The sequence below is a fragment of the Zea mays genome, chromosome 10 (genome assembly GCF_902167145.1).
Source record: "Zea mays cultivar B73 chromosome 10, Zm-B73-REFERENCE-NAM-5.0, whole genome shotgun sequence".
NCBI lineage: Eukaryota > Viridiplantae > Streptophyta > Magnoliopsida > Poales > Poaceae > Zea > Zea mays.
This window is the reverse complement of record NC_050105.1, coordinates 132,769,562-132,841,315: the sequence shown is the minus strand read 5'-3', so window position 1 is coordinate 132,841,315 and position 71,754 is coordinate 132,769,562. Positions and strand designations below refer to the sequence as shown.

Genomic DNA, 71,754 nt, shown 5'->3' with positions numbered 1-71,754 from the left:
AATCTGGAGCGAGGATTGTATCGTGCAGTACCTGGAAATCCTGCACTTGCTTCTGCTGCTCGGCCTGCCACTGCCCGACGACGCTGAACACCTCGCCCACCACCGACTCGACCCGCTCCGTGAGCGCCTCTGCGAAGGCCTTCCCGAGGAAGAAGGCGTCGAGGACGGCTTTGCTCTCGTTGTCATCTGCGCGACGACACCAGCAAGAGCACAGAGTAAAGCCCAAGCCCGAACCGGACTGCCCTTCTGCTCCCCGCCCCACCACGTCAGAGAGAGAGAGGTTACCTGGTTTGGGCTCCGGGCGCGTGCCCCCGCCGCCCCCGCTACTCCTCCGGGCTGCGAATCTGGGGAACCTTCTGAGGGAGGAGGGGGGCGTGCGAGCGCGACGGGGGCCGGAGGCGGGGTATGGGACGCAGCAGATGGGCGAGATGGACACGGCAGGTGGCGCCATGGTTCTCGCCTTCTCTTCTTCTTCGGGTGTGTGCTTCCGTGGAGGTGAGTGGGGGTCTCACAGCAGGTGAAAAGTTGGTGCTCCACGCCCCCGGCGGCCACCGGCGGATGCGAGGCCGAGGATTCGCGGCGGTTCACCGGTTGTGGATCTCTGGCTGAGAGTGAGGTCACGCACACGTCATGGGGGAGCTGAACGGTTTGGTTGGTCACGAGTCACACGACTCACGGCCACCGCGCAACGATCAACGGCTGAGCCCGGCCGCATCCACGCTTCCAACAGCACAGGCTGGCCCTCGATGGCTCGAGCGATTATCTACTTGTCTGTGCGACTGCGAGTATGACACCCTTGCATTTTAAAAGATTCTATACTTCACGGAAATATAGTGGTTGAGTACGCTGATATGATTTCCTCGTCAAAACTTTTATCTTCGATACAATGGTAGTTACAAAGAGAAAATGAAGCTTGAGAAAAACAAAATGCTTTGATGTGCAGTGGAACCTCTCAAAATTAAAGGATTGGATTTTTTTCTTTAGATTATTTTACCGCTTTAGGCATCTGACAATTTTCAACTTTTCAAGAGATAACAGATCTGATAAACCAACCACAGATATAAAGGTTGTTGTAATTGTTGGGTGTGTCCTCTACAGCTGGTCATCAGAGACCGGACTGAACTTAACCTAGTTAACCATCTTTTTAATCGGACCTTTGATTGGAAGGGTCCACGCTAACTTCGGTTGGAGCCCCCATCATATGACGCTATATAAAGGATTAAAGGGTCACAGGAAAAGCTAACATAAGTATCTCACTCTAAACTAATCCACACAGAGACCACATCGTCTAGGCGTGGAAGTGACTGAAAGAGCGACAATCAACGATGGCTCGGATCTCGGTGCATGTTGTTCCTTTACGGGGACAATGGAGGTGACGTCGGCGACATGACAACTCTCTCCCACCACCTCATCGGACGCGTCAACACAACAACAACAACGAATGTATGTTTCTCTATTTCTCTCGGTAGAACAGATCTACTCGTTATCAAAGATTTCTTAGTTACGAATTGATATTCTAGCGTCTTAGGAATGGATCATAGACACCAAGAATCTAACTGCAACAATTTATCTTTAGATTCTCTAGCGCAGGCAATCCTAATGCAACCGCTTCGAATACTTTCTCATATTGAGACACTAGAACTCCACTGTTACAAGAAACTTTATCGGTGAAAAAGATCTTGGATCCAATCCTTTGCAGTTTTAGATCGAAGCAGGAAGGGCACCTACATAAGTTTTCAGGATGTCAAAGTATTGCCTTTTTCAGAATTTGTCTGTTCTAAGATATTCAGGTACAGGCCCGTGCCAGAGGGAGTGTCAGCGGTACGGTGGAACAGGGCCCCTCAATCCGAAGGGCCCCCAATTAAGCTACATCCATATAATTTGTACGTGAGTTTTACTCACAACATTAGCCCCGCCACTAATTCCTACTTGTTGGCTGACTACCGCAAGCTGTTGGTGAGTGGACAATGGTGATCACGTGTTGCGTGTTTGGTCACTGCGTCTACGTGCATGAGATGAGCCATCATGCAACCACTTGACTCAAGAAAGAAGGGTAATTTTTAAATCCTTTTCCAACTTGGTTCATTATTATGTTTTATTTATATAATAAAATATAAATCAATTAGAATTCTCTAATAATTATTTGGCAACCTTATAAATTAAATGATTTTATTCTATTTATTTATTATGCATGCACACCATTTAGTTTAGTATTCTAATATCCAACTATCGACCATGTCTTTTACGAATCAATTTAGAAAATATGATTTCGGTTCCAAAAAGCATAAGATGTTGAGTTGAAGCTTCTTCAAAACTCCATTCCAAACTAAAAGATGGGGCATGTGGAAATATTTAAGTTTCTAAAGTGGCATGATTCCAGGGGCGGGTCTAGTTGGGATCGTGGGTATACATTTGAATATCCATGATTTTGCAAATCCATATTATTTCATCAATAATGCATGGCACAAAAAAGCGTTGGAGCCCTAATTCTTTTAATATTTTGAATTTCTGAATATCCAATCTCAAATTTCTATACCCATCATTATTCTTTTTTTAATCTAAGTATAGGGCCCCCAATTTTCTCGGCACGGCCCTGTTCAGGTATATGTAGGGGTGGTAATAGATCGTGATCTAAATGGTTCTTTACAAAAACGTAAAAGTCTTAAATAAATTATAGTTTAAAAATAAATAGAAGTAGAACCGGATCCTAACCCGATTTGATCCTTAAATTTTATAGTGTAAAATTTATGACCCATTATCAGCCCTACGTACATGTGACCACTGAATTAATTACATATACCAAATACAATTCCCATTTGACGTAACGGATTCTGAAACGTCCATGCTCGCTATATATTTCAGACAGCCTGGACGCATTTTTAAGGTGTGTGGGACGAATACACGAATGCAATTGCAACTTTGTTGCGTGTTTATGGGTCTTACTTCTGGACAAACCAATGTACACCATTCTGAAGGTAGCTCCGATCCATGCACACGTACTTGTTCCTTTGTCGGCTCCTTTTCATTTTCGGCACGCATATGCATTCACGTCATCGAATTTGGCCTATTCTTTAACACGAAGAACATATTTGGCACCTGATAATGTTTGTTTATGCCAACTCAAGACTTTTAACATAGATTGATTTCATTTATGTTTATTAATTTCAGCTGAGGCCAGTAAAGATGTATCACTCCATGCTGGACAACCTAAACACGTTGAGCTTTTTTTTATCCTGTAAACCAGTTTGGGTTCAAATGGATCAGCCAGAAGAGATTGAACTTATTTGCATAGACTGGTAATGAAATCGGCGTGATGGACAAACAAAGATCCTCAGGCGGTGAACTGGTGAGGTCCGGATAATGCAGCTCAGACCAGTAACCATCGCTTAAGTTTTTCAGGGTTGCTCCGTGGTACTCCACTGCTGTATGTAAAAACTAAAAAAGAAATCTTTGGATCTGACTGAGATAGTTCTCGGCCATCATTGCACCAAGCCTGCCTTAACAGTATATACACTCTGATATTTTGACGATACACATACATTGCATGGTATCGTTCCTGTTATCATGTGCATTTTGATATTCAGCTTACAAAAATGTATCTTGTGATGAAGAGAATTTTACATCCAAACAATTTAACAATCTGTACTCAAAATTGCGCACAAAAGACTTCCACTAGTGTCGCTTATTGCTTCCACTAGTATCTTCCTAAATCCAGAACACGCAGAAGAGACTTCACATCACCCAGTCTTTTTTCGCGTTTAGTCACTAGCGTCGCTTATTGCTTCCACTGCCAACCACCGCGCCGATAAATTTGCAGCCCCTGCGCCGCACGGCTGATCTTCTGGAGACCGGCCTCGATAGGCACCATGACACGCTCCTCGGCGAGCAGCTCCGGCGTCAAGAGCCGTTTCCACCCTTCGTGCCACGCGACGGCCTCCCCCGCCGTGGGTTTCGCAGCCCACAGCCACCGGCACAGCGCGTCCTGCCACTTGCCGAAGAACTCCTCCTCCAGGAGCTGCGCCATGTCTTGCGCCGGCACCACGGAGGCCCACCTCATCACCCCGGCGAACCCGCCGTCGTCCTGCTTCGGCGGTGTGACGTGCAGTGCCCGCAGGCCCTGCCTCAGGTAAGGCACAACGTGCCGGCCGACGAACTCCTCCCAGGCCTCCGCCCTGAACGCTTCCTTCCACGGCAATACCATGCCGTAGTCAGCGCAGGCGCGCGCCGCGTGCCATCCCACCAGCGCCTTCCCGAGCTTGCGCTGCACTGTCACGTACAGCGGCTCAAGCCGTCGTCGCCCGAGGAGCGGGATCCACCGCTGCACCCAGACGTGGCACGGCACAGGCTCCCAACGCGGCTCCCACGACTCCACGGCGGCCGACAGCTTCGGCACGACCACCTGCTCCAGGAGGCGCTGGACGGCGGAGAGCGGCAACGCGTCGCCCCACGTCTCCAAGAACCGGGCCATCGGCTCCGGGTTCCTGGCCTCCCACGTCTCGGCCGCCGATGCCAGCGCGGGTCCCACCACCACGTCGTCGACCAGCGCTCCGTACGGCGAGGCGGCCGAGCCGTCGTCCGAGAGTATGTCTCTGAGAGTGGTCACCGTCTCCAGCCCGCGCGACGGGTCCTCCAGCGGTTCCCACCGCTGGAACGCCGCGCGCAGCAGCGGCGCTGCGATTGCGCGCGCCGCGTGCCCGAGGCGGTACGCCGTGTACTCCCGGGGGCACCTCTCCTTCAAGGCCGCGAACTCGCGGACCAGCTCTCCCGTCGTGAGCGTCCCCGACGCGCTCTGCATCTGCACCCGCTTCATGGCCCTGGTGATCGCGGCCTATACCTCATCCCGGGGTCCCAGGTCTCCTAGGCCACTCGACGTCGATGGCCACCGGGCCGCCCGCGCGAGTGACTCCTTCACACGCACGACAGCCTCGGCGGCGCTCTCCTCCAGACGTCCGGCTAGGATCTTGTCGTCGTCGAGTTCCCGATCGCGCTTCCGTTTCCTCGCTCCTCCAGCTTCGTCCCACGTGGGCCAGTTTTCGTCGCTGGGTGGCGGCGGCTGGTCCGCTCCACGGATGGATCTCTCGACGGTGCCGAGGCCGGCGTTCTTGGGACGGACGGCCACCTCGATGGGAGCGATGATCCCCTGTCCGTGCCTCCCGAGGCCGGCGCCTTCCTTGTAATTCATCCGCTTCATCATCTGCGCCACCACCGCGTTGGACGCCAGGCTCCCCGGCTCCGGCGGCGTGGCCTGCCGAGGCGGATCCTCAGACGAGGATTCGAGATCACGAGAACCCCCATGCTCATCGGGCGACGAGACGGCCGCTGAGACAAAATGTACAGGCTTGGGGAGATCACCTGCTCTGTGCCGGCGTCTCTTCGGCGGACGCGAGCCGGAGGGACGAAGACTATCATCGCCACGGTGGGCAGACGCGGAGTTCGGGCCCGATGGCCACTGTGGCCAAGCCCTGCGGTTATCGCCGGTATAGCCGCGCTCGTCATCCTCCAGGCGGTTGATCGCGTAGCACCACTCGTCGTCGGCCATGACGCACACACCGTAGCCTTCGGGGATATATATCTGAGATCTGACGCGAGATGTGGAGCGGGTTCTGGGTAGCCCGGCCGGCGGTGGTGGCAGCGGCGGCGGCGGTGGCGGCGGCGGCGCGCGGAGGCTACTCGTGGCACATTTTTTCCCCGGCACCGAACGTCGTCGCCGGTGCCTGCGGCCCTAAATATTGTGTCTCGTGGGCGTGGAACGCGTGCCCGGGTCCGAGTAGGAGGAACTAGGGATGATGAGTATGGAAACATACCCTTCCCGAGAAACCCGCTCTTAAGCGATCAGCCGGTGAATAGTAAACTCGATCGTACTAGCCTACTAGGAGAGATTTGCCCCACTCGATCGGTGTCACACCCGGGTTTTAGGGGTCCAAAGCCCGGGCGCGAACATAAACACCAGGTGTGCTGGGACCAAGTCTCACACATATGATGCATAGTGGCACAGGATCGAATGTCACATCTTTACTATATAACACGAGTTCTATACAAAATAATTAAATAATTACATCATATGAGGAAACGATCCAGCAACCCAAAGCTGACTGGGAGACGACGACCTAGACCACTCACGAACAGCATCCTCCATGCGCCTCATCCTGCGGTACCTGTTCTTGACCTGTGGGGGGTGTGAGACAGCAAGAGTGAGCTCACATACGTTCATCGCTCAGCAAGTTGTGAGGAATAATGTGCATGAACTCGCCAAAGGTGGGAGCTCACGTGAAGTGTAAGGCTTACCAAAGAGAATGGTTAGAGCTGAGCATTGCTTTTAAAGTTGGTCAAAATTTTATTAGCAATTACTAAGTATAAGTAAATACCAACCCAATTAAGTAGTAGAACAAAAGTAACAACCTCACCTGCGATGCAATGCATATGACAAATTGAGTTTAAGTTCCATAATTTAATCATGTGAGTGTCCGAGCCGCTCTTGACCGTGAGCACGGCTAGTATACCAGTTTTACACTCTGCAGAGGTTGCGCATCTTTACCCACAAGTCATGTTACCCATCTGCCAAGGGATCGCGACTTCTCATACACCTCTACCGAGGAGGCGAGGCAGGGTAACACTACGAGGCCTTTACAAAGTTCCACTAGCTTCAGAAAACCCGCTACAGTTTATAGGAAGCTCCAATGCAGGAATCCCTTGCAGGACCGCCATCGCAGCAAAATCCTCCCGAGGGCCTCCCTACACTGACCACTCCCCTACTGCCCTTGCCCCTTTCGGGTAAGGTAGTCCTCCACTAGCTTTCCTAATTAGTCAGCCAAGGGCGTCCATAAACCCTTGTGGTAGCACTGTTTTCCCGGGTGGTTCTCCATGTTCCAATTAACATAATGATCTTATCATGAACAGTAAATAATAACTGATAATAAAAGATAATCATGAATAAAATGTATCTCTATACCCAAAACCACATAAAGCAATAGCAGGTACTACCCGAAAATCCAGTGGTGAACAAGGTATAAAGATAGTCAAACTAGGGTAACTTATTGGGTCCCATCAAAATTAACCTATGCAGATCATTATGATTAATCAGAACATGAGTAGGTAAAAAGAAGTGATCAAGGGCACAACTTGCCTGGGACTTGAGATTCCAGGTACCAGGATGATCTTCAGGTGACTCGTGACCTCACTGCTAAACGTAGCAATACATACAAACATGTATAGGCAAAATTAACATCACACCATACATAAGAATATATTGTATAACAATGATCTACGTGTTGCTACGAGACTAACGCAACTTGAATGGATCAAATCGGAGTGAAAACGGAGGAGATACGAATTTCCTAAGGTTTTATGTATTTGATAAGAGGTTAACTAAGAAATAAATTTTAATACCATTTTCATGTTAAAACAGAGACACGGGGTGATAAATAACATTATTACAAAATTATAGAAACTGAAATGGATTAATTTGGACTGCATATGAATTTTCTATGAATTAAACCAATTCTAGCATTTATTTCTACATAAAAAATCCCATTCTATATTTGTTTTCTGATTTTTCTGACTCTCAGGACTGGGCACACTAATACAGAGAAGTTTAGGGGTCCTGGTGCAATAAATCCCCAGACTCAGGAAACACCCCGAGGGGATGGCGGGTTATTTTCCATAATACGCAGGGGCTCTTTTGTAAAACGTACGAGGCCGAAAGGTTACAGTTAACTCTCATCCACTTGATCTGCTACGGACGGCCCAGATTAGATTGGATCTCATCTGAACCGGTATCAGATACGGACCGTCAGATCACCATCCAAGGGTCGGGATCTATCGACACTAGCGCTCACGCTCACCCACACATCCGCAGATCTACGGCTCTGATTTGTTTACCCCAAAGCGGTAAGCTACAATTGATCTGGGCCGCTCATCAAAACATATACGGTTCTTATTCACCTACCCCCAGATCTAATCGTCCACGTCCATCGCAGATCGGATGGATGGCGTCTTTCTCCCTCCATCTCTAATCCTGGCCGTACATCAGCCTCTCTACGGCACCAATTCTCCTCCCTTCCCACTCGTCTTCCTCGGCCGGCAGAGCGGCGACTGGGCAGTACCCGGCGGCGCGCCCATGGCCGGCAACCCCGCGTTAGCACCGCAAACATTAATCCGACGAGCGCTACACTTAGCAGGGGCCAAGGCGAGCATGATAGGACTAGCTTACCGACTATTTGGACCATGGGGAGCTCCGACCACGGCACGGCGCGGTTCCACGGCCGGGTGATACTCCGGTGAAGAATTCCCGGCTACCTGCCAATCCATCCGCCCTCTCTATCGGTGACATATGTTCCTATGGGTGTAACGGAAAGACTAGAGCACTTACCCGAGATCGGGATGGGGATTGGTGAGCTTGGTTGCAATGCGGTCGATGGCCCACCGCGACGGCTTCCTTTCTCTCTCTGCGCACGACGAAGCTTTTGATGACTCTCTGATGTTGGGCAGGGGTGGCGGCCATCAATTTATATACCATGGGCGACGGAATTCCGACCCAGACTTTCTAGCTCGCAAATCCGCGCAACCACAACGGCACCCGCGCATCGCGCGGGGTTTGGTGGTGCCGCCATAGCTGGGCGACCGAGGGGGGGCTGGCTAGGAAGGCCCGCCGGTCAGACGGCACAAGCAGGGAGAACCATTCACGGCGCAAGATTCCCGGGCGGACTCCGCGCAAGGACGGAGGTGGGTGACGGCTGCTTCCGTTCAAGACCGAGCGGAATCTGCGGCGGAAAGAGGAATAGGAGCGTGGGTCTGTTGCGGGCAAGACGACGCTGGTGGTGTGGGTCCCACGCGTCGGTGAAGGACACCGACATGGCGCGCACAGGGGAGGTAAACGGCCAGCTGACCGGGAGGGCCCACCAGTCGGGTGCGGACGCGCACACGCGAGAACTTAGGCCACGCAATGGTTGGTCTAGGTGGGCCGGCTGCGGGAAATTGGGCCCACACGACCCCTTCTTATTCTTTTCTTTATTCTTTTCTATTTTATTTTATCTCCTCCTTCCAAATTCCAAGCTTCAAACCAAATTTAAACTTTGTGGCACATTTGTATACAGACTAATTATAAATTTTGGTCATAAAAAATATGGTGAAGCCATGTAATTAAAATTCTAATTTGTATTGTACAATATTTATTTCCTTCTTTTCTCTATTTTCATGGCTTTGCTTAGAGGTTAAATTCCAAATTTGGATTTTATATATGTATATATACATTTTTACATCATTTTGATATTGTCACAAAATGCACACAATTATATAAGCCAAGCATGATGCATGTATTATTTTTGGGTGTCCCTTTGTTATTTATTTGTTTGTTTTCATGTGATGACCTCATGAAATGATAAATATAGATAACACACATATAAAAAGAGATGTCATTTTCTCCTTTTAGGTTATCCACCACAATTTACAAGTTGGGTATTACAAATCCTACCCCCCTTAAAAAGAATCTCGTCCTCGAGATTAGTAAAAAAAAAGGGATGTAAAGAGATCTGTATGTAATTTAGCTTTTAGTTTCTCATTAGTTCAAAATTAAGAGTCCATTTTTTTATAATAACCCTTAATGGGTGATCATGAGAGTATAGATATCTAGCCACTAATTATGTGAGATAATCAATGGATAGGTTGGGATAACCAGGATTATGGTAATGAAAGACTCCATCATGTACAGTGGATCTTGTTTCATCTAGCGATCCAACTTGATCTTTGAAGACTTGAGTTGATGCTTATCGTCCTTTGACGTGGTTGGTCTTCTTTGGCCTTTAATCTTGGAGTTGCCATCCGAGTTAAGGACATATGGCTAAGGACATATAGTTAAGATAGCCGGGGTACACGGGGTAGGTAGGTTTGAACAGACTTTTACTTTGCTTTTGGGACAAATGGACTAGTCAGGCTATGGTGTAGGTTATGTTGTAGTTCACGGACAAGTTGGTATAATACATTAATTTAGGTTAAGTTATGTTTGTAGAAGCAGTGTCTAACCCATATCACCATATTTACTAACCTGTTAATAACTCACTTTAGATTAGATAATATTAGATTAGATGGGATCTAGATTAGATCGATTATGATATGAGGTCAGTTAGATCTATTAGGATAAGATAACATCTTTTCAAGATAGAGTACCTTTTAAGATAAGATGGATCTATGAGTGTAGGATATAATCTTTTAAGATGAGATAGATATTGTTAGGCTAGATACTTTAATAAGGGATAATCTAGTTTGTCTAGTTATTTTATGAATTTTATTATATTTATGTCTATATATGCAGATGTAATTATGGACATTACTCCACAACTCATCACACTCAATCAAAGATCCAAATCAGACAAATATCATAAGAACAAGCATTCAAGCACATAGATACCAAAAAAAATAGTTTTAATTTTTTTTGTTCCTAAGAGTAGGTATCCTATTCCTAAAAGTCACTTTAGGTACATGATTTCAAAGTGTGAAATCCACATTTGTCTTTAGAAGGAAAAGGTGAGAATAATCAGAGTAAGCGGAAATAGATGAGAAAAGATTAAGAAAAGTTTAGAAAACAATCAGAGTAGCAAAGGTAAGTAGATATTGGTTATCCAGTTCTATCTAGGTTTCGTCCTACAGTCAACATTCCTCTGATACCACTTCTGTCACACCCGGGTTTTAGGGGTCCAAAGCCCGGGCGCGAACATAAACACCAGGTGTGCTGGGACCAAGTCTCACACATATGATGCATAGTGGCACAGGATCGAATGTCACTTCTTTACTATATAACAGGAGTTCTATACAAAATAATTAAATAATTACATCATATGAGGAAACGATCCAGCAACCCAAAGTTGACTGGGAGACGACGACCTAGACCACTCACGAACAGCATCCTCCATGCGCCTCATCCTGCGGTACCTGTTCTTGACCTGTGGGGGGTGTGAGACAGCAAGAGTGAGCTCACATACGTTCATCGCTCAGCAAGTTGTGAGGAATAATGTGCATGAACTCGCCAAAGGTGGGAGCTCACGTGAAGTGTAAGGCTTACCAAAGAGAATGGTTAGAGCTGAGCATTGCTTTTAAAGTTGGTCAAAATTTTATTAGCAATTACTAAGTATAAGTAAATACCAACCCAATTAAGTAGTAGAACAAAAGTAACAACCTCACCTGCGATGCAATGCATATGACAAATTGAGTTTAAGTTCCATAATTTAATCATGTGAGTGTCCGAGCCGCTCTTAACCGTGAGCACGGCTAGTATACCAGTTTTACACTCTGCAGAGGTTGCGCATCTTTACCCACAAGTCATGTTACCCATCTGCCAAGGGATCGCGACTTCTCATACACCTCTACCGAGGAGGCGAGGCAGGGTAACACTACGAGGCCTTTACAAAGTTCCACTAGCTTCAGAAAACCCGCTACAGTTTATAGGAAGCTCCAATGCAGGAATCCCTTGCAGGACCGCCATCGCAGCAAAATCCTCCCGAGGGCCTCCCTACACTGACCACTCCCCTACTGCCCTTGCCCCTTTCGGGTAAGGTAGTCCTCCACTAGCTTTCCTAATTAGTCAGCCAAGGGCGTCCATAAACCCTTGTGGTAGCACTGTTTTCCCGGGTGGTTCTCCATGTTCCAATTAACATAATGATCTTATCATGAACAGTAAATAATAACTGATAATAAAAGATAATCATGAATAAAATGTATCTCTATACCCAAAACCACATAAAGCAATAGCAGGTACTACCCGAAAATCCAGTGGTGAACAAGGTATAAAGATAGTCAAACTAGGGTAACCTATTGGGTCCCATCAAAATTAACCTATGCAGATCATTATGATTAATCAGAACATGAGTAGGTAAAAAGAAGTGATCAAGGGCACAACTTGCCTGGGACTTGAGATTCCAGGTACCAGGATGATCTTCAGGTGACTCGTGACCTCACTGCTAAACGTAGCAATACATACAAACATGTATAGGCAAAATTAACATCACACCATACATAAGAATATATTGTATAACAATGATCTACGTGTTGCTACGAGACTAACGCAACTTGAATGGATCAAATCGGAGTGAAAACGGAGGAGATACGAATTTCCTAAGGTTTTATGTATTTGATAAGAGGTTAACTAAGAAATAAATTTTAATACCATTTTCATGTTAAAACAGAGACACAGGGTGATAAATAACATTATTACAAAATTATAGAAACTGAAATGGATTAATTTGGACTGCATATGAATTTTCTATGAATTAAACCAATTCTAGCATTTATTTCTACATAAAAATCCCATTCTATATTTGTTTTCTGATTTTTCTGACTCTCAGGACTGGGCGCACTAATACAGAGAAGTTTAGGGGTCCTGGTGCAATAAATCCCCAGACTCAGGAAACACCCCGAGGGGATGGCGGGTTATTTTCCATAATACGCAGGGGCTCTTTTGTAAAACGTACGAGGCCGAAAGGTTACAGTTAACTCTCATCCACTTGATCTGCTACGGACAGCCCAAATTAGATTGGATCTCATCTGAACCGGTATCAGATACGGACCGTCAGATCACCATCCAAGGGTCGGGATCTATCGACACTAGCGCTCACGCTCACCCACACATCCGCAGATCTACGGCTCTGATTTGTTTACCCCAAAGCGGTAAGCTACAATTGATCTGGGCCGCTCATCAAAACATATACGGTTCTTATTCACCTACCCCCAGATCTAATCGTCCACGTCCATCGCAGATCGGATGGATGGCGTCTTTCTCCCTCCATCTCTAATCCTGGCCGTACATCAGCCTCTCTACGGCACCAATTCTCCTCCCTTCCCACTCGTCTTCCTCGGCCGGCAGAGCGGCGACTGGGCAGTACCCGGCGGCGCGCCCATGGCCGGCAACCCCGCGTTAGCACCACAAACATTAATCCGACGAGCGCTACACTTAGCAGGGGCCAAGGCGAGCATGATAGGACTAGCTTACCGACTATTTGGACCATGGGGAGCTCTGACCACGGCACGGCGCGGTTCCGCGGCCGGGTGATACTCCGGTGAAGAATTCCCGGCTACCTGCCAATCCATCCGCCCTCTCTATCGGTGACATATGTTCCTATGGGTGTAACGGAAAGACTAGAGCACTTACCCGAGATCGGGATGGGGATTGGTGAGCTTGGTTGCAATGCGGTCGATGGCCCACCGCGACGGCTTCCTTTCTCTCTCTGCGCACGACGAAGCTTTTGATGACTCTCTGATGTTGGGCAGGGGTGGCGGCCATCAATTTATATACCATGGGCGACGGAATTCCGACCCAGACTTTCTAGCTCGCAAATCCGCGCAACCACAACGGCACCCGCGCATCGCGCGGGGTTTGGTGGTGCCGCCATAGCTGGGCGACCGAGGGGGGCTGGCTAGGAAGGCCCGCCGGTCAGACGGCACAAGCAGGGAGAACCATTCACGGCGCAAGATTCCCGGGCGGACTCCGCGCAAGGACGGAGGTGGGTGACGGCTGCTTCCGTTCAAGACCGAGCGGAATCTGCGGCGGAAAGAGGAATAGGAGTGTGGGTCTGTTGCGGGCAAGACGACGCTGGTGGTGTGGGTCCCACGCGTCGGTGAAGGACACCGACACGGCGCGCACAGGGGAGGTAAACGGCCAGCTGACCGGGAGGGCCCACCAGTCGGGTGCGGACGCGCACACGCGAGAACTTAGGCCACGCAATGGTTGGTCTAGGTGGGCCGGCTGCGGGAAATTGGGCCCACACGACCCCTTCTTATTCTTTTCTTTATTCTTTTCTATTTTATTTTATCTCCTCCTTCCAAATTCCAAGCTTCAAACCAAATTTAAACTTTGTGGCACATTTGTATACAGACTAATTATAAATTTTGGTCATAAAAAATATGGTGAAGCCATGTAATTAAAATTCTAATTTGTATTGTACAATATTTATTTCCTTCTTTTCTCTATTTTCATGGCTTTGCTTAGAGGTTAAATTCCAAATTTGGATTTTATATATGTATATATACATTTTTACATCATTTTGATATTGTCACAAAATGCACACAATTATATAAGCCAAGCATGATGCATGTATTATTTTTGGGTGTCCCTTTGTTATTTATTTGTTTGTTTTCATGTGATGACCTCATGAAATGATAAATATAGATAACACACATATAAAAAGAGATGTCATTTTCTCCTTTTAGGTTATCCACCACAATTTACAAGTTGGGTATTACAATCGGCCACGAATTTTGGTTAAGTGGTTAGTTAATTTAGTCCCGAGCTACCCGACTAGGTGAATTTTCCGTACAATTTAACTACACGCGTTGCCGTTATTTGTATGATTTATTTCATCACGGTGATCGATGGGATAATTTGTATTCACAAAATTGCTAAGATCGTGTTACATAGAATATTTGAATGACAATTACGAGTATTAAATATATTCTAATTATAAAACTAATTACATAGATGGAGATCGAAACAACGAGACAGATTTATTAAATCTAATTAAACCTATATTTAATAGGTGTAATTGATATTCAAATATCCGATCCGAAAATATCCGAAAAGTTAGGGTCACAAACATCGGATGGCCTTGACTTGATGTAAAGGTAAGCGTATGTCAACACTACTAGCCGGTTAAAGCTTGCAACTAGTTAGACCTGTTTAGAAGCAATCCAATTGCTTGCAACTAGTTAGACCTGTTTAGAAGCAATTCAATTTAAAAAAACGAGGTTTTATCTTTTAGTTAAGAGAGATCAGCTTCTTGGTTTTTAAGAATCTGAGAATTTAATTTCTATAAACTGAGCTATAAACTGATATATTTATAATCACTTTAATTTCCATAAACCAGATTCTTAAAAACCGGGTGTTTCCAAACATGACTTTAGTATCATGATACACTTTTATAACAACGATATCTTGGGCCTTCCTCGGGTTCAAGTGAGGTGTCTTTTTTCATGAGCGCAGCGGAGTGAATAACTGAAGCCTCAAAGCAGGAGTGAGGGAGAGAGAAGCAAGAGCGCAGGGAACCGGAACTAGGTTGCTCGCTTAGTCGGTAAGGGAGGTAATCATAGAGGGAAATCCACACCCACATGAGTTAACCCCGCAGCGAGCGAAATGATCCTAACTAGAATAGATAGAAAAAAGTCCGTAATAAAAGGTATGAGATAAAAAAAACTACATGACTTAAACAGACATTAGCTAGATAAAAATATACTTCGACAATTCATAATTTTGTGGCGAGGCTAATATATCGTGCACGATAATCTTGTAACACCAAGCACTCAAGCTGTTCTCTTGAGAGCATCAGGGAGCAGCAGCCAGAGCTGACACTCAAGCATGCAAAATTTAGAGATTGTTGTGCTGGTTACTGCAGTTTTAGCATTTCTGGTTGTTCGTTGCTTAGTAATCAAGCAAGCAAGTGCGTGCAAATATAAAGTACCACCATCTCTCTCAAATTATATGTTTTTAGCTAATACCTTTTATTATATAACTAGGTATGTGCCCGTGCGTTGCCACGAGAGCAAAAAATAGTATAAAACATATATACGGGACGACAGACATCACTTTAATATGCAAAATATGTGTAGCAAAATACGCCGTAATATTATTATAAATACGCTGACCTAAATAGATCGAACTGATGTTGAACAAACATTATCAATATCACACAAATTCTCTAAAGAGTCAATATAAACTCTTTAATGATAGCTAAAGCATCCCTAGTTCGATGCTCGTGCATTGCAACAATATACATATTATTAATAAAAATGTTACTGCATAACGATTATATGAAAACTAACAAAAAATATATCATTATCGACCTTAATATAATAATATATCATACAAATCAAATTATACGTTAAAACAAACGTGGTGTTACTGTACATAACAAGCAAGAAACGATTGTTGTGTATAATGTTGCTATTCACTATGTTCAAAAGGTAAAAGAGAAATCATCAAAACACAAGATCGAGATACAATACCAATTGAAAGCACCAAGATAGCACCAAGATGCAAATGGGTTTAAAAGTCAAAAGAAAAAGTAGCACCAACTTAATTTTATATACCTAAAACCTTTATATGGAAACTAAAAAAAGATAGTAGCTAATTTTAGATAAAGAACACCAATAAGCATTTTTTCACCTGAACAACTACACCTCCATTAAAATAGCCCTCCTCTCTAATAATGCTAAATATCTCAATAAACTCACCCTCAAATACAACAATTTTTTAATTTTCTGAAATTGAGAGAATTAAAGTCAATTTAATTAAAAAGATACCAATAACATAACAAATGGACGTCTAGTATTAGATAGGTTTCGAAAATCAGTGGATCAAGTTCACCTACCTCATCGCTACAATCCTAGCCATCAAAAAATTTATATGTTAATGAATGGACAATATATTTGCTATTTATCATTAGATACTTGAGAAGATTTAAAACTGAAGCAAAAAATTATTAGGATTCAGAAATACACAGAACATGTTAGTCTGTTACCTGAAGTCCTGAACTGGCCAAACAAGTGAAGTCCTTGTCTCATGCGATGCGGGCTGCTTCTCTCCTCTGCTTCTTATTGACATATATAATGCTACCTGATCTTCATATCGTAAATTATTCTAGCCCTAAATACACAACAAATTTACTGATTCACGATCGCACTTGACACACAGGACCATATGACCATAACAATAGAGCTGCTTAGAATACAAAATGCACCCAGGAACAGTTCATTTTAAAAATATGTGAAGCCTATAAGCTTAAAAAAGCATTGATGAATAATGAAATCATGTTCCTGGTTGGATTTCTTTCTAATTGTTCAACAGAAACAACTTGTGTACCCTTAAACCAGAATCTTCTTTTGCCATTACGTCTAAGAAACATCTAGTAGTAATGCAAAGGTTAGTGTTCCCAAAATCTATCCATGTGTACCTAAGCCCTGCTGAACTTATTGAGTTACACAAAAGAATGAAGCAAATAGGAGGATCCAGAGATAAATGATTACATCAATACTACAGGGAAAATGACGATGAACCACACCAAACTTAAGAAAAATCCATAGGTGAATATTGTTACAGGATTCAATGGTTCACACAAAGATCATAGGAACATACAGTGAAAATTATCAGTGCTACCGTTCAGGAAAGCAAATGCTAAATCTGTTTCTTGGATCCGAGAAGCCCGACACATGTTCAGATGATGATGAAAGGTCATTCATGAATAGAACGGAAGTATATAATGATATTCAACTTCCACACTGCTTTGTCTAGATCATTAAATTCAGCACCTACCAGCCCGTCTTTTACTCTTCCTCCGTCTGCCCTTATCATCAGAATCACTGTCAGACGCAGACTCAGATTCAGAAGATGATGATGATGATGTGATGTCCCTCCTGTGCCTTCTCTTCTTCTGCTTCCTTCTGTGTTGTCGCTTCTTGCCCTCGGAGTCTGATGAACTATAACTTGAACTGCTTCCAGAAGAGTATTCAGAGCCTGTCACTCATGATTCAGATTCGGAGTCGAACACCAAAGCACCACTACTGTTGCTATCTGAATCACTCGGCGATCGATGCTTCCTCTTACTCTTTCCCTTTTTTCTTTCGGCCTTCTCCTTCTTCTGCTTTTCTTTCATCAGCTTCTGCTCCTCTTCCCTCTCCCTTATAATATCAGGATTCTCAAATTGATAAGAAATCGGTACACTTTTCTTCAGCTTAGGATTCTTCAACTTTTAAAATTCTAAGTTAATTTGTAGAAAGTATTAATAATATTTTTTATCTATAAATACATTTATTATAAAATATATTTAACGATTTATCCAACCATATGTATGAAGAGAATTAATTCAGAACCAGAATCAAGATGTGATTGGGACTAAATTCCGAGAGCGGCAACTGGCCAAAACCTGAGCGGCGCTGCCCCCATTCGGGCAATCATATATGAATCGGTCTCATGGATTTGTACTGTTTCTCATGGCCATGCCGGACCAGGTCTTTGCGAATCAGGCATGTTTTCTCAGCAGTCTTTCAAGAACTCCATACACGGACCACGGGGGGCATGGCCGCATGGGGGCTGACAGGCAAGGACGAGCTGCTTATTCGGATCATCGCTGATCGGATCTAGCCTAGACAGCACGCCAGCGCACTGACTCTCTCTTGAATGAACCTACACAGGTGAAGAGCTCACTTGCCAAAAAAATAATCTACAAAAGTTGTGCCTTGTTCGACGCCGACGTTGCAGGATTATCATACGCACCGATTTTCACATGTGGATTACGCATGGATGGATGCATGAAAGGAAACAATGATTTTGCTACGGCTTGTCGTCGTCGACCTGCTCGCTGCTCTCTGTTCGCCGGTGGCCCATCTTGCCGATGGAGGAGGCGATGCTGCCCATAAGGGTGCTGGTGCTGCCCGCGTCGCCGCTGAGGCTCATGGACCGGCGGGACCGGCAGTGCCTGGGAGACTCCAGCTTGCCCCGCTCCTCGTCGTCGCCGGCCCTCGTGCGCGTGGCCACCACCAGCCGGGCGATGCCGCCGCGGCAGAACGGGCAGGTCGGCAGCGGCTGGGACTGCATCGCCGGGTTGGGCTTGGCGTGGCAGCAGTGCAGCACAGCGCCAGCGTGCACGCCGCACACATCTGGTGCCCGCACTCCCGGACCTCGATGCTGCACGCCTGCTCGAAGCAGATGCTGCACACCTACGCGTCGCTGGCCTGCACGGGCACCACGACAGTCGTCTAATCAGGTTCAGAACAAGGCCCACGTCATGAGGGAACCAGGATCGTGCATGTGTAATCGTACATTGATTTGGGTGGCGGTGCTTTGAATAATGCTGAGGGCTCATATGGATTGGCGCGGTTGCTCAGATGTGCGAGAAATGAGGCCGATTGAGCAAGTGGATGCGCACATTGCTATGCTGCCCGCCGTTTGACAACATGTGCTATGCTTGGCATTACCGATAAGCGCAGTGTTAAAATAGGGCCAGAAGCCAGTAGCAATAGCCATCACGCTGACAGCTGCTGGTTAAGCTTCCTTAGTATACACATCACCTTTTGATTGAAGGTGTCATTTGTTCTCTCGGGTCAAGAAGGATGCTTATTTATAGTGCCAGTACGTGTTGGAGCAAGTGACTCTGTTGTGAAACTCTAAAACGTCCAGTGCAGGTGACACTTGGGATTTGACTAAGTTCAGTAATATGTGATCTTATCGGCAAAGCAAAAGAAATTTACCCTGAATCATACCAAGACATGACGCCACGAATGATGAATAACAACAAAAGAGCGCCGTCATCGGGGTGTGATGGCGAGGGGAAGAGTCGGAATTTACCTCAGCTATGGCGGTGTCATGAGCGCCATCATCGGGGTGCGATGGTGAGGGCAATGCATTCTTGGCGCCTTTCAGGATCCTCCTCTCCCTCTCTCTGTTGGCCTCCATCAGGGCTGCTTCGAGCAAAGATTTGGCATCGGGTTCCAGCTCGCTGATGAACTTGAGAGCGGACGGCCAGACAAGGGGCTCCGCGGATGACGGGTTCAGCAGCGCCGCGCACGCGACGTGCCCTCGCTTCGCGGCGACCTCATACGGAATTCTCCTGTAGAAAATCAACCCGTCGCATCAGTAGCGAGATCTCATCAGTAGCCAAACATCTGCCTCGGCATTCCAGGCGGCCGGCGTCATGCCATTGCCGACTCTGGTGTAGTGGGGCTGCGAAAACAAGAAAAAAATGCTCGCTCAACCGACGGAGTCTCGCTGGAGGCGGTCGGCGCCCCAGGACAGCAGTTGCCGGACGCAGTCCAGGTTGCCGCCGCGCGCGGCCAAATGCAGCGGTGTGCTGCCCGAGAATCTACAGGAGCGAGCGCTCGAGTCAAATGTATGACACACAGCTTTCCTCAAAAGGAGCGTTTTTTTCACATAAAAATAAGTCGTTTGACATGATATGGGAGGGTGAGGGGGGCAGCCGGGCAGGGCAGGGCAGGAATCCTCACCCGAAGGCGCCACTGGAGGCAGACACGATGGCGCCGTTCTCGAGTAGGACGTGGACGCAGCGCCGCCAGCCCTGCCTCGCCGCGAGGTGCAGCGGCGTCGCTCCGGTGTCGTCCCGCACGTTCACGAAGCGCGCGAACCCCCTGCACCTCCACAGCTGAGAACACATTAGCAAAGGGGCCAGAGAGCAGCGGCGAGACGGCCGGGGCGACGAAGGCCAACCAGGATTCCGAGACCGGCGCGGACTTGGCCGCCGCCGAGAGGATGGTCCGGAGGTAGTCCGCGTGCCCGTAGTACGCCGCGTAGTGCAGGCACGTCCGCCCGTGCGAGGAATCGACGGAGTCATCGGCGTCGGCGTTCGTGGACCCTCACCGCGCAGGGCACCACCCCCTTCCCTCCCATCCTCGTTTATCTCCCTCTCCAAGCGATGATTGCGGGGAATGGTAGAGAAGGAGGGAGACGTGGGATGGGGGCGCGATCATCGCGCGGTGATGAGGGCGGCTCGCGTGGTGATGAGGGCGACAACATTTTTTGGAAAGGAAGTGCGGCGAGTGCGCTGGAGATGGACAGTGGCAGGGAGGGGGCATTGATGGAGACGTGGAGGCAGAACCGTGCACCATATCCTGTGAACGTCTACACTACTGTCTTATATAGTAGTATAGATTAGACGTATGATAAGTCTAAATATATAAATGTCTAGACATATAATAAAAATAATGTATCTTAACAAGATAAAACAATCTATAAATCAAAACATAAGGAGAATAAATACAACATGATATAATACAGCCACGATTTATGAACATAAGAAGAATAAATGTAACATTATATAATACAACCACGATTTAAGAGAAAGGCTAATAATAGACTATGTTGCTAACTATATGTAGTATATACAACCTACCTTCCAATCCACCTATGTAGTATATATAACCACTTGTTTTTCTTACAAAGCTTGACAAAGTTTTTTTTTTGCTCATGCATAAACTAGTAGCTATATAAAGTTGCAGGTCAATTTCTCTTTTCTCTGCTCCCCTCTCTCTTCAATATCAGTATAGAGCCTAGCTTCAATCCTTTTAATACTTGCTCCAACTAGCTAGCGCGGGCGGGCAGTGACTGTAATATTTGATGACGTAATAAATGTAATCTATTTCGGTTGTGTTCAGTTATACTCAGACAACAGCCAACCAGCAAACACTGGCCGTAATATTTGATGACGTAACAAATGTGACTCCAGTGCTAATAACAAAGTTTTCAGAACAAATTATCAAATGTCAAAAAACACAAAAGATTTGGTGGCGACCTGCAGCCCTTTAGGCTATCCGCAATCGTTACCCCTAAAATTTTCCCCCTATATCACTTTTCCCCCTATTTTTCCCTCTATTTTTTCATCTCCCGCAGCGGTTCCCCCTAAATACTCCCATATATCCTACTACAACTATAAAATATCATTTTCTATATCAACTATCAATTTTTTATCTACTAACAATTATTCGTGGACCCACATCACAGTGTTTAGGGTGATGAACAGTGACACGCTAGATCTGAGGGGAGAGAGAAGGAGACCGACGCATAGGGGGCGCTATAGGGGGCACCGCTGCGGCCGTAGGGTGCCCCCTACAGACCGCATGCAAGGGGAGGGGGATTCCCAGCTGCAACCGCTGCGCACAGCCTTACTCTTGACCGGCATCACCCTTCACCGTGGTTGACTGGTGCCTCTCCGCACTCCGCGGTACGGCAACATACTCTTTGTTGGTATAGAATCAGTCCCTGTGGATTGTGGCCCATTTGCCCTTTCCATATCCTATAGAATCAGTTATCAGACTGCGATCGAATATCATATAAACAATTGTGCATTTATGTTGTCCAATGAGCACATTTCTATGCAGGTCAAAATGTCCTAAAAACAAATTTCTAACATTTAGTAGGTCAAAATGTCAAATATATTTATACAGCAGTAGAAAAAAATGTATCAACACAATGCAATTTTCATCCGCATCACAGAGGAGATAGTGCCTTCTCATTGAAAAAATGATGCCACAACTAAAATGATTTAAAACTGTATCTCATTGATTTTTTCCATGTTAGATATACACTTGTTATGCCTCTATTTATCGTGTCGAGTTTGACTACACTAGAAAAATTTCTAACCGTGTTCTCTATGGCACTGCAGTAGGTTTTATTGTTTTAGTCTGGCTGGTCTAGTGTATCACAAAGTATAGAGGAATTAAACATTTTTAAGAGTTCTAGGCCAAGCCCCTGTCTTAATAAAAGATTTAGGTGATCTGGTGGACAGACCACTTCCCCCACCACCCTCAACCCCTCAACCTTGCACCAATTTCAGAATCTTTAAAGAGCAGAACGTCCATGAAGTTTCCTGAAAGCATAAGCTATTCCAGTTTCCACAGCCCACACAGGGCTGCCGCAGAGAAAATATTAAGCGCTACACATTTCTTCTCACTAGATCAAAGTTGGCCAACCGACATAAAATCAGTATTCAGTACCACAGGATAAAAGCAAAAAAAAAATACCAGAGCTGTTTAGCTACCACAAAATTGAAGGATGAAGAACATATGATTTACCTATTCATCCTCACTACAGAACAAACAAGAAGTATCATCCAATTTCCTTCTAAAGCTAAGGTTATCTCTTTTTGGAAATAAGCCAGAGAGCGAAATGTACCCTAGATGGTACTTTAATTCTTCATTAAAGCAGGATTGTAAACTGCCATAATGCCCCTAAAATCTGTAAACCCTGTAGAGACTAGAGAGATTGTGAGGAGTAAACCCCGTTTGACAGAACATCCACACTAAAGCATCCTCCTCGTCAGGCATTAAACATTTTAGTTAGTAAAAGTTTTTACATGAAGGCTTTAAAGATTAAACAACGCCAGACCTATATCCATCTTGTTTTTTCGCCACTTGATGTTCTCTGACCATGGAGTTCAGAAGCTGCAAAGTAACAAGCTTTAGGACCAAATAGAATTACTAATAATTCATTTATCAGGTTATTTGTCCTAGATAGGAACCTATACTCAACGCTAGCATCATAAATATATTATAAGTCATTAGCCACAGGTAGCATTAGTTGAGCGCCATATGTGTTTTCTTATTGGTATCGACCAGAATGGTAAATAGTAATTACTTAGAAAAATTATCATTTGGCCTCAACACCAGATTATACAAATTGATAATGCAAGCACTTTGGATCTGCAAAGTTCAAGATGGGGGAGGAGGAGAGACGATCCTAGGAATCAAGACAAATAGTTAATATAATTTAAAACAATTAGTCAAGCAACCTGCCACACAGTCGATCAGGGATCAGGAGCACCTAGGTAACACGAGTAAACTGATTGCAACACATACTGTACAAGGGTAGGCAAGAATCTCATGGTAAGGCATATGGACACACCACAGACCAAGGATTGGCATGGGACTCACTCACCTTGGCAGGGTGGTGTTTGGAACCAAAGTGAGCCGGTGGACGGTCCGGCCCTAAGGTCGGATGATCCGCGGTCCGGACAGTCCGCACCTGTGGGCTGGACGGTCCGCGCAAGCGCAGAACATATTAGGGTTCCGAGTTTTGTGCTACGGTTGTTAGCTAAATTCGTGGGATTTGCTCGGAAATTAGTTTGTAAAGGGTCCAGCCCCCTCCTCTATAAATAGAGAGGTATACGACCGATTTATCATCATCAATCGAATCAAAACACTTCTATTTCGCATTTATTTCCTAGGAGTAGTTCTAGTCTAGTTCTAGTTTAGCCTTCCGATCCCCAAATTCTTCGCTTCTCTTCGACTCTACGTCGATTAGAGGAGTCTAGGTCGGCCTGCCCGAGCCTAGACAACTCCTAGGATCTCTCCTCCCCGACGGGGTCCCTCCCGAGAGCGAGATCCAGGCACCGTCGGCGATCTTCCGCGGCCCCTGCGCACGCGCGGACCGTCAGGCAGGAACCCTAGCCTCGCACCAGGCCGCGGACCGTCCGCCCCTGTGCAGAGAGCACCGCTGCTGGTTCGTGTTGAGTGTTTAGCGCCCTAAAACGATGTCAACAGGTGGCTCGGTCTGTCCAGACTCCAGACGAGACAGGAGTAGGTGGAAGTGCAGCCGTACCAAGACGCCCGCCAGGACAGCTCGATACCGGTTGGGAACGACTGAGGGCGTATCTGAACCGATTTGATGTCTTTCTTTGAGGTTCTCAAAATAATAGATATATCTAAAAAAGTCATTCATAGAACTCAATATATATAAACTTTGTATCTTAAACATCTGAAAATACAACTCATTTAGGTGGGTTATATTGGTAGAACCGTCTCTATACTTAGAGAAATGTGCTAGAGACGTTCATTCACCAAGATGTATCTCTTGTGTTTTTTTCACTTACCCCTTGATACCTCTTAAGATACGAGTAATTTACGTGGGTTATACATGTCCTAAGTGGTCTCCCGTTTCAAACTACAGTATAAACTACAACGTAAATTTTTTATTTTACACAATCTACAGCGTAAATTCTTTATTTTACAGACAGGCTTTGTGCAGGACCGATGCCAAGGATAAGAGAAATGTGATGGAAACTCAGATACATTCACAGTGCAGAACTTCAACATGGTGGGCGTTGTATAGCTCAGCGGCAAGCACAAGCACCCCCTCCCCGGAAAGAGCTCCTCTACATTTACTTCCCTTCGTTGGTGTGTGAGAATAGGCTCCGTCTAGACCCACACGTCAGTGACCCCTCTGCAAGTACCTCCTCCTTGGAAGGCCCCGCCGCCCCGTCCGCCTTGTGTCGCGTCGTCCCGTGCCCCATGGATCCACGGGAGCAGGCGGGCAAGGTGGTGGTGATGGGCGTCGCCCCAGCGGCACTGCTGGTGGACCCTGCCTCCGCGACCAAAAAGGCACGGTCGCGGATGGAGCAGCAGTTCCGCACCCCTCCACAGGAAGTGCTGAGCCTCGGCTCATGCCGTGACCTCCCCGGGTTCCTCGTCTCCATGCCACAGGTGAGCCAAGGGCCAAGGCGGTAGAGAAGGGTAGCGACCGGCGGCAGCCATCACCATGGATGAACGGCTCCTGGCGCCATGATGGAGATCTACAAGATGTGGACGAAATCGATATATAGTTGACATAGTTGACGTTTTTGTGTGGACACATAACTTAAGAACAATTTAAAAGGTGTGACCCACGGAAAAAGAAAAGGAGAGACAAAAAAATAGAGACGGAGATAGAATGCTAAAATAAAATAATAAATTTAGAAATAAAAACAAACTAAAAGTAGCAATAATAACTATCTTAATATAAAATTTAAACCTTATAATACCAACTATTTTGAGACTTAGAATGTCTTCAATTGTAGTCTCTTCTAAAAAAATTCTCACTATTTTGTTTAATTTGTTGTCTAAAGTATAAACTTGAATCAACGAGAGAATAAAATTTATGTAGAGAGAACAGATAAGTGATTTTTATACTAGTCGGTTGTCCGTGCGTTGCGACGGCTTACAACAATACCTAAGTAAACTATCTACCAAAAAGATCTTAAGATTTTTTATTGACTGTCTCCACTTTCTGTATAATATTTTTTTTTGATTTGGCTAACTAATGTTATTGTTTACTCCATGCAATATGTCTTGGTACAACACGACTAATGAAGTGAACGATTAGAAAAGAGTTCACAACAACTGACTGAACGAACAGATATTATAAAATAATATAATTTCACCATACAGAGACCAAATAAGAGAAAGTTTGTGAGCTCAAGTTTCTAAAAATAAGTCACATGAAGTCAAACTGATAAAAAAAGATAGTTCAAAATATGAAGTGATTGCTAAAGTCAGACATCAATAAAAATTGGATGTGTTCCATATAAATTATGCTACTTCGTAGCAATTACTAACGTTTAAAATCAACAAATAATCTTTCATTTTACTGCAGTGTGACAAATCATTGTTGCTCCATCCAATTCAACGACCTCAAACACCATGTAGTCAATTGCGCCAATATGGTTTCAGAAACGACCTAATGTTTGCAAGAGCCAAAACGTCGTGTCGTGCTTGGTTGTAGCCTCGGTCCGTAGTGCTGGCCCGACCCGACACGATTATATTTTTTATTTTACAAAACATGTATATACATATATATATACAATTTATATTTTATATTAAAAACATTTGATGATGATGTTCTACTGGTTAAACAACTTTATCTAGTGTCTCTCATCCTTCTTCCATCAGGGTATGGGTTTAAACCCCACCTCATGCATAGTTTTTTTAACATTTTACGCTGATTTAATCAAATGGGCCGACGGGCTAACGGGTTGGCCCGACACAATCAACAGACTGGCATGACGTGCCTGGACCATAGTTGTGGCTCGCGTGCGTCTGGCCCGTGCCGGGCCGCCGTTTGGCCATTTATAGACGTGCAACAGATTAATTTGAAATAATTGTGAGGGGTTATTTGTAAAAAGATATGATTAAAAACTAGAGACAAGTAAATATTTGCTGTATACAGAGAGATATCATGTATTGGTATTGGTGACTTTGGAGACAGTCAGTCCTCTAAAAAAACATGTACACCATACCACCCTAGTCGCATACCACTGACGGGTGGTGCCAACGGGGCCCAGCTTCGTGACCTCGCGCGTACACTCGCGCGACGGAGTTTCCCGAGCGCGCTATCCTTGCCGCCTGACCAAATCCCCACAATATCCTAGGAGGTTTCCAACAAACTACGAGCCTACTCTTCCGCAACCATCCTCCATCGTGAAACCATGGTGGCAGTCTCGTGATAAGGACGCAACCCATGGGTTGTTTTCAGCACCGCATGATATAAATAGTAGGCTTGCCCCCGTCCTCCCACCCTCCTTTCTTTTTGAATCAGATTTCTCCCCTGCTTCCTCCATCCTCTCCCGTCTCTCGTACTCCCTTCGTTTCCTCTCCTCCTTCTGCCCTGTGAACTTACGATCCTGCCCCTGCGTGGGTCCCACCATCTCAGTTCGTACTTTGTGTTCGGTCTCTCTTTTTCTTTTCTTTTTTTTCCTTCAACTGCTCCGCAGCGAGACCAAAGGAGGGAGCAAAAAAAAAAAACTCTGTGCCTCTCCGTATTTCCTTTCGGACGGCTCAGCTCCGCGCTGACGTGTCTGGAGGCGAAGCGCAGCCGTCGATATGTCGCTGAGCGAGAAGCTGGAGGCCGCGCGTGTCGTCCTCGGCAAGCGCAAGGAGCGCGAGCGCGAGCTGCTGCAGGCCCAGCCGCTCCCGGTGGCGGCTAGAGCCGAGCCGTGGAATCCGGCTCCGGCTCGCGCGGCCCCCTCCGCCGCCGCCGCCGCCGCCGGCGACAACAAGCTCCTGGCCGGGCACCTGGCCCACGAGTTCCTCGCCCACGGCACGCTCCTGGGTCGGCGGATCGAGCCGAGCCGCGGAGCCCCGGCTCCGGCACCGGCGCGGGCCGAGCCGGACCCCAGGAAGAGGTACGCGGAGGTGTCGTGGCTGCTGGTGGCGCGCGGGGCCCACGTCCCCGGCGTCGTGAACCCGACGCAGCTCGGCCGCTGGCTGCAGATAAAGGACTGACGGCCACGTCGTCGCGGTCGACGACGGGCGCGAGAGCGAGAGGCTTGGCTGTGGCTGCTGCTCCCATCCGACCTGCGGAACCGGACCCGATTCTCCTCCTGCTGCCTGCTGGAAAAAACAGACAGACGGACATCGGAAAAAAATTTGTTGCAGCCGGGCTGCAAACCAGGCCGTTTGCAGCCCCTCACAAAAATGAGGATAGACCCCACCTACAGGTCCACCAGATAACGTTTGTATTGTATTATTGACCTGCAGGTGAGGTCTATCCTTATTTTTGTGAGGGGCTGCAAACGGCCTGGTTTGCAGCCCGGCAAGTGGTTGGTTTCGTCATCTCCGCGGTCACTCGGTGCTGCTCTTTCTCTCCTTCCCTTCCATTCAGACTATCTAGAATCCAGATCCGGCGAGATCGTGGTGTACTAGCTCTGTTTTGGCTCGCCCAACGTTGTTGTTGCATGACATACTGACTGTTCTTATGTGCTGCCGCGTGCGCGCGTGTCGTCCTTGTATAGTTGTATCCATCCACGCACGTTTGTTTTTGCATGAAATGGTGCGCGCGCGCGTGCGGCGTGTCTCGGAAGTACAAGCAGGAGGCTGCCGCTGGACGAAGCCCATCTCGTGTTCGTCCAGTGCGCGCGGGCGCGGCAGTGCAGTGCACCTGCAAGGCTGCAAGGCCGTCCCACGTTGTTGTTGTTCACTGCCCGTGGCCCGTGCCGGGCCGGTCGGCCGGGGTCGCTCTGTCTACTCCACCACGCATGGAATGGAACGCAGCTCATGCATCTCGCGCGCGCGTCTCATGTATATTCATTGGCATGGCGAAATTTCTGCGATGGTGCATACATATATGTATGTGTGTGTATTACATATTTACGGCAGTGCGACGACCGAGACGAAGATGGCGTATTGGCCGCGTGCGTGTTGCCGCATCGGTACGCTTTGGCGTGGCGTAGTGGTGGGTGCGCGTATACCAGCTTTCAAAGGTGAAATTCTGTTGTTTTTTTCGCGCAGGGTAGAGCGAGGGAGGGATGGCTTGGCTAGCCACCAGGCCTGCATTACCGGTAAGGCAGAGGTAGTGTTCATGGCTGTCTAGGTTGCAGAGAATGCACGCCTTCAGAAGCTTTTTTCTTTCTTTCTTTCAAAGGAAATTGCGCAGTCTTTTTTCCAGATTCTTGGTTGTTTGTTAGAGGAAGCTTAGTTGGACGTTGTTGATACCACGGTTGGTTTGATTGTTGGTATATACTAATGCCTCCAACTCCAAGCGATTTGATTCCTGCACCCCGCGCCCGCCTGGTCCATTTCAAGCTGCCATAACTCATAAACTCATAATGGGTGGGGCCTGTGCTGATCTACTCGATCCTTTCATTCACCGTCGCATTAATTATCGGACAAATTTGGTTTTTTTAGAAGGCCACCTTCTTGGTTTCTTACAAATTGTGAATCCAGTTTCTAGAAGCTTGAGCATAATTACCTGTTTGGAACACGTCGTTTCTTTAAAACTAGATAATTCTAAACCGACCCTATATTTTCTCTCGAGAGACAATTTTGTATCCATGTTTTGGAACTACGACTCATTGGATGACTGTTGTCTAAGGCCCGTTTCGAAGCACGTCGATTTCTTAAATGAATTGGGTGCTTCTAAAGCGACCCTATATTTTCTCTTAAGTTACAGTTTTGTATCCATGTTTTGGAACTACGACTCATTGGATGACTCTGTCTTCTAAGGTATGTTTGGAAGCACGTCAGTTTCTTTAAAAAATTGGGTGCTTTTAAACCGACCCTATATTTTCTCTCAAGATACAGTCTTGTACCCATATTTTGGAACTACGACTCATTGAATGACTTTGTCGTCTAAGGTTTGTTTGGAAGCACACCAGTTCTTAAAGAATCCGGATGCTTCTAAACCGACCCTATATTTTTCTCTCAAGATACAATTTTTGTATCCATGTTTTGGAACTACAGCTCATTAGATGATTCTGTCTTCTAAGATAAGTTTGGAAGCACGTCAGTTTCTTAAAAAACCGGGTACGAGAGGAGGGGAGGGGTGACGAGGACGAGATGAGGGGAGGGGTGATGAGGACGCTGGGGAGGAGGGAGAGATTGGAGATGATGGATGATCCAAATAATATTATCATTGGATTTGAGTGATCAAGACAGATAGAGATATCTAGCGATTTGAACCGTTGAATTTTATGGTGTGTTATGTCTGGTTGAAATTTGTTTGGTAGATTTAGAGGAGGTTGTGGATGTGGGGTTAATTTGGTTGAGTGGATTTTACATGGGCTGAAAATATTGACTACAAAGACCACTATAGTTAATAGTCGGCTATATTGTTAAACTTGCTCTTCATATCGAAATCCAAAATACATCGGTCGCACTACGAAGCGTAAATGTAGAGGCTTCTCTTGCCTGCCCTTAGCATTACCCGTGACTATACGAGAGTTACTAATTTTGTGCACTCTAGTGATGACTTAGGCTATTCACAATGGGAATTTTGTTACACTCTTTCCAACGCTGCCTCATCATAAGTGCTATGAAACTATAAATAAAACAATGTCTTTGAAAGAGAATTAGACTTACACCTAGTTCCTAAATAATTTTGGTGGTTGAATTGTCCAACACAAATAATTGGACTAACTAGTTTGCTCTAGTGTTTAAGTTATACAGGTGCCAAAGGTTCACACTTAGCCAATAAAAAGACCAAGAATTGGGTTCAACAAAAGAGCAAAGTGACAACCGAAGGCACCTCTGGTCTGGCGCACCGGACTGTCCGGCGTGCCACCGGACAGTGTCCGGTGCACCAGAGGACTCCAAGTCAAACTCGTCACCTTCGGGAAAATCCAGAGGCACTCCGCTATAATTCACCGGACTGTCCGGTGTACACGGACAGTGTCTGGTGCTCCAAGGAAGAGCGGCTCCGGAACTCGCCAGCTTCGGGAATTCGCAACGGCTAGTCCGCTATAATTCACCGGACATGTCCGGACTGTCCGGTGTGACATCGAAGCAACGGATACTTCGGCGCCAACGGCTACCTGCAGCGCATTAAATGCGCGCCAGCGCGCGCAGAAGTCAGGCACGCCCATGCTGGCGCACCGGACACTCTACAGTGCATGTCTAGTGCGCCACCGGACACCCAGGCGGGCCCAGAAGACAGAGCTCCAACGGTCGGAACCCAACGGCTTTGGTGACGTGGTTGGCGCACCGGACATGTCCGGTGTGCACCGGACTGTCCGGTGCACCATGCGACAGACAGCCCCACCAAACGGCTAGTTTGGTGGTTGGGGCTATAAATACCCCCAACCACCCCACATTCATTATATCCAAGTTTTCACACTTCCAACCACTTACAAGAGCTAGGCATTCAATTCTAGACACGCTCAAGAGATCAAATCCTCTCCCAAATTCCACACAACGCTCTAGTGCTTAGAGAGAGAGAGAGATTTGCTTGTGTTCTTTCGAGCTCTTGCGCTTGGATTGCTTTCTTCTTTCTTTGATTCTTCATTGCGATCAAACTCACTTGTAATTGAGGCAAGAGACACCAATTTTGTGGTGGTCCTTGTAGGAACTTTGTGTTCCAAGTGATTGAGAAGAAAAGCTCACTCGGTCCGAGGGACCGTTTGAGAGAGGGAAAGGGTTGAAAGAGACCCGGTCTTTGTGACCACCTCAACTGGGAGTAGGTTTGCGAGAACCGAACCTCGGTAAAACAAATCCACGTGTCACACCTCTTATTTGCTTGCGATTTGTTTTGCACCCTCACTCGCGGACTCTATTATATTTCTAACGCTAACCCGACTTGTAGTTGTGATTATTTTTGAGAATTTCAGTTTCGCCCTATTCACCCCCCCTCTATGCGACTTTCAATTGGTATCGGAGCCCGGTACTTCATTAGAGCCTAACCGCTCGAAGTGATGTCGGGAGATCACGCCAAGAAGGAGATGGAGACCGGCGAAAAGCCCACTACAAGCAACGAGAAAGCTCTATCGGGAGAGTCCCGCAACAAGGATAAGAGAAAGGAGAAGAAGGAAAAGAAGACTTCTTCCCACAAGTCGCATCGGAGTGGCAACAAAATTAAGAAGATGAGGAAGGTGGTCTACTACGAGACCGACACTTCATCACCTTCTACCTCCGGCTCCGACGTGCCCTCCATAACTTCGAAGCGCCATGAGCGTAAGAAGTTTAGTAAGATCCCCTTACATTATCCTCGTACTTCTAGACATACTCCATTACTTTCTGTTCCATTAGGCAAACCGCCAACCTTTGACGGTGAAGATTATGCTAGGTGGAGTGATTTAATGAAATTTCATCTAACCTCACTCCACAAAGTATATGGAATGTTGTTGAGTTTGGAGCACAGGTACCATCCGTAGGGGATGAGGATTATGATGAGGACGAGGTGGCCCAAATTGAGCACTTCAACTCCCAAGCCACAACAATACTCCTTGCCTCTCTAAGTAGGGAGGAGTACAACAAGGTGCAAGGATTGAAGAGCGCTAAGGAAGTTTGGGACGTGCTCAAAACCGCGCATGAGGGTGATGAACTCACCAAGATCACCAAACGGGAAACGATCGAGGGGGAGCTCGGTCGCTTTCGTCTACGCCAAGGGGAGGAGCCACAAGACATGTACAACCGGCTCAAAACGTTGGTAAACCAAGTGCGCAACCTCGGGAGCAAAAAGTGGGATGACCACGAGGTGGTTAAGGTTATTCTAAGATCTCTTATTTTCCTTAACCCTACTCAAGTACAATTAATTCGTGGTAATCCAAGATATACACTAATGACTCCCGAGGAAGTAATCGGGAATTTTGTGAGCTTTGAATTTATGATTAAGGGCTCACGAAAGATCAACGAGCTTGACGGCCCCTCCACGTCCGAAGCACAACCGGTCGCATTTAAGGCGACGGAGGAGAAGGAGGAGTCTACATCAAGTAGACAACCAATCGACGCCTCCAAGCTCGACAATGAGGAAATGGCGCTCGTCATCAAGAGCTTCCGCCAAATCCTCAAACAAAGGAGGGGGAAAGATTACAAGCCCCGCTCCAAGAAGGTTTGTTACAAATATGGTAAGCCCGGTCACTTTATAGCTAAATGTCCTATTTCTAGTGACAGTGACAGGGGTGATGACAAGGAGAGAAGAAAGGAGAAGAAGAGGTACTACAAGAAGAAGGGCGGCGATGCCCATGTTTGTCGGGAGTGGGACTCCGATGAAAGCTCTAGCGACTCCTCCGACGATGAGGACGCCGCCAACATCGCCGTCACCAAGGGACCCCAACGTCGGCCACAAGTGCCTCATGGCAAAGGACGACAAAAAGAAGAAGGTTAAATCTAAATCCTCCACTAGATATGAATCCTCTAGTGATGAAAATGCTAGTGATGAGGAAGATAACTTACGCACTCTTTTTGCCAACCTCAACATGCAACAAAAAGAGAAACTAAATGAGCTAATTAGTGTCATCCATGAAAAGGATGATCTCTTGGACTCCCAAGAGGACTTCTTAATCAAGGAAAATAAAAGGCACGTTAAGCTTAAGAATGCTTATGCTCTAGAGGTAGAAAAATGTGAGAAATTATCTAGTGAGCTAAGCACATGCCATGACACTATTGCCAACCTTAGAAATGAAAATGCCAAATTAATTGCTAAGGTTGATTCTCATGTTTGTAATGTTTCAACTTCCAATCCTAGAGATGATAATGTTGATTTACTTGCTAGGATTGATGAGTTGAATGTTTCTCTTGGTAACCTTAGGATTGAAAATGAGAAATTGTTGGCTAAGGTTAAAGATTTTGATGTTTGCAATATTACTATTTCTAACCTTAGAAGTGAAAATGATATATTACATGCTAAGGTTGTAGAATTAAAATCTTGCAAACCCTCTACATCTACCGTCGAGCACACTTCTATTTGTACTAGATGTAGAGATGTTGATGTTAATGCTATTCATGATCACATGGCTTTAATTAAACAACAAAATGATCATATAACAAAATTAGATGCTAAAATTGTCGAGCATAACTTAGAAAACGAAAAATTCAAATTTGCTAGAAGTATGCTCTATAGTGGGAGACGCCCTGGCATCAAGGATGGCATTGGCTTCCAACAGGGAGGCAATGTCAAACTTAGTGCCCCTCCTAAGAAATTGTCCAACTTTGTTAAGGGCAAGGCTCTCATGCCTCAGGATAACGAGGGTTACATTTTATACCTTGCCGGTTATCCCGAGGACAAAATTAGGAGAATTCATTCTAGGAAGTCTCACTCTGGTTCTAACCATGCTTTTATGTATAAGGGTGAGACATCTAGCTCTAGGCAACCAACCCGTGCTAAGTTGCCTAAGAAGAAAACTCCTAGTGTATTAAATGAACATAGCTTTTCATTTAAAACGCATCATATGTTTTGACTAACAAATCTGGCCAGGTAGTTGTCAAATATGTTGGGGGCAAGCACAAGGGGTCAAAGACTTGTGTTTGGGTACCCAAAGTTCTTGTTTCTAATGCCAAAGGACCCAAAACCATTTGGGTACCTAAAGTCAAGAACTAAACATGTTTTGTAGGTTTATGCATTCGGGGGCTCAAGCTGGATCATCGACAGCGGGTGCACAAACCACATGACAGGGGAGAAGAAGATGTTCTCCTTCTACGAGAAAAACCAAGATCCCCAACGTGCGATCACATTCGGGGATGGAAACCAAGGTTTGGTCAAAGGATTGGGTAAAATTGCTATATCCCCTGACCATTCTATTTCCAATGTTTTTCTTGTAGATTCATTAGATTACAATTTGCTTTCTGTATCTCAATTATGCAAAATGGGTTACAACTGTCTTTTCACTGATATAGGTGTCACTGTCTTTAGAAGAAGTGATGATTCAATAGCATTTAAGGGAGTGTTGGAGGGTCAGCTATACTTGGTAGATTTTGATAGAGCTGAACTCGACACTTGCTTAATTGCTAAGACTAACATGGGTTGGCTCTGGCACCGCCGACTAGCCCATGTTGGGATGAAGAATCTTCATAAGCTTCTAAAGGGAGAGCACATTTTAGGACTAACCAATGTTCATTTTGAGAAAGACAGGGTTTGTAGCGCATACCAAGCAGGAAAGCAAGTTGGTGCCCACCATCCACACAAGAACATCATGACGACCGACAGGCCGCTTGAGCTACTCCACATGGATCTATTCGGCCCGATTGCTTACATAAGCATCAGCGGGAGTAAGTATTGTCTTGTAATAGTGGATGATTATTCTCGCTTCACTTGGGTATTCTTTTTGCAGGAAAAATCTCAAACCCAAGATACCTTAAAGGGATTCTTGAGACGGGCTCAAAATGAGTTCGGCTTAAGGATCAAGAAAATTAGAAGCGACAACGGGACGGAGTTCAAGAACTCACAAATTGAAGGCTTCCTTGAGGAGGAGGGCATCAAGCATGAGTTCTCTTCTCCCTACACCCCACAACAAAATGGTGTAGTGGAAAGGAAGAATAGAACTCTATTGGACATGGCAAGAACCATGCTTGATGAGTACAAGACTTCGGATCGGTTTTGGGCCGAGGCGGTCAACACCGCTTGCTACGCCATCAACCGGTCGTATCTACACCGAATCCTCAAGAAGACATCTTATGAACTCCTCACCGGTAAAAAGCCCAATATTTCATATTTTAGAGTCTTTGGTAACAAATGCTTTATACTTATTAAAAGAGGTAGAAAATCTAAATTTGCTCCTAAGACTGTAGAAGGCTTTTTACTAGGATATGACTCAAACACAAGGGCATATAGAGTCTTTAACAAGTCCTCTGGACAAGTTGAAGTTTCTTGTGACGTTGTGTTTGATGAGACTAACGGCTCTCAAGTAGAGCAAGTTGATCTTGATGAGATAGGTGATGAAGAGGCTCCGTGCATCGCGCTAAGGAACATGTCCATTGGGGATGTGTGTCCTAAGGAATCCGAAGAGCCTCCAAATGCACAAGATCAACCATCCTCCTCCACGCAAGCATCCCCACCAACTCAAAATGAGGATGAGGCTCAAGTTGATGAAGGAGAAGATCAAGCAAATGAGCCACCTCAAGATGACGACAATGATCAAGGGGGAGATGCAAATGATCAAGACAAGGAGGATGAAGAGCAAAGGCCGCCACACCCAAGAGTCCACCAAGCAATCCAACGAGATCACCCCGTCGACACCATCCTCGGCGACATTCATAAGGGGGTAACCACTAGATCTCGTGTTGCACATTTTTGTGAGCATTACTCTTTTGTTTCCTCTATTAAGCCACACAGGATAGAGGAAGCACTTCAAGATTCGGATTGGGTGGTGGCGATGCAAGAGGAGCTCAACAACTTCACTAGGAATGAGGTATGGCACTTAGTTCCACGTCCTAATCAAAATGTTGTAGGAACCAAATGGGTCTTCCGCAACAAGCAAGATGAGCATGGTGTGGTGACAAGGAACAAAGCTCGACTTGTGGCCAAAGGATACTCTCAAGTCGAAGGTTTGGATTTCGGTGAAACCTATGCACCCGTAGCTAGGCTTGAGTCAATTCGTATATTATTGGCCTATGCTACTTACCATGGCTTTAAGCTTTATCAAATGGACGTGAAGAGTGCCTTCCTCAATGGACCAATCAAGGAAGAGGTCTATGTTGAGCAACCTCCCGGCTTTCAAGATAGTTAGTACCCTAACCATGTTTATAAACTCTCTAAGGCGCTTTATGGGCTCAAGCAAGCCCCAAGAGCATGGTATGAATGTCTTAGGGATTTTCTTATCACTAATGGATTCAAAGTCGGAAAGGCCGATCCTACTTTATTCACTAAAACTCTTGAAAATGACTTGTTTGTATGCCAAATTTATGTTGATGATATTATATTTGGGTCTACTAACGAGTCTACATGTGAAGAATTTAGTAGGATCATGACACAAAAATTCGAGATGTCTATGATGGGGGAGTTGAAGTACTTCTTAGGATTTCAAGTGAAGCAACTCCAAGAAGGCACCTTCCTAAGCCAAACAAAGTATACTCAAGATATTCTAAGCAAGTTTGGAATGAAGGATGCCAAACCCATCAAGACACCCATGAGAACCAATGGGCATCTCGACCTCGACGAAGGAGGTAAATCCGTCGATCAAAAGGTATACCGGTCGATGATAGGCTCTTTGCTATATTTATGTGCATCTCGACCGGATATTATGCTTTCCGTATGCATGTGTGCTAGATTACAAGCCAACCCTAAGGAAGCTCACCTTACGGCCGTAAAACGAATCTTGAGATATTTAGTTTATACTCCTAAGTTTGGGCTTTGGTATCCTAGGGGATCCACATTTGATTTGATTGGTTATTCGGATGCTGATTGGGCAGGGTGTAGGATCAATAGAAAGAGCACATCGGGGACTTGCCAGTTCTTGGGAAGATCCTTGGTGTCTTGGGCTTCAAAGAAGCAAAATTCCGTAGCTCTTTCTACCGCCGAAGCCGAGTACATTGTCGCAGGCCATTGTTGTGCGCAACTACTTTGGATGAGGCAAACCCTTAGGGACTATGGTTATAAACTAACCAAAGTTCCTCTTCTATGTGATAATGAGAGTGCAATCCGCATGACGGATAATCCCGTTGAGTATAGCCGCACTAAACACATAGCCATTCGGTATCACTTTTTAAGGGATCACCAACAAAAGGGAGATATCGAGATCTCTTACATTAATACTAAAGATCAATTAGCCGATATCTTTACCAAGCCACTTGATGAACAATCTTTTAACAAACTTAGGCATGAGCTAAATATTCTTGATTCTAGGAACTTCTTTTGTTGATTTGCACACATAGCTCTTCTATATACCTTCAATCATGTCTCTTTCATGTGCCATGACTAATGTGTTTTCAAGTGAATTTCAAACCAAGTCATAGGTATATTGAAAGGGAATTGGAGTCTTCGGCGAAGACAAAGTCTTCCACTCTGTAACTCATCGTTCGCCGTCGTTCCGCGCATCTCTCCATTTTTTGGGAGAGAGTCCAAAGCAAAGGACTTCGTCTTTGGTATAATCTTCACTCACTTATTTATGACCAAAGGGGGGGAGAGTAATTCTTAGGGCTCTAACGATTCCATTTTTGGCGATTCATGCCAAAGGGGGAGAGAGTATGAGCCCAAAGCAAAAGGACCGCACCACCACCAATTTCTAAAGTTTTAGGTTTTCAAAGAGTATCTTAAAATTGGTATCTTACTTGTGATATAATTTGAAATTGGTATACCCTCTTCAAAATTAATATCAAAACCCTCTTGAACGTTAAGAGGAGGATTTCATTAAGGGGGAGTTTTGTTTAGTCAAAGGAAAAGCATTTGAAACAGGGGGAGAAAATTTCAAATCTTGAAAATGCTTTGCAAATCTTACTCATTTACCTTTGACTATTTGCAAAAGAAATTTGAAAAAGATTTACAAAAGAAAACAAAACATGTGGTGCAAGCGTGGTCCAAAATATTAAAAACAAAGAAACAATCAATGCATATCTTATGAGTAGTTATATTGGCTCAATTCCAAGCAACCTTTGCACTTACATTATGCAAGCTAGTTCAATTATGTACTTCCATATTTGCTTTGGTTTGTGTTGGCATCAATCACCAAAAAGGGGGAGATTGAAAGGGAATTAGGCTTACACCTAGTTCCTAAATAATTTTGGTGGTTCAATTGCCCAACACAAATAATTGGACTAACTAGTTTACTCTAGTGTATAAGTTATACAGGTGCCAAAGGTTCACACTTAGCCAATAAAAAGACCAAGAATTGGGTTCAACAAAAGAGCAAAGGGACAACCGAAGGCACCTCTGGTCTGGCGCACCGGACTGTCCGGCGTGCCACCGGATAGTGTCCGGTGCACCAGAGGACTCCAAGTCAAACTCGTCACCTTCGGGAAAATCCAGAGGCGCTCCGCAATAATTCACCGGACTGTCCGGTGTACACCGGACAGTGTCAGGTGCTCGAAGGAAGAGCGGCTCCGGAACTCGCCAGCTTCGGGAATTCGCAACGGCTAGTCCGCTATAATTCACCGGACATGTCCGGTGTACACCGGACTGTCCGGTGTGACATCGAAGCAACGGATACTTCGGCGCCAACGGCTACCTGCAGCGCATTAAATGCGCGCCAGCGCGCGCAGAAGTCAGGCACGCCCATGCTGGCGCACCGGACACTCTACAGTGCATGTCCGGTGCGCCACCGGACACCCAGGCGGGCTCAGAAGACAGAGCTCTAACGATCGGAACCCAATGGCTTTGGTGACGTGGCTGGCGCACCGGACATGTCCGGTGTGCACCGGACTGTCCGGCGCACCATGTGACAGACAGCCCCACCAAACGGCTAGTTTGGTGGTTGGGGCTATAAATACCCCAACCACCCCACATTCATTGTATCCAAGTTTTCACACTTCCAACCACTTACAAGAGCTAGACATTCAATTCTAGACACACTCAAGAGATCAAATCCTCTCCCAAATTTCACACAACGCCCTAGTGCTTAGAGAGAGAGATTTGCTTGTGTTCTTTCGAGCTCTTGCGCTTGGATTGCTTTCTTCTTTCTTTGATTCTTCATTGCGATCAAACTCACTTGTAATTGAGGCAAGAGACACCAATTTTGTGGTGGTCCTTGTAGGAACTTTGTGTTCCAAGTGATTGAGAAGAAAAGCTCACTCGGTCCGAGGGACCGTTTGAGAGAGGGAAAGGGTTGAAAGAGACCCGGTCTTTGTGACCACCTCAACGGGGAGTATGTTTACGAGAACCGAACCTCGGTAAAACAAATCCACGTGTCACACCTCTTATTTGCTTGCGATTTATTTTGCACCCTCGCTCGCGGACTCTATTATATTTCTAACGCTAACCCGGCTTGTAGTTGTGATTATTTTTGAGAATTTCAGTTTCGCCCTATTCACCCCCCTCTAGGCGACTTTCAGTCTTTCAATGCAATATTTCACGTCACTATTTCATAAGATAACATACCAATTAAATGTCGCAACTCAATGGCCAATAGAAGTTAGTAAATTATGTGAATATGAAATAATCACTCTCCATAGAGGTTTCACACGTTTTCTAAGACCATAGAAACGAGTTGACGTGGTTTCAATTTCATCCCATGAAACTCAATCCTCTTAAATGCTATGTCATGTCACCAAAAATCTAATGTGACACACCATTAAATGTGCATGAAATTACCGTTGAAAATAGCCTTAGGGCGTTTCGTCCCCTAAAAGTCTAAAGTCAAACCAAAGGATTGGATACAGAAAACAACTTTTGTAAAAGACGATTTCATACAATGTAAAACTGAAAGCATCTCTAAACCTGTCTTTAGCGACTTTTCAGATAAAAATATGAAAATATATATGGAATAATTTTTACTGCCTTTTATTGCTTTTCTTCAAACGGTTTTTAGTTTTTTACACAATATACAATAATTTTTTCACAGCTCACATCTCATAATAGCTTTTTTTTTCTAAAACAACCTAACCAAACTGACTCAGCGTAGTGAACGACTTGAAACTAGTTAATCTAAAGTCCAAGTGATTAGAGGGGCCTGAGAGTGATTTTATCCCCCTTAATTTCTCTCACTTTGTGGATTAAACTCGCGTTCTAACAAATGTCGTCTCGACAAGTTTTTTTATAGGATTTTCTTAGAAAGTTAACAAGTCCGTGCTAATGTGTTATTATTTCAAAGAAACTTCTTTTTCTGAGAGTTATTGTTCAAATGGAAGCTTGCAGCGATGCGAGCTAAGCATCAGCTTGTCAGGTTTGGAACCTGTCTGTCGGTATTTAAATTCACGAGCTGACGAGATGGATGCTCATAATTCTCTTAATTTATTTTAGATTTTAACGACATTATTACTTTAATAGAATATAACATGTTCCTTAATAGCGAGCTGATACGATAACTTTACCAATTTCGAGATTTATTGGTTTAACTAGGTGAGTGCCCGTGCGTTGCAACGGAAACATATATAATACTAAGATAATTTATATGCGAATGTGTGTTATACTGTTATGAGAAAATATTTCATAATCCATTTGTGAAAAAGTCATATGCCACAACTGCCAAAAGGCAGAACAATGTCTTAAGAAGCAAGAAAGACAAGCTATGACATACTTGTACATGTTCTTGTTGTGGTGTACCATCCTATGATAGCTGAGGAAAAACGAAATAAAAGGCAGCCACAAACCCTAGCTTTTACACACAATGGATGCTAAAGAATCTCTTGTACATGTTCTTGTTGTGGTGTCTGGTACCGATACATGGTTACACAAATCAATTACAGTACAACACAGCACAGAACAAACAAACAAACAAACAAAATCCAAAGTGCAAAAACGGTGAGTCCTCAATCCTCATCTCAAGTTCAGTCTGAGTCAGAGTCTTGAGCAGTTGAGGACCTAACCCTCCTATTCTTAGCCTCGCTTTCTTCATCGTCATCGTCGTCATCTTTCTTCTTCTCATCGATTATCCCTATAAATTTTTTGGACTGTCAACACATTTGTCGTCCTAGATTGTAAAGGGCTGTTGTATGGTTTCCATGGTTACCTTTTGTCTTGAGAATAAGAATGTGTTCCAATGCTCTTGTCAGAAAATCGTCTTTACTTCTGAGATCTTGAAACCCAACTAATCGGTCAACAACAATATCCTTCCTGAAAAATGACAGGGGTCATAGTATGGTGAAGCAGGTAGTAATGTGAGGCAGGAAGATTGCAGGGTACCAAACAGCAATAAACATTATCAAATGGGCAGGAGCGACATAAATCTTGTGCGCTTACTTGAACAATATTACACATGGCAGTGTCTTGATTGCCAGTTTGGCCACAAAGAATGGAGCATACTGCAGTTAGTTATATATGGAATTAGGCTCCATGATTATCAAAAGGATGTAGTTTATAGCCAAGTGGTAGTATACTGACTTCAGCATCAAGCTTGACGAATTTTGTTCCCACGTAGACTGGGGCAAGGGTCTTCAAATGCTTATCCATGATCCTAGCAAACATTCAGATAAAATAATTTCCATAAGTGCCAAAAGGCAGAACAATGTCTTAAGAAGCAAGAAAGACAAGCTATGGCATACTTGCAACGGTAAAATTCACTGTGGTAAAAATGGCATATGACTAACAGTAGATGGGTGGATAGATTGATGTGAAGTCATAACATCAAGAAGCATAACATGCGCTAGACTGGCAACAAAAGATGATCATTGTAGTACAAACACATATTACTGTCAGGTGCAAATGATAATCCAGGAGCACACATGAATCAAATAGACCTTCCATAACTCGACCAGATGGAATGTTGAGCCACGACAACATGTTAACTATAAATCATGAACGATCTGATTAAAATGATAACATAGACATGTGATGGGTCTGATACGTAGGTAGTTGAAAGTTAAGTTACGTTTGCAGCTATCTAAAATGATAAATTTCTACCACGGCTGTCTAAAATTATAGCTAACATGTTAATTATAGTTAACATGTTATGTGTCCATATGGCTGTCGATATTTGAAAAACGCATATCTAACATTTGAGCATAAGCACAAACACTCTTACCCATCATCTATGCTTTTGTATCGGGTTGCATGCTTCCTCAATATGAAGGCACATGATTATGAACAGCATCACCAAACTATCCCAGACCATTTGCAAAAATTATGAAGGCAGGTCAGTAGCAACTATCACTACAGTTCACATCCAAACTACATTCTACATGCACTTGAAATTGTTTAAACCGAGAGTCTACACCAAAATCAAACAATCAAATAACATCTAGCACTGAACACCATGCACATTGAACAACAAGCACACTGAACACATTGGCATCAAGTATGTCATTTCAATACATTTCTTCAGTACAGTTGATTTTGTATTTAGGCTCAAGCAAGCACTGAACAACAAGCAAATTGAACACAAGCATGTACGTACGTTGATAAATCAGCGCCAAACTGAGAAAATTTTGCTCCCCCGGCACCTCCCTCAGTTTGCCAATTCAACTGTACTGAAAACATGAGATGGAAAATAGAGTTGCAAAGAAGCGATAGTTGCTGCATTGAAAATCTAAAATCACATATAAAAGTAGCCATACTTTCCTATTTGCCTTAGCACTTAGCTAATAGACTATGGGACACGTGATGTATTTAAAAATGCAGATGCAGTTGGAGGAGAAAAAAATTACAAAGACTTAAAAGGTTATGGTTATGCCTTGAAAGCGTACGGTGTATGATGTGGACACAAACAAGAATCATGTAAGCTTCAACAGGGACGAGAGACACTTTTTGTAAAGATCTGGTTGCATTCGAATCTAAATGATGGAACCTAGCCATTCAAAGTCATCGATTGTTTCTTTCAGGACGACGGATTGAAATTCCAGACAGTAGATCATATTATTTCCCCATGAACTAAAATAAGCAAACAGATGACGCATATCGCCAACAAATAAATAATTTGGTAACTATAGCCATTATAATATAAATGGCCTACTTGTGACAATACTTACAGCATGAACACCTATTGGTGGAATCGAGCGGACTTAGTGATGAATACAACGAGTGGACCATTGTCAGGTGGAGATGCTCTTGCTCCATTGGTAGGAGCAGCACAAGAGTGATCAGTGGAGTGTCTTGATGTCAGGGTTTATTCTGGGGTTCTTGCAGAGCTGATGTTGCCGGTTACACTGAAAGTCATTAGAAAGAAAGCCTAGTTAGACAATGAAACGGGATTAACTGAAAAGCATTGATCAGAGAACCAGAATAGTGGGGACAAAAAAATGATGGATGCATTGTTTTAGTTTGTGTGACAAAGCAACATGTTGCTTATTGCAGGTATACTTCAATTCCTACCACCCTTTGGCCAAATATCAAAGACCTCTCTTTCTCCCAATAAAATGGAGCCTCATATGTTGGCAGTGGTGACAAACTACAATGCTGATTAAACAGAAGTGATAAACAAAAGTATGAAATAGTTCTTATCTAGTGTGGATAGCCCACCATAAGAGCATTGAGATTAATTGCAGATTATAGAACATAAAACAAAGATACAAAATAATCCAGTGTAGTGAGTACCAAATAATTCCACTAAAATTGCAAATCTTTGCCCAACTTCTTGGTGAAATTGGTACATTTCTTTCATCAAATTGACATAGAAGGCAGAACGTTGCACATTATCAAAAATAGTAGAAGGCATTAGTCCCTGGCAATTGACACAGGAAAACCTTCATGCTAGAACACAATCCACTTCAAACAATCAAAATCAGAAGATATGTGAACAAAAAAATATAAGATAGAGTTTGATGGAAGGCTGCTACATTGTCTTCAACTGCTGCATAAATCTAACCAAAACCAAGCCCAGTTGTGACCAAGTCGATATCCAAACAACAAGCAATCGAGTGTCACAACTTCATTGCACACAAAGAAATCACCTGAAGAACGAACTGCAAAGGCTCGCCACAAAAACCGCAGCAGCTGGACTTCCCGACGGCAAGTTCACGGGGTCAGCCACGCCTGAACAAACCAACACAACAATCATCCTCACGAGATATGGTTAGATACAAAATCTACCGGGGATGTGGCAGCTCGACGTGCCCCCGAACCAGATCGTGGCGGTGGCCAACAGGCTGTTCAGCTCCGGCGACTGCCTCACCAGCTGGAAGGGACACGTCGAGGTCTACGACGGCGAGCTCAACATCTAGAGCATCGTGGACCACTCCGCCCTGCCCGACCTGTCGCTGCTCGCCAGTCTCCCGTCTTCAGCTCAGCGGCTCTACCTCACCATGGCCGTCGTCGGCACGCAGCTCTACTTCCTCGCCGGCTACCAGGTGCCGTCGGGCGACGACAGCTTCCGAACAGTCTCGCTAGTGCACAACTTCGACACCAGCGCTGCACCAGGGCTGGCGCCGGCGTGGAGCAGCTTCCGACCCGAGATGAGTCCCGAGGACGCCGAGGACGGCGACAAGGAGCTGTTCAGCCAGTGCTGCACGGTGCAGCTCTCCAACTAATCGTAATTACAGAATTACAATCTCAGTCCTCCAATCCAATCACAGCATATGCATCATGGTTCTGAAACTTTTCTGATCACAGCATCATGCATTGTGTCTCATCTACAGACTTCCAATTAATCTGGTACTTGTGCTCCCGACGGCAAGTTCACGGGGTCAGCCACGCCTGAACAAACCAACACAACAATCATCCTCACGAGATATGGTTAGATACAAATCACCTGAAGAACGAACTGCAAAGGCTCGCCACAAAAACCGCAGCAGCTGGACTTCCCGACGGCAAGTTCACGGGGTCAGCCACGCCTGAAGGAAAATTGAATTCCTTTGTTATACTAACCTTGAACACTAACGTTGATGCTTTTGAAGATTCCAGAGATATGGTTAGACTTTGTTTTAATAAAATATAAAAATATATGATATCTTGGTTAGTTGGGTGTGAATTTAGATCTAATAACTAAGGTTCAAATCCTATTTATTTATAATTTTATTTTATCTAGAAGAGAAAAGATAAATATAGAATCATGTAAACTGATAATTTATATAATAAAGATTTAAGCCGTAAAACATGAAGCAATTACGTGTCCGCCCAATCCCAGCCTACCCTTCGTGTCAACTTGCCTGCTTACGTACTTTAACATGATGATCTTCTCTGGTTCTACACCTTGCACCCCAGCCTCAGTAGAGAGATTAGTGGCCAAACCTGATATTTTGGTTTTTAATGCTTGCATATCCAAGAAAAGCTTGTTCTTAGAACCAGTTGTTCCTCCTGTGTTAACACCATCATCCTCACGAGAAGAAACATCAAGCAGATTTAACTCAAAGCACAAAGCCAATGCTTCACCAGCAGCCATTCGAACAGCACGATCATCTGCTTCCAAAAGAGTAGACAGAAATGCAATGGGCCTAGCAAGTAGAAAAATGTAAGTTAGGTAAATCCACCGATAGGTTAGTGTGCACAAACATACAATAGGAGGAAAACAGAGATGAGAGAACACTAACTCTTTCCAGCTATTTTTATTTATCCTCCATGAACCAATAGTAGTCAGGAGAAAATTCATGTAGATACAGGCATACAACAGCTGCTAACACAGGAGGCCTCCAACCATGTTCAGTCATCATAGGAAACTGGATGCAGCTCCTTTCAGCATTAGCTTGCACAATATGATAACAAGTAAATGGAGAACATTACATTTGAACCAGACTTTGGATGAATCACATCCCACAGGGCCATAAAACGTTACTGTATCATACTCCCTCTGTTCCAAATTATGTTGCTTTGACTTAAAACGTTACTGTATCATACCACCCCCTCTGTTCCAGATTATGTCACTTCGACTTTTTTTACATAACAAAATTTATGAACCAACAACAATCGAAGTGGCCTATGATTTGTAACAGAGGCAGTAATTAGCTGAGAGAAGCCAAAAACAGTAATCCACCTTGGCACGCTGTGTCTGATCACAATCGAGTAGATAAGGAGGAAGAGCACCCTCTTGGACATCATCATCAACCTTCTGTCGCTTATTTGATTCATCGTGCATTTTCAGGCTGCAAAAGAGCCAGTTCACGTAAATACAATTGCAGCCATACGGGAAGACCAAAAACTGTGGCGTAAGCAATTTTTCATGCTCACAACCCCTAGTCAGGGCATGATACACATACACCAGCCATGGTAAAATTCATTAGCGCGCATCATCTAAGAAGTATCCATGCATCAACTTAAAGTTGCTCATATCTATTACACAAGTATCACCAAATAAATAGGAGCAGCAAACAAGCACTTACGTCTTCTTCATCTGCGCGTAGAATGGAAGCAATAATAATGCTCAAACTTTCTGAATTATTAGTAGTGTAGTACTATGATCATCAAGAAAGGAAAAAACTTGCACATATATTATATATATAAGAACAATACAGGACCATTTCATATGTATTGAAAACTTTACTTACAAAGCCAAGGAATGCTGATGTCAATAGAAACATGAAACCTGTCAGTGTAATCTGGAAAACAAATGCATCAATACTCAGGATTTCAACAAAAGAAGCACAGTTCATTGTAACAAAATGTGAATTGAACTCTTACCATGTTCGGTCTGCAGATCATCCCAGCATTAGTCAACCAAACAATGAATAAAAAGATAATGTTAGCACTCAGCGTGGATAGCTAGGAAAAAGAAGCGACAGCTTGATGTGTGCAAGCATTAGGTTGAAGGATGTTTGGAGCTCTGATTCAATCAATTAATCAATGAAGTGATAAATCTAAACGACGTACTTGCATCTGAAATTTTATAGAAGCAGATGCGGAGGCAGTAAGACAGAGGAGAAGGGGACAACCGTCTTGGTGGTGGACATCAGCTACCCGCTAGGGACACCACTCACCTGGTACCCTTCAATCACAACAGGATCCAGTTCACCCTAGCGGGCGTGTACGACAGGATTCAGGCGCTGCAGGATCACGACGCAGATATCAACGGTGTGACCCCCGCTATGGCCCTTATCGAAGAGCGAGACAGCGACGCCGAGCGGCACCTCCAAGAGGAACGATGCCTTTCTGGTCCCAAACAGGAGGCATGAGACCCTGCTGTCGGACACGGTGATGATGGAGATCTCTGTGACTCGCGCTCTGGTGTCACCTGTCTTCGCCAGGGTCGTTGGAGATGAAGTCGGCGACTGCTCACCGATGGGGGCGAAGTTCCCTACGATCTGCACGACCGGGTCCGCTGACGGAGACTTGAGGCGGGGCCGCTCGAGTTTGTTGTCGATGGAGCTCGGCGGCGGTTGAATGATGCCAAGGCACCCAGGCGGTTTTGATCCACGCCGTCGACCCCATTACCGGTGAATGAGCGGAGTAAAAGGCGAGCACGAGATGGTGAGCGAAGCTCCCAACAACCGCGGACGTGAGGCGCTCGCCCGAATCATCCTGGATATTGCTCCCGTCTCTCTGCCTCGCATGAACTTGCGTGGCCTCGGAGGAGCCCGGCGACCGCCCTCCCAGCGGCGGCTTGGTCGCCGAGGCTGGCACGACGCCGTCGTCTGATCTGGATCGGGAGATGGGCAGCGAGGCCGGCGCCGAGCGGACGGGCACAGGCCCGTCGTCGTAGGAGACCGATCGGCCCATCTCGAGGCGCGCCAGGGCGGGGTCCCCGGCGAGCCCCAGCATCTGGAGCAGCTTCCGGCGCCGCTCCTGCACGGGCGCCGGCTCGGACGTCCACACGTCGAGCGCCGCGGCGGTTGCGCGGGGGCGGGCGGGGGCACGACCTTGCCTCTTGTGAACGCGTCCCTTCCAGGGCGGCGAGCAACACGGACGCCAGGCGAGGAGGTGGGGCGGCGAACACGGTCGGTGGCTGTTGCGTGGGGAGGGGTGGATTTGGTGAAGCCGGGCGGATCGGAGACTGCGGGGAAGGAAGAGGATCGGACGAGGGTAACGGGGGTGGGGGGCACCGGGGCAGGGGCCATCCCTCGCATCTCCAACCTCCGGGGCGGGGATCGGGCGATGGGATCGGACGACTGGCGGCGGTGGGGGATCGAGCGGCTGGTGATCGAACGGTTGAAATTGCAGAACAATGGAATGGACGGTTGAGGTTGCAGGATGGCAGAATGGTAGAACGGCAGGAGGCAGACTACTATTACACTCTTAATAGGTAGTATAGATTTAGTTATTTGAAGATGCGTTTGTAGGAATAAATGTGCACTCACTGCACTGTGATACCCGGTCTCGTAAAAAATACTTGCAAGAAAAAAAAATCCGAAAGGCACTAGAGTCGCCTCGGAGAAGCTGTTCCACAGGCCCACGGGCCAAATGCGATGACAACAGGGCCTGGTTGGGCGTGCCTACGTGCGTCAGCATGTTCCTCCCTGCCATGTACACTTGCATCTGCATACCTTCTTCTTGACCTCAATCGTAACGTTTGACGCCAGAAACCGTCGTGTATCACACAGCCGGATTCACCCATAGGCCCACCGATTCCCATATGGAGCCCACCAAAACCCAACCCATTACCTGATCCCAGGCGGCAGCGGAAACGCAAGGAGAGGGGCGGCGATGATACAGTAGATTTCAAACTCAAACTGACCACCAGAGAGAGATAGAGGGGAGAGATCGGAGAGGAAGGACGTTTGGAGCAGGCGGCTATTGCAGGCTTTGCAGCCGCCGTCCTCCTGATTCGGGCCCCCCTCCCCGGATCGCTCCAGATTCGCACGATTTGGGGATCGTGCGTTTCGCCATCAGATCGGGAGAAGAAAAATCAAGGTAATCTCTGTCGATGTCGTCAGATTATTACGTGCTAGGGTTTCCAACTGCGAATTCCATGAGTTTTGGGCTGTGTCGCCACATTTCGCGTCCTCTCCCAATCGCCTCCCCGTCACAGCGTTTCCTCTTCCTCCACGCCGCGGTCCTTCTCCGCGGCTTTTGCGCTCCTTTCCATCTCCGTCCGATACGATGCGATGGGACCGCTGTTGTTCTTCTCCATTCTGTCGCGGCGTAGACGAATCTCAACCCTAACGCGCTGAAGGCAGGTCTGCACCGGCCTGGTAGCGCTGTCTCGTGGAGCTATCTCTAGAGGGGATAAGCAGGTGAGGCGAAGCCGCCATTTTTTCATATGACAACCGTACTTTTGTACGCCGCAGGTATGGTGGTGGCAAAAGTTATTGTGGACCAGTAGGGGTAATAGGGCCTTCTGGCCAGCACTGGAGTTGTCACTGATAGTAAACTTCAGCTTAAGAGTGATAAGATTTATAATTTGATGTTATATTTACCTGTAACTCTGGGATGTGTGAAATGTGTTCTAAGTTGTCGTTTGATGTTACCAGTACAACATAGTAGCTGATTTGGGAAAACGTGAAAGCTAGGTTATGTTGTTTTGAATTGTTTTAAGTACAAAGTCATTTGTAACAACTCGACAGTATATTGCACTTCAAAATTAAGCAAGCTGTTACATACTAAATATGCTCAATGCTAACTGTTTTTTTTTGTCTTGAACCCTCAATCCTATTTGGCTAGGATAAACTTTTCTGAAAAGCATTATTTTTAAAGAAAACATTCACCTAGTTTAGTTTATTGTCCTGCTTCTGTTGTTTTTTGGTATCTGACTAGCTGTATCCAGTTCCAGTACAACTGTTGCGATCTTGTCCTACACCCATACTTCTAATCACACCACACCATCCCCTAGTCTACCTGCTTCCACGTCCCAACCTTCCTTTTTCCCCCTCTGCTGTCACCTGCTATTCTATCCATGACTATATCGCCATGAGCTCTCTCAACATCCCTGTATCACTACCATGCTATCATCGTCAAAGTCAAATGTTCCCATTGTTAGAGCCATGCGCTTTTGTTATCTTGATGTGTAACAGTCGTGCTTCCTGCTTTAAGATCCCCAATCAAGCTTTTGCATGTTCTTATTTCTTATTGGTTTCCTTTCTTGTTTATATAGGTCATGTTCTCATTATAGTGTTAATACTTGTTTTGTAAAGTAACCATTGGAAAAAGTGTTGAATCTTAAGTTTGCATGCACAGGTGAAGGGGCAAGTTTCTGCAACTTAAATAAATAGAGTGAATATGACTGACATGAATTCTGATGAGATTCTTGAGGTTCCTGACACTCCTGACCGATTACAGCAGTCAAAATACCATGTTTCCAGCTCTATTGTTGGGAGGGATGGTACAATGGCAGCTGCTAATCCATCACCACAGCGCAAATTTAGAATTAGATTCAAGAACAATTCCGTGCAAGGTTCATCAAGTCAAAATAATGGTTGTAGCATACTGCCTGCAGCTTTAGATACTGATCATATTTTCAAACAAGCTGAAGCAGCACAGATTCTGGAACTGTCTAAAGACTATAAGGCAAAATTTTCCCTACAGAAACCTGACAGCACAAGGATATCTGTTGACAGTGAAAAGAGGGCTGGAAAACATGGCTTTGATCAGAGCAGAAGCATTTCGAACAATATAAGTTGTAGTGTGACTGGAGGAAGGAACCCTACCTTCCAAGTTAAAGATGGAGAGGTTGGTCAGCAAGATGCAGGTCATCAGAGTGCAAACTTTCTAGACATAGGACCAGGTTTTCCTACTATTCAAGTGGGAAAACCAGGATACAGATTATGCACTCGCACTACTGATAAGCTGAAAGGTGTAACAGGTGCTGATGTTTGTCCAGGATCAAGTTCTGGGGAGGTCAAAGGGGACTTGATCACTAACAAGGTCATTGCAGGACCTACAAGCCCTCTGCGTGTTTTTCCTCGAAGGCATGTGGGCCAAAAAAGGCTGGTACGCAATGGATGTATTTCCCCCTCTAACATAGCCAAGACAGATGCAAAAGTTAATGAAAAACAGGAAATGTGCTCTTTAAGTGAACATTTGGACCATCCGCATCAGCCTGATGCATTTGACGGAGGTGATGTGATTGACCTCACGGAGAATTCACCAATAATGACAAGGCAGAGATCTGAAGTGAACAATAAATTGATGTCTGGACACAATATGGACACAAGGGCCGCAAAAAAGCTGAGAACAGACAGATTTGGCAGGACTTTGGTTCGGCAGTCCAAATGTCATGCAAACAACAGCAGTTGTTCTGAAGTTAGCTTATCAGGCCTCAACAACAATGGAAAAGGAATTGACTGTGATATCTTGGATAGTGATCAAACTGGAGAAGCTAATTTGAGGGGGTATGTTCTATCTGTTCTCATAATAGCTGTCTTGATCTCTTTTACGACTGGAATAACTAGTTCATTTCATGCTATAGCCGTTTTGAGTGCTGATATGAGCTGAAACATTTTAATATTGTCTTCTCTTATAAAAGTCTAAAACATGTCAATATGGCTTATGTAAGAAATGATAGTGAATGAACTGATATACGTACAGTATAGTTAGCTTGATTGACAAGGATTACGTTGAAACCCAACTGATTGCTTTAGAAGGCAATTTTTTTGTCCATTCGACTTTGCTCAGCAAGGTACCTTATATATTATTATGAAATGAATACTTTGTTTTTCTGGTCAATATACTGTTGGAGAACCAACATGTCTTACTTCTGTTATATCTGCTGTTGCAGGGTTGATCTTAGTACTGCTGGAACTTATCTAAACAAAAACTTTTCTGATATAAGCACGGAGCAAGGTTGGAGAACAACACACAACCACACAAGTAAATTACCCATTTCGTTTATGGGTAATATAACTAGCAGTTCCGGATGGGAATCTGGATCTTCTACCACACGATCTAATCAAAACCATGGATCTGCTGGAGGCAAGCATAGCTCTGTTAGTGGAGCAAACATAATAGTTCCTGATAAGATAGGGAATAAAACAATAATGCTTGGTAGAGAAAGGAGAAAACAAACCTCAACTTCTTCCCATATTGGTGAAAGCTCTAGTGCTGCTGACGAACCTAGAGGTGATCTTCAATCGTCAAAAATATCAGCTGGCCCAAATCATAGCAGTCATCAGCATAATATTCCTGTAATAAACATTGATGACGTATCCCCTGAAGCTAGACCTAGTTCGAGTGGATTCACTAATAGAACTCTTGATCCTACCATAGAAGCACAATTGGAGTCGGATGAGTTATTGGCTCGCCAACTCCAGGAGCAGCTCTACAATGAATCTGCTCGTTTTGCCCCAACAGAAGAGGTAATTTCTCATCATCTCTCTTTAGTACTCTATTAACATCTTGATGACTAGAAAACAGCCAGATTCTGAGTTTTCCATAAAACAGATTGATGCAATTGTAGCAATGTCACTTCAACATGAAGAAGATACTCATCGGACATCTAGGACCTTAAGGAGGTTCCAAAACCATACTGTGAGAGCACTGAAATCATTTTATGTTTTGCATGTGTGAGCTAGTGACCAGTAGGTATTCTAGTCTTGCTACTATACACTGTCATTTTACAAGATCTGAATATGAAGTTAATGTTTTTTAAATATTAAAAACAAGAAATATGCTAACCAAAATCTTGCAGAAAGAAAGTATTCTTTATGACAAAATGCATTTGCTTTTCTGTCTATTGAAATTGACATGGTTAATCCTTTTTTATTAGAGAGGTGCTCGGGCTACTCGTTTGAGTTCTTATCGAAATGCTCTTAGGGCTGAATTAGCAACAGCAAACAATATGATTTCCCGTCAGCGGAATACTGCTCCAATAAATTTGGGATTGGTAATGATTCTTCCTTGCCCTTTTCATTTTTACTATGAATAATTGAATATTAGCGTCTCAGTAAAATGAAACTTTCTTGGTTTCTTTAGGTAAACCTACATGTTATTCAGCTTCAATGCAATGAAATCATATGGCAACATTATACAACTTTTTAAGTTTCCAGTTGTATTAGTAGATTATTTTTTGGAAGATTGTATTACTAGATTATTAATGTATATTGGAATTTGATTGGTTAAATACTGGGTCAGTTATATGTTGGTGTATGGACAAAAGCACTATCAATCTGTCATACCTTGGCTTCTGTTTGTACTTTTCTGGTAGATGCTTTGTTCTCCTAACTTACCACAGGGGCGTTCTCTGCTGCTCTCTGTACTCAGTTGTGATGATAGTCTTTCTTGAGTTAGCCGTTTTTTTTGCTACCGTAGATAGAAGGGTATTAACAGCTTCTATTTTGCTACTTTCAGAGAGCTGCTTTAGCAAGATATCCTGGTGCTTTGCACATTCAACCAAACATTGACTTGTAAGTGATCGTTCTCTTATTCATCTTTTATAGTTTCACTGGTGTTCAAATTGCTTGAGTGACTTGAGAATTCAAAACAGTCTACATGTTCAATTCATTATATTGCTCGAAATGAAAGCTTTACGTATTTATCATTTATGTCATTCTTCGTCTGCATGTATCATTCTTTCTGAAGGAAACCTGTTAAAAAATGAATTTATCTTCTGCTTATTCATTTGTTTAAAATATTCTACTGGGTGGTTTATTTATCTCCATTTATGCTACTATAGCGACTCTCACTTCTACACTCCCACCTCTAAAAAAAGACAATGTGAACGTCCTAATAGAGCACTTGTTGGCTTGTTGCAGAAATGACTATGATGCACTGCTTGCTCTGGATGAAAATAACCACCAGCACACTGGTGCTTCAGAAAGCCAGATCAATAATTTGCCACAGTCAGTAGTTCAGGTAACTTCCAAACTGGTATAAGTTTTTTCCCTTCCCTCTGTCTGAAAAATTCTAATTAGTTTCTTATGACTTCCCGTTTCGGACAGTCCAATAGCATTGAAGATCCATGTTCTGTCTGCCTTGAAAATCCTTCTGTGGGAGATACTATCCGCCATTTGCCTTGCTTTCACAAGTTCCATAAAGAGGTTATCCCCCTGATTGTTATGTTTCAGTCACTTTCGTTGAATTTTGTCGCATTTCTGATGACAAACTGTTTGCAAGCTACAGTGTATTGACGAGTGGCTTAGGAGAAAGAAACTGTGCCCAGTCTGCAAGTTTGGGATTAACTGAAGTTTGCCGTACCAGTCTACAGTGGAGTTCTACTTGGTAGTGGCAGCGACGAGGTGCTGCAATTTCTCATACGGGATGCTTTCCTGCAAAGATTTTTTTTTGTCTAAGATAAAAAAACAATGTATTGCTGTGATCTGCGCTTTTGGGCATCATTTTGTATGCACGCACGTTTTGCTTGCTATTTTTGTTGTCGTGATCCACCAATTCCCATGAATTGGTTACCAGCATCTTGTCAATCATTTATGTCGCCGCATATATGATCCATCAATTGGCATCAATTTATTTTTATTTTACGTTCTTGTACCACGTAACACACGTGTTTGCAACTTTGCACCATGTGGATTCGTCCCCACTCTAATTACGGTGTGCGGAGAGATACGTAACGAAAGTGTTTGCACCAAGGATTCGTCCCCACGCTAATTATGTTATCCGCCTCCGAGCGTTAATATATGGCAGACAAATTAGTTCACTGATAAGGTTGGCCGTCGGAAACGCTGACCATTCGGTAGACACGCAGCTGGCGGGTAAAATATGAAAAGAAAAGGAGCTAGTGCATCCTAAATCTAAAGTCTTAAAACTTGACCCGGTTTCGGCGCCTCCCCGCACTTCGCGCGGGCTCCTGGCCACGCGCGTGTCGGACGCGAAATTTTCTTCGATTCAACGGAGACATTCATCGTGTCCGCGGTCTGCCCTTCCCTGTGCGACTCGGACCCACGACGATCTCCCATCCAGATTCCCGCGCCGTCCCTCCCTCCACGCCGCTGCCTCCCCCTCCCGACCTCGATACCGTCACCAGTGTTGAGTCGGGTTCGCGCATGCCATCGCCTCCACGTCTCCATCGCCAACAGCAGCGTTGCTCACCGGCGAGCGCCTCATGGTCTTCCTCTTCGCAGGCCGTGTGGCGCTCGTGGCCTCGGCACACCTCGCTGCAGCACTCGCGATTCTCGTGGCGGCCGGTCGGCCTTGTCGTCGAGCTCACCGATGACGGCTCCGGCTTCACCTTGCTTCGCCGCTTCGGGACCAGGTGCGGGCGGGCAGCATCCCTCCCCTCTCTCTCTCTCACCTGGTGTTGTTCCTTTCCTATATCACTGTTTTTTCCTCCTGTGCTATTTTTTGCAAATGGAAGCGTTTCTTCAGATTTTGCGGGATCTACCTGATTGCACAAAAGTCTTGCAATATCAAGTTTTTTTGGGTTTCAAAACCCATGATGGTACTGCTATAGTGCTATTTTTGCTTCTCAGACAACTGAAGCTTCAAGTTTGTAGTACCGTGATGGGCATAGTAACATGAGTAAGAATATCTTAGGGATCCAAGACTTGGTGTTAGATCTCCAACTATCTCTGGGTTTCCTTACCATACCTCAGGCTCTGGGAAATTTCGAAGATTCCAAAAGGTGTTGCAATGTCAAGAAGTGTTTGGTCCTTTGCAGTGAAGACGTTTGTTTTATGGCCATATGAGAATCAATCTGATAGTAGCTATATACCTGGTACAGCTTATAAATGGCATGCACCAGAATGGTGTGACTTTCCACTATCAGCAAAACCGTTTTTTCTTGTTGCCAAAGTTTGATGACACCTTCACTTGATGCAGATACATGCAAGACTGAATTAGCTTCTACTTCTCCTCATCAATTAGAAACAGGGACTGATAAACATGTCCAAACAGAGCCTATTGTCTCACAGAAACAAACTGCTAAAAAATGGAGGCCAGGTGACATTTAGCTATGAACGATTGGCATCAAAGTCCACTGACCCTATTAGTGGGATAAACTACAAGCGCAGAGAGATTTGTGATTCCACTGCATCCTTGAAAATCTCTCTCTCTCTCTCATATATATATATATATATATATATATATATATATATATATATATATATATATATATATATATATATATATATATATATATATATATATATATATATATAGGTATAGTATTAAGAGCCCTAGGCTCTCAATTACTAGAGAAAGCCCTAGTCTAATATCTTTAGTTCAGTCGTGCCACCACAAGCCATTTAACCCATCCGCAAACAGGCACCCACGGCCCATCTTTGGTCCAGTAAATTCACCTTTCTACCCCGATCAATTCACACCATGTCGACCACAACCCTAACCCTATCCCTTTCGACGGTTCCACTTGCACCCTACCCACAACCCCATCCATCGTAACCCGCCGCCGCCACGATACACGCAAATCCTGCCGGCGCATCCAACCCCGCCCGACGTGGACGCCAGAGAGGTGCACGACTGCCGCAACTCGTGGCACTCAGTGTGGTGGTCGTCCAAGCTCGTCCTCTGGCTCGTCCTCAACGCCTTCAGCTTCCTCGTGCCGTCGCCGCTCGCCCAGATCTACGATGCAATGGTGAGTGGCTCTGTGAGGAGGCACACAAGCTCACATTGGCGGCAGCAAGAACGGTGTCGCCTCCTTGGTGGGTGGCAACCAGGCGCACGACACCTGCTCCCTCCCACACCGCGCCAGCACCAGAATAGCGGCGTCGCGTCGGCGAGCACAGCGCAGCGCGCAACGGCCCGGGTGCATGAGGAGGGGGCGTCGGCTGCCGAGGCCGAGGCTGTGACGAAGGAGCGCGGAGGGCGATGCCGCTAGTCAGGTTCGAGGTGCGGAATGAGGTGGGGCTGGGGGACCCCGGCCTCTACGGCGGCGGAGCTTCCGCTGCCGCCGCTACCGCGGGGGAGGAGGAGGAGCCCAATGCGCTGCTCGAGGGCGTCACCGTCGCGGGCCTCGTCGGGATCCTGCGCCAGCTCGGAGATCTCGCGGAGTAAGGCCCTGCTCCCTCCCTCGCTGCCTCCTTCTCTTGCGCGGTCTATGCGTGCCTTCGACCTGCCGGTTGCCGGTGCGCGTCTCTGTGGTCTAGTTCCCGCCTGGATCTGCTGCGCTACGTGTTTTGCGGCTCCCGACGGTGATGGTTGGGTTGTTTGGCCTCGACCCTGTGGTTGGGATTGGGAGAATGGGATAGCTCAGTTAGAATTTAAGACTACTCAGATGTTAATTTGTTGAGAATTGCTTAAAAACTGATCGGGTCAGAGTTCTGTCATACAAGTTTGTTGATAATTGCTTTTTAGAAACTGAACTATCATACAAATTTGTTGATAATTTCTTAGGAACGGAACTTAGTGGGAGCTCTGTTTCACAATAGTCTGCTTTGAATCAACTTTAGGCCTTTTAGTTGTTAAAAGAAGACATCATGCTTTATTGGGGTGCACTTTATGGCTCTATAAGTAAACTATTGCTCATATGTTGTAGCAAGTAGCAGCATGTCTTTCGTATTATATGCGGGGGTGGCTAAGGAGGTTATCGGTACCATCTTAAAATTGGTAAATTGATGCCATGAGTCGGTTAGTTAGATTTTGTATTTTTCATGGTATGCCATAGTGTCGGTGTATCTAGTTGCTGTAATTTGTTAGCCATGCTGCATCGATATGGTGTTGCCTATGCATCCTTTGTCTCTTGTCGTGCGTTTAGAGATGGTTTCGCCTCATATTGGTGGTTGTTGTTCATGTTGCAGGCGAGGCAGGTTCATATCCAGACAAGAAGCCACGATGGAATCTGGATTTCCCCTCTATCCGATGGAATCTGGATTTGGTGTCAGTCCGTTTTCCTGTGATTTTGGGATACCAGCCCCATTCCCCTTCATGGAGGGTATGCGTTGCTGTTGGTCGGCACACTGGAATGGAACAGATATAGACAGAACCTTCAAGTAAGTTCCTCGACATTACTTATATAATTACTAAGGGATTCATTTTAACACTATAAATGGATAGTAGACCTTGATATCTGTCAAGTGCTAAATGATTTTATGTCAATAAAGTACCATCAGTTTATTAAATCACTTATGAAAAACATGCATATATAACAATTCATTAGTAGGTAAAATTATTTCATTAGTAGCCGACCATTTCATATATTGTTGAAAGCCCGTGTGTTAGCTCGTATCGTGTGTTTATTAGGAGTTCGCTATTATCATTTCTTACAGCTAAAGAGCTTCACTGTTAGGACAGGTTTGGTCGCCAACGAAAGCACTACTCCACCTCTTTTACACTTTCCAACTATTCTAGTCAATACCATGCTAATTAAAGTTCAGCAAAATAAAGGAAATAATATTGCATAATTGCTTTGCGACCGGACCTATATAATATCTTGTGTAGTCCTATGATCCTATCCTCTTCAATTTACACTTCTGCTTTGAATGGTCTTCAGGTTCATAAGCAAGGAGTTGCGCTTGACCGATCTATGGATCTCTCTAGATGCACTGACTAAGGTGAATTGAAAGCGGAACTAGACATGATGTTTGAATTCGAGGGTGAATTAGTATCTGCAAACCAAAACTGGCAGATTGTTTATACCGACAACGAGGGTGATATGATGCTTGTGGGAGATGACCCGTGGGAGAATTTGATGTGGTTGTGTATGATGTACTTTATATTTTGGCATACTATGCACAAAAACAAATGCCTTCTATGACCTTCGTGATTTATACATTTTCAAACAAAATTTTATGATACTTCTTATTATGTTTTACGCTTTCACTAAAAAGCAAGTGTCACATTCGCCGTTACAAAACAGATCGATAATTTACGTAAATTTCGTATTCATTTATGCTATTTCGGTTCACGTTTTATACTTAAATCCACCTGAGACAGAAATAGATATACGATTTATGCTAAAATTCGTAATCATTTACGTTGTTTTGGTTCATGTTTTATTCTAAAATCTATCCGAGTCAGAACCTGATCACGATGGGACGCGCGAGATTATTACGCCGTAATCTACGGACCGCAATCGACGTTTCGAAACAGATCTACGTTTTACGCTAAAATTCGTAATCATTTACACTGTTTTGGTTCATGTTTTACGCTAAAATCTGTGTGAGTCAGAACCCGATCATGATGGGACACACGAGATTTTTACGCCGTAATTTTCGGCCCGCATTCGCCGTTTCGAAACAGATTTACGATTTACGCTAAAATTCGTAATCATTTACACTGTTTTGGTTCATGTTTTACGCTAAAATCTGTCTGAGTCAGAACCCGATCACGATGGGACGCACGAGATTTTTACGCCGTAATTTTCGGTCCGCATTCGCCGTTTCGAAACAGATCTACGATTTACGCTAAAATTCGTAATCGTTTACGCTGTTTTTGTTCACGTTTTACGCTAAAATCTATCCGAGTAAGAATCCGTGCCCGATGGGACGCACGCCGGTACGGGACGTGACTATACCTGGCTGGGGCTTCCTGGTACTAATGGAAGCCCTGGGCTTCCATTACCTCGTCCCTATATATATATATATATATAGGGACGAGGTAATGGTTATATATATAGGGACGAGGTAATGGAAGCCCAGGGCTTCCATTAGTACCAGGAAGCCCCAGCCAGGTATAGTCACGTCCCGTACCGGCGTGCGTCCCATCGGGCACGGATTCTTACTCGGATAGATATATATATAGGGACGAGGTAATGGAAGCCCAGGGCTTCCATTAGTACCAGGAAGCCCCAGCCAGGTATAGTCACGTCCCGTACCGGCGTGCGTCCCATCGGGCACGGATTCTTACTCGGATAGATTTTAGCGTAAAACGTGAACAAAAACAGCGTAAACGATTACGAATTTTAGCGTAAATCGTAGATCTGTTTCGAAACGGCGAATGCGGACCGAAAATTACGGCGTAAAAATCTCGTGCGTCCCATCGTGATCGGGTTCTGACTCAGACAGATTTTAGCGTAAAACATGAACCAAAACAGTGTAAATGATTACGAATTTTAGCGTAAATCGTAAATCTGTTTCGAAACGGCGAATGCGGGCCGAAAATTACGGCGTAAAAATCTCGTGTGTCCCATCATGATCGGGTTCTGACTCACACAGATTTTAGCGTAAAACATGAACCAAAACAGTGTAAATGATTACGAATTTTAGCGTAAAACGTAGATCTGTTTCGAAACGTCGATTGCGGTCCGTAGATTACGGCGTAATAATCTCGCGCGTCCCATCGTGATCAGGTTCTGACTCGGATAGATTTTAGAATAAAACATGAACCAAAACAACGTAAATGATTACGAATTTTAGCATAAATCGTATATCTATTTCTGTCTCAGGTGGATTTAAGTATAAAACGTGAACCGAAATAGCATAAATGAATACGAAATTTACGTAAATTATCGATCTGTTTTGTAACGGCGAATGTGACACTTGCTTTTTAGTGAAAGCGTAAAACATAATAAGAAGTATCATAAAATTTTGTTTGAAAATGTATAAATCACGAAGGTCATAGAAGGCATTTGTTTTTGTGCATAGTATGCCAAAATATAAAGTACATCATACACAACCACATCAAATTCTCCCACGGGTCATCTCCCACAAGCATCATATCACCCTCGTTGTCGGTATAAACAATCTGCCAGTTTTGGTTTGCAGATACTAATTCACCCTCGAATTCAAACATCATGTCTAGTTCCGCTTTCAATTCACCTTAGTCAGTGCATCTAGAGAGATCCATAGATCGGTCAAGCGCAACTCCTTGCTTATGAACCTGAAGACCATTCAAAGCAGAAGTGTAAATTGAAGAGGATAGGATCATAGGACTACACAAGATATTATATAGGTCCGGTCGCAAAGCAATTATGCAATATTATTTCCTTTATTTTGCTGAACTTTAATTAGCATGGTATTGACTAGAATAGTTGGAAAGTGTAAAAGAGGTGGAGTAGTGCTTTCGTTGGCGACCAAACCTGTCCTAACAGTGAAGCTCTTTAGCTGTAAGAAATGATAATAGCGAACTCCTAATAAACACACGATACGAGCTAACACACGGGCTTTCAACAATATATGAAATGGTCGGCTACTAATGAAATAATTTTACCTACTAATGAATTGTTATATATGCATGTTTTTCATAAGTGATTTAATAAACTGATGGTACTTTATTGACATAAAATCATTTAGCACTTGACAGATATCAAGGTCTACTATCCATTTATAGTGTTAAAATGAATCCCTTAGTAATTATATAAGTAATGTCGAGGAACTTACTTGAAGGTTCTGTCTATATCTGTTCCATTCCAGTGTGCCGACCAACAGCAACGCATACCCTCCATGAAGGGGAATGGGGCTGGTATCCCAAAATCACAGGAAAACGGACTGACACCAAATCCAGATTCCATCGGATAGAGGGGAAATCCAGATTCCATCGTGGCTTCTTGTCTGGATATGAACCTGCCTCGCCTGCAACATGAACAACAACCACCAATATGAGGCGAAACCATCTCTAAACGCACGACAAGAGACAAAGGATGCATAGGCAACACCATATCGATGCAGCATGGCTAACAAATTACAGCAACTAGATACACCGACACTATGGCATACCATGAAAAATACAAAATCTAACTAACCGACTCATGGCATCAATTTACCAATTTTAAGATGGTACCGATAACCTCCTTAGCCACCCCCGCATATAATACGAAAGACATGCTGCTACTTGCTACAACATATGAGCAATAGTTTACTTATAGAGCCATAAAGTGCACCCCAATAAAGCATGATGTCTTCTTTTAACAACTAAAAGGCCTAAAGTTGATTCAAAGCAGACTATTGTGAAACAGAGCTCCCACTAAGTTCCGTTCCTAAGAAATTATCAACAAATTTGTATGATAGTTCAGTTTCTAAAAAGCAATTATCAACAAACTTGTATGACAGAACTCTGACCCGATCAGTTTTTAAGCAATTCTCAACAAATTAACATCTGAGTAGTCTTAAATTCTAACTGAGCTATCCCATTCTCCCAATCCCAACCACAGGGTCGAGGCCAAACAACCCAACCATCACCGTCGGGAGCCGCAAAACACGTAGCGCAGCAGATCCAGGCGGGAACTAGACCACAGAGACGCGCACCGGCAACCGGCAGGTCGAAGGCACGCATAGACCGCGCAAGAGAAGGAGGCAGCGAGGGAGGGAGCAGGGCCTTACTCCGCGAGATCTCCGAGCTGGCGCAGGATCCCGACGAGGCCCGCGACGGTGACGCCCTCGAGCAGCGCATTGGGCTCCTCCTCCTCCCCCGCGGTAGCGGCGGCAGCGGAAGCTCCGCCGCCGTAGAGGCCGGGGTCCCCCAGCCCCACCTCATTCCGCACCTCGAACCTGACTAGCGGCATCGCCCTCCGCGCTCCTTCGTCACAGCCTCGGCCTCGGCAGCCGACGCCCCCTCCTCATGCACCCGGGCCGTTGCGCGCTGCGCTGTGCTCGCCGACGCGACGCCGCTATTCTGGTGCTGGCGCGGTGTGGGAGGGAGCAGGTGTCGTGCGCCTGGTTGCCACCCACCAAGGAGGCGACACCGTTCTTGCTGCCGCCAATGTGAGCTTGTGTGCCTCCTCACAGAGCCACTCACCATTGCATCGTAGATCTGGGCGAGCGGCGACGGCACGAGGAAGCTGAATGTAATACCCAATCTGTAATATATAATAAAGGAGAAAAGTCATTTCCTATATTTTATGTGTGTGTTGAATCTATTTATCATCACATGTGAACACCATATTCAAACAACAAATAAATAATAAAAAGATACCCAAAATAAAACTTGCATCATGCTGGATTTTATTTGGAGTGAATTTTGTGACAATATAAAAAGAAATATATTAATATTCAAATTTGGGAATTTAACACTAGTTTGCAAATTTGGGTGTAAAGGAAAGGGAGAAAAATGCCATACAAAAAAATAAAGAAATACAAAAATAATAATAATAAAATCTCCTATGTTTAGGTTCAAATTGTACATTTAAAATAAGTATAGTTAACAGTTACAATGGAATTCAAATTTGAATTTGAAATTCTAAAAGGAAAGAGAAAGGAAAATAAAAAGAAAAATAAAAGGGAAAGGATACACCAGTATGTGGGCCCAATCCCACTCGGCCCATTCATCCCCTTGCCTCCGCGCGGTCCTGCAGGGTTGTTGCGCCGACCTGTGGGACCCACACTCCAGTCACTAATCGTTCGCGCACGCAAGTCTCCTGAACTGCTGACCATTGGGGCCCACTCGTCAGCCACGCATGCGTCTGCTCTCTCCACGGCCGACTGAATCGCGCGCGCCACCAGCCCACTCGGCCCAACTGCGTGCGGTATACGCCTGGACGCTCTATACTCGATGACAGTGGGACCCTGTCGTCAGGTGCGTCTCCTTCCCCTTGCGTTTAGGAGTTTGTTGCAGACAGCCGAGTCCACCGGAGTCCGTTCGATTCGGTGAGTCCGTGATGGGGGGGATTGACCGGGGGGCGAAATCTTCCGCGCGCATAAAGGGCAAACTCATCTCCTCCACGCTGGATCCTATTCCTCCCCTCAAAACCCCACCGTTCTCGTGAGCACCGAGCGCGGAACTAGCAGAAAATCGCCGCCGCCGCGAAACCACCACCCCATCGACGCCTAGTGCCGGCGTTCGGACCGTGGGCCTGTTCCGGACCCGTCTGAGACCAGCCACGACGTTCCCTGCGTGATTGACGATTCATCAGCCACCAATTCCTCACCGGAGGAACAACACCACCGTGGACCGCACCTCGCCGTGGCTGCGCTCCTGTGCTCAAACCCCTCGGTAAGAAATCCGTCCCTCGTGTCCGTCTTACCTTCCGCATGGTATATCTCGAGTCGATTTAGTGCTTAGCGCGCGGGGAGCACCGATTGGCGACCTCGCCGGAGTTCGGCTGGGCGTGGAGCAGGGGGGCGGCGCCGCCGTGCGTGTGGGCGCTGTTGGGGCGTCGGTTGTGCGCCGTTGGATGACCAGCAACGGCTGTGATTAGATCATGTGCATACCGATTCGCGTAATAGGCTCGGCGCCGTTCGATCCGCATCTGGCGGCCGGAAAGCGGTCGTGGGAGGTGTTACTGCGTATGATATATCTGAGCCGTAGGATCTCGATCCACCGATCAGGATTGTTTACCGATTCATATAAGGCATGGGCTAATCCTGGCGGCCGGTTTCTAATCGGACGGTTGTAGGCCCTCGATACCCCTTCGTGGGTTGTTTTGCAGATGAGCCCTCGGGTTTTGATGAAATCAACCCGCCATCCGCGCGGGGATTAAGTCTGAGTCTTCAGATAAATTGCGCTAGGGCCCCTGTCTTTCTCAGATTTATTGCGCCCAGTCCAGAGCCTATTTAAATTGATTAAATGAATTAGAAATTGGATTTTTAATATGAAAATAAACCCTAGAACTTGTTTATTCCATAGAAAATGCATATGAACCCCAAATTACTCCATTCCAGTTCCTAAAATTTTATAATTTTATTCTCTATCACTTAGAGTCTCTGTTTTGTCATGAAAACAGTAAAAAAATTAATCCCACACTTAATTCTATTCTAAACACATAAAACCTTTGAAAATTCATATCTTAAAATCTATAACTCCAAAAAAAAAAATTATGATTCCTGTTCCTAAAATTTTATTTTAATGTGTAGATTATTATTATGTATTTTGCATATATGTTTGGTGTAATGTTAATTTTTCCTATACCATGTTTGTTTGTATTGCTACGACTCGCGTGAGGTCACGAGTCATCTGAAGATCATCCTGGTACCTGGAATCTCAAGTCCCAGGCAAGTTGTGCCCTTGATCACTTCTTTTACCTACTCATGTTCGGATTAATCATAATGATCTGCATAGGTTAATTTTGATGGGACCCAATAGGTCACCCTAGTTTGTTCATCCTGAATACCTTGTTTACCCCCGGATCACTTGGGTAGTTCTGCTACTGCTTTATATGGTTTTGGGTTAATATTTCATTACATCTATGTTCCAATTATGTTGTTATTCTATTTATGTTCATGACAAGATCATTAAATGTTAATTGGAACATAGAGCTTAACTTGAGAACCACGTGCCACCACAAGGGTTTAATGGGACGCCCTTGGCTGACTAATTAGGAAAGCTAGTGGAGGACTACCTTACCCGAAAGGGGCAAGGGCAGTAGGGGAGTGGTCAGTGTAGGGAGGCCCTCGGGAGGATTTTGCTGTGATGGCGGTCCTGCAAGGGATTCCTGGGAAGGCCCTCGGGAGGATTTTGCTGTGATGGCGGTCCTGCAAGGGATTCCTGGGGAGGCCCTCGGGAGGATTTTGCTGTGATGGCGGTCCTGCAAGGGATTCCTGCATTGGAGCTTCCTATAAACTGTAGCGGGTTTTCTGAAGCTAGTGGAACTTTGTAAAGGCCTCGTAGTGTTACCCTGCCTCGCCTCCTCGGTAGAGGTGTATGGGAAGTCGCGATCTCTTGGCAGATGGGTAACATGACTTGTGGGTAAAGGGTACCACCTCTGCAGAGTGTAAAACTGGTATACTAGCCGAGCTCACGGTCATGAGCAGCTCAGGACTCTCTGATGATTAAATTATGGAACTTAAACTCAATTTGTCATATGCATTGCATCGCAGGTGAAGTTGTTACTTTTTGTTCTACTATTGGGTTGGTATTTACTTATACTTAGTAACTGCTAATAAAATTTTGACCAACTTTAAAAGCAATGCTCAGCTCTAACCATCTTCTTTGGTAAGCCTTACACTTCACGTGAGCTCTCACCTTTGGCGAGTTCATGCACATTATTCCCCACAACTTGTTGAGCGATGAACGTATGTGAGCTCACTCTTGCTGTCTCACATACACCACAGGTCAAGACCAGGTACTGCAGGATGATGCTCATGGAGGATGTTGCAATGAGTTCGTGAGTGGTCTAGGTCGTCGTCTCCCAGTCAACTTTGGGTTGCTGGACCGTTGTCTCCTTATAATGTAATTATTTATTTTGTATAGAACTCCTGTTATATATAAAGATGTGACATTCGATCCTGTGCCACTTTACATCATATGTGTGAGACTTGGTCCCAGCATACCTGGTGTTTATGTTAGCGCCCGGGTTTTGGACCCCTAAAATCCGGGTGTTACAGAAGTGGTATCAGAGGAATGTTGACTGTAGGACGAAACCTAGATAGAACTGGACAACCATTCTTTACTTACCCTTGCTACTCTGATTCTTTTCTAAACTTTTCTTAATCTTTTCTCATCTATTTCCGCTTTACTCTGATTATTCTTACCTTTTCATTCTAAAGACAAATGTGGATTTCACACTTTGAAATCCTGTGCCTAAAGTGACTTTAGGAATAGGAGACCTACTCTTAGGAACAAAAACAAAACTATTTTTATAGGTATTTGTATGTTTGAATGTTTGTTCTTATGATACTTGTTTGATTTGGATCTTTGATTGAGTGTGATTAGTTGTGGAGTAATGTCCACAATCACATCTGCATATACATATAGAAAAAAAACAGTTATAAAAATATCTAAATGAACTAGGTTATCCCTCATCAAAGAATCTAGCCTAGCAAAATCCATCTTATCTTGAAAAAAGTCTATCCTAGATCCATCTTATCCTAAAAAAAATAGATTCTCATCTTATCTTGAAAAGATTTATCTTATCCTAATAGATCTATCAGACCTCAAAAGATTCTACCTTATCCTTATGAATTCATCTTGCCCTAATTAGAATATTTATCCCACTCTAGTGTAACAACCATGATCTAATCCAAAATAATCAGATCTTAACTAGTCTAATCTAGATTCTATGTAATCTAATATGATCCAATCTAAAGTGACTTATTAACAGGTTAGCTAAGTTGGTGATATAGGTTAGACACTGTCTCTACAAACATACCTTAACCTAAATTAATGTCTTATACCAACCCATCTGTAAACAGCAACATAACCTACATCACAGGCTGCCTAGTCCATTTGTTCCAAAAGCAAAGTAAAACTATGTTCAAACTTACCTACCTCGTGTACCCTGGCTATCCTAACTATATGTCCTTAACTCGGGTGGCAACTCCAAGAAGAAAGGCCAAAGAAGACCAACCACGTCAAAGAAGGATAAGCATCAACTCAAGTCTTCAAAGATCAAGTTGAATCGCCAGCGGAATCAAGATCCCCAGTTCTCGATGAAGTCTTTCCTTATTAAACTCTTCCTTGCCACAACCTGTAATTGCCATAACCGTACCTCATCTTACATAAAAAAATGGCTAGACATATGTATATCCATATTTTCCAAATCATCTACTAACGTGTATAAAAAAAAACTTCAAACAAAACCTTTGAATCCTAAACTAAATGAGAAACTAAAATTCAAACCAAACTGGTTGCATCCCTTTTTCTTACAAATCTCGAGGACGAGATTCTTTTTAAGGGGGGTAGGATTTGTAATACCCAATCTGTAATATATAATAAAGGAGAAAAGTCATTTCCTATATTTTATGTGTGTGTTGAATCTATTTATCATCACATGTGAACACCATATTCAAACAACAAATAAATAATAAAAAGATACCCAAAATAAAACTTGCATCATGCTGGATTTTATTTGGAGTGAATTTTGTGACAATATAAAAAGAAATATATTAATATTCAAATTTGGGAATTTAACACTAGTTTGCAAATTTGGGTGTAAAGGAAAGGGAGAAAAATGCCATACAAAAAAATAAAGAAATACAAAAATAATAATAATAAAATCTCCTATGTTTAGGTTCAAATTGTACATTTAAAATAAGTATAGTTAACAGTTACAATGGAATTCAAATTTGAATTTGAAATTCTAAAAGGAAAGAGAAAGGAAAATAAAAAGAAAAATAAAAGGGAAAGGATACACCAGTATGTGGGCCCAATCCCACTCGGCCCATTCATCCCCTTGCCTCCGCGCGGTCCTGCAGGGTTGTTGCGCCGACCTGTGGGACCCACACTCCAGTCACTAATCGTTCGCGCACGCAAGTCTCCTGAACTGCTGACCATTGGGGCCCACTCGTCAGCCACGCATGCGTCTGCTCTCTCCACGGCCGACTGAATCGCGCGCGCCACCAGCCCACTCGGCCCAACTGCGTGCGGTATACGCCTGGACGCTCTATACTCGATGACAGTGGGACCCTGTCGTCAGGTGCGTCTCCTTCCCCTTGCGTTTAGGAGTTTGTTGCAGACAGCCGAGTCCACCGGAGTCCGTTCGATTCGGTGAGTCCGTGATGGGGGGGATTGACCGGGGGGCGAAATCTTCCGCGCGCATAAAGGGCAAACTCATCTCCTCCACGCTGGATCCTATTCCTCCCCTCAAAACCCCACCGTTCTCGTGAGCACCGAGCGCGGAACTAGCAGAAAATCGCCGCCGCCGCGAAACCACCACCCCATCGACGCCTAGTGCCGGCGTTCGGACCGTGGGCCTGTTCCGGACCCGTCTGAGACCAGCCGCGACGTTCCCTGCGTGATTGACGATTCATCAGCCACCAATTCCTCACCGGAGGAACAACACCACCGTGGACCGCACCTCGCCGTGGCTGCGCTCCTGTGCTCAAACCCCTCGGTAAGAAATCCGTCCCTCGTGTCCGTCTTACCTTCCGCATGGTATATCTCGAGTCGATTTAGTGCTTAGCGCGCGGGGAGCACCGATTGGCGACCTCGCCGGAGTTCGGCTGGGCGTGGAGCAGGGGGGCGGCGCCGCCGTGCGTGTGGGCGCTGTTGGGGCGTCGGTTGTGCGCCGTTGGATGACCAGCAACGGCTGTGATTAGATCATGTGCATACCGATTCGCGTAATAGGCTCGGCGCCGTTCGATCCGCATCTGGCGGCCGGAAAGCGGTCGTGGGAGGTGTTACTGCGTATGATATATCTGAGCCGTAGGATCTCGATCCACCGATCAGGATTGTTTACCGATTCATATAAGGCATGGGCTAATCCTGGCGGCCGGTTTCTAATCGGACGGTTGTAGGCCCTCGATACCCCTTCGTGGGTTGTTTTGCAGATGAGCCCTCGGGTTTTGATGAAATCAACCCGCCATCCGCGCGGGGATTAAGTCTGAGTCTTCAGATAAATTGCGCTAGGGCCCCTGTCTTTCTCAGATTTATTGCGCCCAGTCCAGAGCCTATTTAAATTGATTAAATGAATTAGAAATTGGATTTTTAATATGAAAATAAACCCTAGAACTTGTTTATTCCATAGAAAATGCATATGAACCCCAAATTACTCCATTCCAGTTCCTAAAATTTTATAATTTTATTCTCTATCACTTAGAGTCTCTGTTTTGTCATGAAAACAGTAAAAAAATTAATCCCACACTTAATTCTATTCTAAACACATAAAACCTTTGAAAATTCATATCTTAGAATCTATAACTCCAAAAAAAAAATTATGATTCCTGTTCCTAAAATTTTATTTTAATGTGTAGATTATTATTATGTATTTTGCATATATGTTTGGTGTAATGTTAATTTTTCCTATACCATGTTTGTTTGTATTGCTACGACTCGCGTGAGGTCACGAGTCATCTGAAGATCATCCTGGTACCTGGAATCTCAAGTCCCAGGCAAGTTGTGCCCTTGATCACTTCTTTTACCTACTCATGTTCGGATTAATCATAATGATCTGCATAGGTTAATTTTGATGGGACCCAATAGGTCACCCTAGTTTGTTCATCCTGAATACCTTGTTTACCCCCGGATCACTTGGGTAGTTCTGCTACTGCTTTATATGGTTTTGGGTTAATATTTCATTACATCTATGTTCCAATTATGTTGTTATTCTATTTATGTTCATGACAAGATCATTAAATGTTAATTGGAACATAGAGCTTAACTTGAGAACCACGTGCCACCACAAGGGTTTAATGGGACGCCCTTGGCTGACTAATTAGGAAAGCTAGTGGAGGACTACCTTACCCGAAAGGGGCAAGGGCAGTAGGGGAGTGGTCAGTGTAGGGAGGCCCTCGGGAGGATTTTGCTGTGATGGCGGTCCTGCAAGGGATTCCTGGGAAGGCCCTCGGGAGGATTTTGCTGTGATGGCGGTCCTGCAAGGGATTCCTGGGGAGGCCCTCGGGAGGATTTTGCTGTGATGGCGGTCCTGCAAGGGATTCCTGCATTGGAGCTTCCTATAAACTGTAGCGGGTTTTCTGAAGCTAGTGGAACTTTGTAAAGGCCTCGTAGTGTTACCCTGCCTCGCCTCCTCGGTAGAGGTGTATGGGAAGTCGCGATCTCTTGGCAGATGGGTAACATGACTTGTGGGTAAAGGGTACCACCTCTGCAGAGTGTAAAACTGGTATACTAGCCGAGCTCACGGTCATGAGCAGCTCAGGACTCTCTGATGATTAAATTATGGAACTTAAACTCAATTTGTCATATGCATTGCATCGCAGGTGAAGTTGTTACTTTTTGTTCTACTATTGGGTTGGTATTTACTTATACTTAGTAACTGCTAATAAAATTTTGACCAACTTTAAAAGCAATGCTCAGCTCTAACCATCTTCTTTGGTAAGCCTTACACTTCACGTGAGCTCTCACCTTTGGCGAGTTCATGCACATTATTCCCCACAACTTGTTGAGCGATGAACGTATGTGAGCTCACTCTTGCTGTCTCACATACACCACAGGTCAAGACCAGGTACTGCAGGATGATGCTCATGGAGGATGTTGCAATGAGTTCGTGAGTGGTCTAGGTCGTCGTCTCCCAGTCAACTTTGGGTTGCTGGACCGTTGTCTCCTTATAATGTAATTATTTATTTTGTATAGAACTCCTGTTATATATAAAGATGTGACATTCGATCCTGTGCCACTTTACATCATATGTGTGAGACTTGGTCCCAGCATACCTGGTGTTTATGTTAGCGCCCGGGTTTTGGACCCCTAAAATCCGGGTGTTACACTGAAGGCGTTGAGGACGAGCCAGAGGACGAGCTTGGACGACCACCACACTGAGTGCCACGAGTTGCGGCAGTCGTGCACCTCTCTGGCGTCCACGTCGGGCGGGGTTGGATGCGCCGGCAGGATTTGCGTGTATCGCGGCGGCGGCGGGTTACGATGGATGGGGTTGTGGGTAGGGTGCAAGTGGAACCGTCGAAAGGGATAGGGTTAGGGTTGTGGTCGACATGGTGTGAATTGATCGGGGTAGAAAGGTGAATTTACTGGACCAAAGATGGGCCGTGGGTGCCTGTTTGCGGATGGGTTAAATGGCTTGTGGTGGCACGACTGAACTAAAGATATTAGACTAGGGCTTTCTCTAGTAATTGAGAGCCTAGGGCTCTTAATACTATACCTATATATATATATATATATAGTTTTTGTTACCTCATTTCCTTGTGAAAGAGCTGAGCATTTGTCGGAATTTGAAAGGGGAGCTTTTGGAGTATTTTTCTTGAATCTAGACCAATTTAGAATTGGTGGATTTATTTTCATTAAAAAGCAAACATACACCTAGATTCGCCTCAACTGAGGCTCAGGCATTCAGCGTTTACTTAAAATTTTGTATTTACAGGATGTGTTTTCCTCTCCCCGTAAGGAATGCTAGATAGTTTTTTTTGCTTGCAAACGTTTGTAGGCAAGGTTTTTCACCATAGAGAGTAAATAGCTAAGCTTTGGAAATTTATTATTGACTTTGCTTAAAGGTCTTATTTTGGAGGTAATTTCTGGTTACTAATATCTCAGTCAGTTAGGAATTCTGCATTTACTGTTAACCATGAAGAACATGAGGAACATGAGGTGTAAAAGGTATTTGGAGAAGAAACAAGCTGGCATGGAAAAAGGAACCAAGATTTGATCACAACCAAATCCTTCTCTGTTAGACTTCTAGAGAATGTATCCTTGCATTATTTCAGTTTCATATGTATTCATGATTTAACAATGCACACTAGGATAATGACGATCAGTAGCAAAGGCATGAAATTTGTTCTTTAACTCAAAAGGAACAACTGCTCTACATGGTTTTCTTATTTCTTTTGTTTTCTGCTATAAAGTTTTTTTTAGATGTCCATTTTGGAACT

The 71,754-nt window shown here is 44.9% G+C and overlaps 4 protein-coding genes, 1 long non-coding RNA gene and 2 pseudogenes across 6 annotated transcripts in view; 3 read left to right on the top strand and 4 right to left on the bottom strand.

The window, feature by feature from the left end:
- Positions 1–818, bottom strand: part of LOC100276451 (uncharacterized) — a 1,760-nt gene extending 942 nt beyond the window's left edge. The window contains exons 1-2 of the mRNA NM_001150239.3: positions 286–818; positions 32–186 (exon numbers count right to left, since the gene is read on the bottom strand). Coding sequence (NP_001143711.1) covers positions 32–186; positions 286–451 — 321 coding nt within the window. The 5' untranslated portion in view covers positions 452–818. The remainder of the gene's footprint in view (positions 1–31; positions 187–285) is intronic.
- A 17,340-nt stretch (positions 819–18,158) lies between these two features.
- LOC103641843 (E3 ubiquitin-protein ligase XB3-like) lies at positions 18,159–24,770 on the bottom strand (annotated as a pseudogene).
- A 2,046-nt stretch (positions 24,771–26,816) lies between these two features.
- Positions 26,817–27,992, top strand: LOC103641842 (embryo sac development arrest 6). Its single transcript, XM_020545800.1, has one exon. The coding sequence runs from the start codon at positions 27,115–27,117 to the stop codon at positions 27,514–27,516; it is 402 nt and encodes a 133-aa protein (XP_020401389.1). The 5' UTR covers positions 26,817–27,114; the 3' UTR covers positions 27,517–27,992.
- A 12,670-nt stretch (positions 27,993–40,662) lies between these two features.
- Positions 40,663–44,451, bottom strand: LOC103642830 (thioredoxin domain-containing protein PLP3A). Its single transcript, XM_008666006.2, has 7 exons — positions 43,915–44,451; positions 42,994–43,170; positions 42,423–42,495; positions 41,411–41,483; positions 41,270–41,331; positions 41,040–41,143; positions 40,663–40,964 (listed from the first exon to the last, which is right to left on the bottom strand). The coding sequence occupies exons 2-7, from the start codon at positions 43,079–43,081 to the stop codon at positions 40,858–40,860; spliced, it is 507 nt and encodes a 168-aa protein (XP_008664228.1). The 5' UTR covers positions 43,082–43,170; positions 43,915–44,451; the 3' UTR covers positions 40,663–40,857.
- Positions 43,381–44,490, top strand: LOC109942931 (uncharacterized; annotated as a pseudogene).
- A 3,790-nt stretch (positions 44,491–48,280) lies between these two features.
- Positions 48,281–54,237, top strand: LOC103164614 (Putative RING zinc finger domain superfamily protein). 2 transcript variants are annotated; one of them, XM_008665161.3, is made up of 9 exons: positions 48,281–48,739; positions 50,003–51,156; positions 51,543–52,119; positions 52,205–52,291; positions 52,530–52,646; positions 53,111–53,166; positions 53,515–53,614; positions 53,701–53,799; positions 53,882–54,237. In XM_008665161.3, exons 2-9 carry the CDS (start codon positions 50,045–50,047, stop codon positions 53,942–53,944), a joined length of 2,211 nt encoding a protein of 736 aa, XP_008663383.1. In that variant the 5' UTR covers positions 48,281–48,739; positions 50,003–50,044; the 3' UTR covers positions 53,945–54,237. The 2 variants fall into 2 exon arrangements, with proteins under 2 accessions (XP_008663383.1, XP_020401188.1); XM_020545599.3 differs by having other exon boundaries at positions 48,375–49,062.
- A 5,985-nt stretch (positions 54,238–60,222) lies between these two features.
- Positions 60,223–61,179, bottom strand: LOC103642828 (uncharacterized). The gene is made up of 2 exons (XR_002265594.2): positions 60,988–61,179; positions 60,223–60,487 (listed from the first exon to the last, which is right to left on the bottom strand). It is a non-coding gene; the product is annotated as an uncharacterized lncRNA (long non-coding RNA).
- Positions 61,180–71,754: the final 10,575 nt, after the last annotated feature.

Coding starts and splice junctions, on each gene's coding strand:
- LOC103642830 (XM_008666006.2), bottom strand. CDS start 43,081: ATGGAGCAAGAGCATCTCCACCTGACAATGGTCCACTCGTTGTATTCA. Junction 42,496..42,993: donor CACCAATAGGTGTTCATGCT/GTAAGTATTGTC, acceptor TCATGTTTTCAG/TACAGTTGAATTGGCAAACT. Junction 41,144..41,269: donor CCATGTGTAATATTGTTCAA/GTAAGCGCACAA, acceptor GTCATTTTTCAG/GAAGGATATTGTTGTTGACC.
- LOC103641842 (XM_020545800.1), top strand. CDS start 27,115: ATGTCGCTGAGCGAGAAGCTGGAGGCCGCGCGTGTCGTCCTCGGCAAG.
- LOC103164614 (XM_008665161.3), top strand. CDS start 50,045: ATGACTGACATGAATTCTGATGAGATTCTTGAGGTTCCTGACACTCCT. Junction 52,120..52,204: donor GTTTTGCCCCAACAGAAGAG/GTAATTTCTCAT, acceptor TCCATAAAACAG/ATTGATGCAATTGTAGCAAT. Junction 52,647..53,110: donor CTCCAATAAATTTGGGATTG/GTAATGATTCTT, acceptor TGCTACTTTCAG/AGAGCTGCTTTAGCAAGATA.